At 41.1% G+C, this 72,089-nt stretch overlaps 1 protein-coding gene across 5 annotated transcripts; it reads right to left on the reverse strand.

The window, feature by feature from the left end:
- Window positions 1-15,929: 15,929 nt before the first annotated feature.
- Window positions 15,930-40,012, reverse strand: nol9 (nucleolar protein 9). Of its 5 annotated transcripts, none has more exons than XM_060852028.1 (13): window positions 39,892-40,012; window positions 38,025-38,641; window positions 37,557-37,776; window positions 34,351-34,481; window positions 32,823-32,964; window positions 32,355-32,451; window positions 29,426-29,523; window positions 26,638-26,799; window positions 23,216-23,528; window positions 22,362-22,473; window positions 21,026-21,203; window positions 18,450-18,583; window positions 15,930-16,341 (listed from the first exon to the last, which is right to left on the reverse strand). In XM_060852028.1, the coding sequence occupies exons 2-13, from the start codon at window positions 38,613-38,615 to the stop codon at window positions 16,219-16,221; spliced, it is 2,301 nt and encodes a 766-aa protein (XP_060708011.1). In that variant the 5' UTR covers window positions 38,616-38,641; window positions 39,892-40,012; the 3' UTR covers window positions 15,930-16,218. The 5 variants fall into 5 exon arrangements, with proteins under 5 accessions (XP_060708011.1, XP_060708013.1, XP_060708009.1 ...); XM_060852030.1 differs by having other exon boundaries at window positions 32,823-32,961; window positions 39,834-40,012; XM_060852026.1 differs by having other exon boundaries at window positions 39,834-40,012.
- Between the last annotated feature and the right edge of the window lie 32,077 nt (window positions 40,013-72,089).

Here is a 72,089-nt window from a genome sequence, read left to right on the forward strand (position 1 = left end):
GCTGCATTCTGAGGCGCAGGTTAAGCCAGTTTCGAGGTGGGGATCCATATTTAGAAAGGACAGAGTTCATGGTCAGCTCTGCAGACAATGCCACCTGAAGTCAAATACTGAGCTCCAAACATCCGCTGGACAGGCAGTTTTTTAGTAACTTCCTTTCCACACATCAACCCAAAAACATCCACAATAAACTAAACACGAAGATCCAAATTCTTCTCATCGAACACCTCTGGGTCAGTGTATTTTGTTTTCTTCCATTTCACTCAGTCTTGTCTGTACTGCTGTCAGTCTTCCTTATTTGGTGCATGTATCACTTTGGTGGTCTCCCTTCCCATTCTTCTCATTTGGCCTCTTTCTAGCTGACCTGAATGTCACTCTCATTCACCTTTTCTTTAAAAACTCTTGTTTCTTCCCTCTGTCTTTATTTTCATTGCTCAATTCTTTTCTCCCGTAATTCACCATTTAATCTCTGTTGCTCCCATTTTCACTCACTGCCTCTCTTTCATTCTGCATCTTTTTCTCACTATGCCTTTTTCCCCCTCACTGCATTGCTTCCTTTCTGTCGTTCCTTTCCCGTCTGTGCCACTCCCTTTTTTCTTCTCACCCTTTCTTTCCGTCCCTCCCTTTTTCTGTGTTGCTCTCCTTTTGGTGACTCTTTTTTTCCTTGACTCACTCAGACAGTTTCACTGAAGCCAAACCCTCCAATATCTGATCAACATTCACAAAGTTCAATTTCTTCAGCATCACCCACATGATGTCCATCACCATGGCAGCAAGAGTTTTCACAGTACAGCAGTACCATTCTGCAGCCTGAGCACTATCTCTGTCTCGTATACCACTGCTTTGTACTGTTCCTCTGACTAGACTGCAGATTAATTTCCTCTCTGATATCTGTTTACCTTTACAGGGTCTGTCTGAAGCAGCCCAAATATTTCACAGATGGAATTTTCTCCCCAGCCACAAACATGCGGTGCCCATATTTATTTTCTGCCACTGTGCAGTCCGATTCTTGTGCCAAGTCCTTCTGCAGCAGCCAGGATCAGCATATGGAGATGATTAAATCGGCTGAAGCTTTCAGTCTCTTAAAAAGGCAGCACAAAGCTTTCCAGGAGATTATCCTGCATCGAGTTCTAAAGCTCAACAATTTTCTCCAAAGTTATCCGATTAAATAAAATTAAAAAACAATTTCACCAGTTCATTCCTTAATCAAACTGCTAAGTATATTTTTAAAAAGTCATAACTTTAAAAGATACATCCGAGAGTTTTGTTTTTGTAAAGTGTACTTTACCAAAGAGTTTCCTGTGGATTGTACCTTGTTATATCTGTAAAACAGCAAAGGCAGCTAAATCATTGAGCTGGTCTGATATTCGAGCCAGGACTTCACAGAGGGCGGACTGAAGAGATTTCTGGTCAGGATCTATCACATACAATAAACCAAAGAAAAGCAATGATCAGCATAGAGAAGCAGTTCACAGTCACTTGGACCCCACACACAAATGAGTAGAGTTCAGTTTCTACTGGCAAAATACAAGAACTCACAGCACAAAGAAAGTGTTTACCATACTCTCCTCTCTGGGACTGAGGTGCCCTACCCTCATGAAAGTGCTGACTCTCAGTAGTATTCAAGAGCCTCCCAACCTGAAAGTGTTGATCTACACAAGGCTTAGCTCCCCATTCCTCTCTTGAAGATGCCAGATCTCACAGGATTTCATACCCCTGCTCTCTTGAAGATATTGTCTCTCACTGGGGTTCAAGTCCTTCCGTCTCCTGAAAATGCTGACTCCTGAAGTTCCTTCTTCAGGTTCAAGTTTCCTCATCTCCTGAAGGTGCTTTCACTGTCTGATAGCTCACCATGGCATCGATCAGTTGTGAGCACAGATAATAAGCATTAACAGGAAACGTGACCAGAAATCATCACACATAGTACAATCCTACCCATATACTTTCCAGCAGGAGTTACTGGTCAACATTGAGTGGTCACACTTTTCTTACGCCCTTCCTCAACCCATGGTCAAACATCAAAAACAAACAAAAATCAGGGGAGTTCAGAAGATTGTCCTGAAATAGGTAACTGAACGTTAAAGCTGGGAAGGTAATTAGAACAAGGAGCTGTTGCTGCAGTAACACTGATCTATGAATAATGAAAATATTCACTTTAGGGTGAACGCTTCTGCAAAGACCAGATGGTATTTATCCCATGGTGAAATACCCCCACTCTGTCTGTAAGAGCAGCCCTGACATTCCTGTTGTTTGATAATTCGATAAAGCATCTTGCTCCCATGCTAACATTTCTGTCTTGAGCCCGCTGTAGTATTCCAATAAAGCTAAACACAATCTAGCAAAAGACCTCATTTTCCACTTGGGCAACTTACAGCCTTCAGGACTCAACACTGAATTCCACAGCTTTGGAGCATGACCTCTATTTTTCTTACATGCCACCGCCTACCCTGTCTTGCTGACATTGCTCTCAATAGAGTGGACACATTTTGTCCTTTACTCACTTATACCATTTTTACAGCTCTACCACCAATATCAGCACCCCCTTATCTTTTGTTCTGGGCACCCTCACAACCTGGTCCATCCATCCACCCTTTGTCAGCAACATATAAACAATCGTTTTCCCATTCTTTTCAGTTCTGGAAAAGTCATAACAGACTCAAAACATTCATTAACTCTCTCTCTCCATAGCTGTTGCCAGACGCAATACTGTGTCTAGCAAGTACACTAAAGCCTAGTTTCTGTTTCAAGGTGAATCTAGTCTTTTTGTTGCTTTCAAATTTCAAAATGAGAGTAAAACCCCAGATATGTATGTCGTGATGCAGAGTGAGGTGCTTTCTGACCTCAGGAGCAGCATTGAACCTCTTTCTCCTTTCCCGTGGAGTTGACAAGTAGAAAAGGGAGGTGCAACCAAGAGGCAGCCACTCCTGTATTTACTGAGGTGATCCTGCCTGAGTTCATGGTTCACAGGAGTGACAACAAATCGTAGTTAATGTCACTAAAAATGGCAAATTGAGATTGGGAGGTAGCTTGTTGCCAAGGAAGGTTCAGATGTCTTTACCCTCTCCAAAACCTTGAGCAGCTTTATCAACATGGAGGCTTCCCACATTGTATCAGACATTGACTGTCACTTGCTCACTCAGCCTCCTGGCTAACCAGGAAAATGGCTTGGCTTCAACACAATGCAAGTACATGGAGGTGCTGCTCAGGTCAGGCTGGTATCTCCCACCAGATCTCAGATGTTAGCCTTTGATTGTAGAAATGCTCACGGTTAAGGAAGGACTAGTCTTAGCAGTTCCTTGTTGTTTCTATTGCAATGAGCAGGAATAAGGTCACTGGAGAGTGCTGTCTGGCTGAGGGGACATTAAGCACATTTTCATATGGTAAATTGTATTTCTTTGGCATGTTTCTGTTTAGCATACCATTCTTTGGGGGACACATTAGGCATGGTAAACAAGAGATGATTGCATTGTTGTTTTATTTCTGTTGATTGTGTAGTCAGGTTTGGTTCTGTAGGAGGCCTAGCATTAAGTTAACACTAAATAATGACAAAATTGCTACCATATCGCCACAGTTAACACCTATTTTTAGATCCAAGATGTAAATCACTCCCAAAATGAGACAAGTCTCTGGATCGTGGACAGCTTGACTCACATTCAATATTCTCTCTCTCCCAAACCCCAGCAAAGCCAGTCTACTGGGCAATGATGAAAACTTGCCTGAATTGGTAAGTGTCCCAGGAATGGATCTGAATTTTAAATTCCATTGTGGGAAACTTGGTCTTTGAGTAAGGTCATTGTTAGTAAATTGATTGTACAAACAGCATATTTGTTCAACTGCACATGAAATGTGGTCCATGACAGCTGGTGCCCATGGAACCCATATCCATGTGAGCCAATGCCTGTGAAACTAGTATCGCAACAGAAACAAGTGCCCACAGGATTCATACTCCGGCAAGTGACACCATCTGTGCATGCTGTCTGCAGAGAGAGTGAGCTCATGAGACCTATACCCCACTGAGTATCAATGTCTTTGGAATGCATGCTTTAGTGCTTATGAAAACGCACAGCAGTGAAAACCAGCACCCACTGAACATAAAACCCAGTTTGGGTGTCTGTCCTTTAGGGAATGCAGGGAAAGAATAAGTTATAATTTTTCACAGTGCAACAGAACTAGTATTTGGAGTTTTTGCAATTCCAGTATTTCCTATATTATGCCCACATTTGAATAGAATCATAGAGATGTAGAGCATGGAAACAGACCCTTTGGTCCAACTTGCCCATGAAAACCAATCATCTTAAATTAATCTTTAAGCAGAGTGATACTTAGAGTCATAAAGCTGTACAGTACAGAAACAGACCTTTTGGTCCAACTCGTTCATCCCAACCAGATATCCGAACCTAATCTAGACCCATTTGCCAGCACTTGGCCCATATCCCTCCAAACCCTTCCTATTCATATACACATCCAGATGCCTTTTAAATGTTGTAATTACACCAGCCTCCAACACTTCCTCTGGTAATCCAAGATGGAGGATGGGAAAAATTTCTGGCTATAACAGGCTGCTCCTTTTTTAAGGTGTTTTAGGTGTTGGAGTTGATTTCCTCGAATTCCAGAAGCAGCAATTACTTTTTTATATGCTATTGCAATTGTTTTGAACTTTGAAAAAGAAGTTAAAATAACAGCACTTTTAAAAAGGAGACAGACAGACAAAGGCAACAAGCTCATGGTCTGTAAGGGAAAGGAAGAAACCCACACAGCTAACTGACGCAGCAGTGAATCTGTGCAGTTACTGTCTTTGCTGTTTGAATTAATGTATCACTGGACATCGGAGTGTGTCTAGGAAAACTTTACAAACAGCCGAATTCACAACTGATCTTAGAGGAACCTGTTTGGGAGAGGTCACAGCGCAGAAACAGCTAAGTGAATAGTTTTAAGTCTAGGCTTACTGTAACTCTACAATAGTGAGTAGTGTGGGTTCTTTCTTGATTATATGCTTTTATTGGAATCTGTCTCTTGATTTAAATTTTAAAAATATAAGCCGTAAGTATTAAGTTAGCCTGGAGCAATGTTTTGTAGAGCAATGGGTTAGCACGAACAGCCAACTTTCTGGCATCAAGACTGGCTCTAATGTTTTGAGGGGTACATTGGATTCCAAACGATCAATTGTGTTAGGGACTGTCTAGTCAGGGGAACAGACAGACGTTTCTGTGGCCAGCAGCAAAAAAATCAGAATGGTGTGTTGCCTCTCTGGTGCCAGGATTAAGGATGTCTCAGAGAGGGTGCAGAATATTCTCAAAGGGGAGAGGGACCAGCAGGAGATCATTATACACATTGGTACCAACAACATAGGAAGGAAAAAGGATGAGATTCAGAAAGGAGAATATAGAAAGTTAGGCAGGAATTTAAAAAGGAGGTCTTCGAGGGTAGTAATATCTGTATTACTACTGGTGCTAGGAAGAAAGAGCAGATGAACGTGTGACTGAAGAGCTGGTGTATGGGAGAAGGATTCACATTTTTGGATCATTGGAATCTCTTCTGGGGTAGAAATGACCTGTACAAGAAGAATGGATTCCACTTGAATTGGAAGGGGATTAATATACTGGCAGGGAGAGTTCCTTGAGTTGCTCGGGAGGATTTAAACTCGCAAGTTGGTGGGAACCCAGGGAGATACTGAAGAAAGACATCAATCTGAGACTGGTACGGTTGAGAAAAGAAGTGAGTCAAACAGTCAGGGCAGGCAGGGACAAAGCAGAGAACAAGGTAGGACTGATAAATTAAATTGCATTTATTTCAATGCAACAGGCCTAACAGGGTAGGCAGATGAATTCAGGTCATGGTTAGGAAGATGGGACTGGGACATCATAGCAATTACAGAAATGTGGCTCAGGGAGGGACAGGACTGCCTGCTTAATATTCCAGGATACAAATGCTACAGGAAGAACAGAAAGGGAGGCAAGGCAGGAGGGGTGGTGGCATTTTTGATAAGGGATAGCATTACAGCTGTACTGAAGGAGGATACTCACGGAAATACATCCAGGCAAGTTATTTGGGTGGAACTGAGAAATAAGAAAGGGATGATCACCTTATTGGGATTATGTTATAGACCCCCTAATAGTCATCGGGAAATTGAGAAACAAATTTTAAAGAAGATTTGAGTTATCTGTGAGAATAATTGGGTGGTTATGGTAAGGGATTTTCTCTGCCATAGTGTTAAGGATTTAGATGGAGAGGAATTTGTTAAGAGCGTACAAGAAAATTTTCTGAGGCAGCATGTGGATGTATCTACTAGAGAAGGTGCAAAATGTGACCTACTCTTGGGAAATAAGGAAGGGCAGGTGATTGATGTGTCAGTGGGGGAGTACTTTGGGACCAGCAACCATAATTCTGTAAGCTTTAAAATAGTGATGGAAAAGGATAGACCAGATCTAACAGCTGAAGTTCTAAATTTGGAGGAATACTAATTTTGAAGGTATTAGGCAAAAATTTTCAAAAGCTTATTGGGTGCAGATGCTTGCAGGTAAAGAGTCAGCTGGAAAATGGGAAACCTTCAGAAATGAGATAACGGAAGTCCAGCAACAGTATATTACTGTTAAGGTGAAAGGAAAAGCTGGTAGGTGGAGGGATTGCTGGATGACTAGAGAAATTGAGGGTTTGGTTAAGAAAAAGAAGGAAGCATATATCAGGTATAGACAGGAGAGATTGAATGCATCCTTAGAAGCGTGTAAAGGCAGTAGGGGTATACTGAAGAGGGAAATAAGGAGGCAAAAAAAGGGACATGAGATATCTTTGGCAAATAGGGTTAAGGAGAATCCAAAGGGCTTTTACAAATACATTAAGGATAAAAGGGTACCGAGGGAGTGAACACAGCCCCTCAAAGATCAGCAAGGCAGCCTACGTGTGGAGCCGCAGGAGATGGGGGAGATACTAAATGAGTATTTACTGTGGAGAAGGTCATAGAAGATATAGAATGTGGGGGAATAGATGGTGACATCTTGAAAAATGTCCATATTACAGAGGAGGATGTGCTGGACATCATGAAACGTATCAAAGTGGATAAATCCCCAGGATCTGATCAGGTGTATTTTTCTGTGGAAAGGTAGGGAAGTGGTTGCTGGGCTCCTTGCGGAGTTATTTGTACCATCGATGGTCACAGGTGAGGTGCCAGAAGACTGGAGGTTGGCTAACGTGGTACCTTTATTTAAGAAAGGTGGTAAGGACAAGCCAGGGAACTATAGACCGATGAGCCTGACATTGGTGGTGCACCAAGTTCTTGGAGGGAATCGAGGGACAGGATTTACACATATTTGGAAAGGCAAGGACTGATAGTCAATATGGCTTTGTGTGTGGGGAATCATGTCTCACAAACTTGATTGAGTTCTTTGAAAATGTAACAGAGGATTGATGCAGAGCGGTGGACATCATCTGTGTGGACTTCAGTAAGACATTTGACAAGGTTCCCCATGGGAGATTGGTTAGCAAGGTTAGATCTCATGGGATACAGGGAGAACTAGCCATTTGGATACAGAACTGGCTCAAAGGTAGAAGACAGAGGGTGGTGGTGGAGGGTTGTTTTTCAGACTGGAGGCCTGTGACCAGTGAAGTGCCACAAGGATCAGTGCTGGATCCTCTACGTTTTGTCATTTACATAAATGATTTCGATGCGAGCATAAGAGGTACAGTTAGTAAGTTTACATATAACACCAAAATTGGAGGTGGAGCAGATAGTGAAGGTTACCTCAGATTACAATGGGATCTTGGTCAGATAGGCCAATGGGCTGAGGAGTGGCAGATGGAGTTTAATTTAGATAAATGCGAGGTGCTGCATTTTGGGAAAGCAGGACTTATGCACTTAATGGTAATGTCCTAAGGAGTGTTGCTGAACAGAGACCTTGGAGTGCAGATTCATAGTTCCTTGAAAGTGGAGTCACAGGTAGATGGGACAGTGAAGAAGGCATTTGGTATGCTTTCCTTTATTGGTCGGAGTATTGAGCATAGGAGTTGGGAGGTCATATTGGGCTGTACGGGACGTTGGTTAGGCCACTTTTGGAATATTGCGTGCAATTCTGGTCTCCTTCCTATCGGAAGGATGCTGTGAAACTTAGAAGGGTTCAGAAAAGATTACAAGGATGTTGCCAGGGTTGTAGGATTTGAGCTATAGGGAGAGGTCGAATAGACTGGGACTGTTTTCCCTGGAGTGTTGAAGGCTGAGGGGTAACCTCAAAGAGGTTTATAAAATCATGAGAGGCATGGATAGGATAAATAGACAAAGCCTTTTCCCTGGAGTAGGTTCTAGGGAACCTACTAGAGGGCGCAGGTTCAGGTTGAAAGGGGAAAGATATAAAAGGACTGAAGGGGCAACGTTTTCATCCAGAGAGTGACACGTATATGGAATGAGCTGCCAGAGGAAGTGGGACTAAATTGGGTTGGGATATCTGGCCGGCATGGACGGAGGGTCTGTTTCCATGCTATACATCTCTATGACTCTATACTGGAGGCTGGTATAATTGCAACATTTTAAACACATCTGGATGGGTCTATGAATAGGAAGGATTTAGAGGGATATGGGCCAAGTGCTGACAAATGGGACTAAATTAGGTTGGATATCTGGTTGGCATAGACAAGTTGGAACAAAGAGTCTGTTTCTGTGCTGTACCTCTCCACAACTCTAACTCTTTCCCCTTTCATCCTAAACCAATGTCCTCCAGTTCTGGACTCTGACACCCCACAGTGTATTTACCCTATCCATGCCCCTCATGATTTTACAAACCTCCTCCTCTGACACTCCAGGGAAAACAGCCCCAGCCTATTCATGTACTTCTTGATCATTTTGCAGAGGGTTTGAAAAATTGCAAGTTTCTATTGACTAGGAGAATGTCAAATTCATCATGGCTTAAACTTTATCAATAATACATTCTCACAAACGCAAGTTTTCTAACAAGCCAAGAGATCAATAGCTATCAGAAAACAGCAACAAAATCCATGTGAAGACCACAAAATGCTATGCTGAGAGAGCAAAAGAAATTTATAAGCTGGGTTTCATTTGTCTGCTGTCAATGAGCAGAATAGCTTCAACAGGTTCAGCAGTTGAGGTCTTAATTAAGTATTGGTGTCTTGCAAGGCTGCAGGGAGATTCTTGGATCAAATTTAGAGTGCTTGTTCCCATGTTGCATCTGTATGTGTGTGCATGTATGCATGTGAGATAGAGACCGAGTGAGAAGGGCTCATAGCAATCCTTGGCCAGTGCAGGGACATACGCGCATTTCCTCATGCTCCTGGAAACCTCATGTCATGACATTTGAGACCAATTGCATGATAGAGCAAACTTTCCATTTGCTCATGAGATGGTCACTTTAAAAATGATGGGTGACAGTGCATCAACATTTACCAGGGTTGGAAATTGACCAACTCCACTTATAGCTGTTTGTGTATTTAACATTACTTCAGTGAGTTTAAACAAGCCTCAAGGGTCGCGATAAATACTCAACATTAAACATGGTCCTCTTTGACTGCTTTCATCCCAGGTTGTGACAGCTTGTGATCTCATCTCCAGTAGTATCACTCACCTTCGAGCATATAACGAAGGTGGCTATTTTTTTCGTAGTACTCCACAAAATGAATACTGGCAGAATGTTGAGACTTTACAAGCAGGGCAGTCCTATTTCTCTCAGGTAAATTGAGACTAATACGTCCCTTGCTAACTGTTAGGTACTGAAACAGTTTTAGCATCCAAATCTGTTTGAGATCAGCAAATTTTCTACCAAATAAATTGCATGAAATGAGGCTCAGTCTTCAAATCTTCTATCCTGCTACATTTATTAAGTTTCTTTGGTGACCAATCTCCTCAGTCAGAATCATGTCGACCAATAACCTTAACACTCAGCAGTTGACAGATTGCTTATCAATATACCAATACTGCCCCTTCCCCCAATCGCTGCAAATGCAGGATATGTCAGGTTTGACCCCAACTCAAGGAGATTTAAGCCTATATTGTACAATGTTAGCCACAAGCTAATAAACATATCCAGATGTGACAAATTATGATGCTGATTAAATTTTGTTTAAAATGTAGTATAAAAGAAGAACCGTCTGACTTGCATTTATGGAACATCGAGGTTTTGCAAGATAAAGCATTTTTTTAACAAATATTTTTAATAAAGATCTTATTAAATGTTTTACAATACACCTATATACAAACAAAAAGACTAACACAAAAAAACAGAAAAGTAGAGGCAGTACAATAAAAAGTCATAACGCGAAACTATTAGTAATGAACGACCTACTATTCTACCAGAACAAACTTTTCAACTTAAACTAAACTACAAACAAATTAAATAAATATTAAACTAAATTCAAGTAACTTAAATCATAACTCACTACTTTATTCTATTTCACTCATCTCACCTCCACTGAGACTCCCATCCCTGGGAGCACCAGTTAAGGTACCTGTATTCTTTTCCCCCCAGCCTCCCCCTCTCCCAGGGCCCCACACTGATTCCCGTGGCTATACCACGGCCCTAATTAATATTGCTGGTAAGTCTGAATCAATATAATTTTAAGAAGGCTGCCAGGTCTTGTAAAATGGCTCCGTTTTGTGGTGCAACATATTTGAGAGGTAGCTTGGGGAAGATGCTCCATCATCAGTCTCCGCCACCCCATAGACCTGATGGTTTTTCTGCTGTCCAATTCACTAGAATGTTCTTCCTTGCACAGTGGGTAAGAATGTTACACGATCTTTTCCTGGTGTTCCCCCCAGAGAGGGCAAATATGGCAAATCCAAAAGAAGAAATACCAGCTCCACATTTATTTCAATCCCCAGGATGTCCTTTAGCTCCCTTACTATAGCACTCCAGTATCTCTGGATCTTACAACATGTCCAATGGCAGTGTGTAAAAGTGCCTATATTAATTTTACATTTTCAACACCCTGATGACACTCCTCCCTTAAACTTAGTTAGCCTCTCTGGCGCCATGAGTCCTGTATAAGATCTTGAATTGCATAGCCTGCGCTCTGTTACATACTGAAATTTTCCTTACACTTCCCCATGTATCTTCACATACCGATGAAATATCCTCTCCTAGCTCTCGATTCCACATCCTACAGAGTCCTTCCACGTCCTCCAAGGTATGACTGACAAAGAGCAACTGTACATCGGAGTACTCTTTTCTCCATGTCTGACTTGTAACACTGAGCCAGGAGCGTGGTCTTCCTTTGTACATAATCCCTTATCTGAAAGTACCAGAAAAGGTTCCTATCAGACAGTCCATATTTCTGGCTTAACTGACTAAATGATATCAGGATCCCACCCCCCCTCCACCTCGAACAAATTTCCCAGGCAGGAGATTCCCTTATTCTCCCATAACTTAAAGCCAAACTCCATTGCCCCAGGTTTAAATCCCTGGGCACCCACCAACAGGGTAAATGGCGAGGTCTTAGACCAATTGTCCTCGTCTTGCTGCGTCGCCCTCCAGGCTTTCAGCATATTTAAAATGATTGGATTCTTATATTGCTTGGTCACGGATTTCTTCTTATCCATAAATAATTCCCCATACCCGGTCACCAACATATGCTAACAGGGTGCTTAATTTGATATTTCTTCAAATCCAGAAGATCCATCCCTCCCTCACCCTGCAAAAGCTGCAATTTAGTGAACTGAATTAGAGGGCACCAAAACAAAGGACCCTAGCCAACCACAGAGCCTCCATAAACATTCGTCTTCATAGCACAACGGGAGCATACTCATGGGGTACAACAGGCAGGGAAGAACATTCCCTTTAATCAGGGCTATTCCATCTAACCATGATAATGGCAATCCCTCCACAGCTGCAAATCCTGTTTTATCCTCTCCAATAGTTGTACTTAGTTAGCTTTATACAGCTGTTGGAAGGAAGGGATAATAAATTTCCCAAATACAAGAAACCTTTTGATGACCATCTAAACAGGAACTGCATTCCATCCTTCCCATTAGGCACCTCCACTAATCCCTCCACTAGCATGGCTTCCAATTTTGTAAAGTTGATCCTGCAGCCCGAGAAACTGCCAAATAAATTAATTATTTGAATCAATTGAAGAACAGACTTCTCCAATTTGGCCAAGAACAAAAGGACGTCATCAACATATAAGGTGATCTTATGCTCTCCCATTCCCACCCTTGGTGCCATTATTTCAGGATCCCCCCTGATAGCCTCAGCTAACGGCTCAATTGCCAAGGTGGATGACAGCGGTGAGAAAAGACACCCCAGTTGACTACCTCTCCCAATATTAAAAAGTTATCTGACTTAGCACCGTTTGTAGCGATTGCTACCTTAGGATCATTACACAATACTACCACCATCTGGCAAAGGATCGCCTCACACTAAAGTGATCTTGGACCTCAAACAGATACGGCCATTCAATCCATTCAAACACCTTTTCTGTGCTGAGGGACACCACCAATCCCGGAATCAATCTTTGCTGGCATACCTGCATTATGTTCAGTTCTCTCCTGATATTGTTGGAGGAGCTATGGCCCTTAACAAAACCCGTCTGATCTTCTTTTATAATATGGGGCAGGACCTTTTCCAACCTCAGAGGCAGCATCTTGGATAGAATTTTAAAATCTCCACTTAACAGCGAAATTGGTCCATACAGAACGTAGAAAAGTACAGCACAGAACAGGCCCTTTAGCCCACGATATGAAGCACATTCTTCGGGGTATTTCCGCTTCTTTAAAATGAGGGAGATATTAGGCTTGCTCAGAGAGGACGACAGACAATCCTGTGCACATGAATAGCTATACATTCCCAAAGTGGCTCCACCAACACATTTATGAATTCCTTGTAGAATTCACTTGGGAATCCATCTGGTCCCCGGTGCTTTGCTACCCTGGAGATGCCTTATTGCTTCCTGCACTGTTATAGGTGCATTCGATAGAGAAGCCTGCTCTGTTTATATTGGGGAGGTCCAGATTCTCAAAAAAGGACTGAATTCTTGCTGCACTGTGTTCGCCTACCTCTGACCGATATAACTCTGCGAATTATTCCCGAAATCTAACATTGATTTTCTTAACTCATGCATATTCGTGCCAGCCTTCTCCATAACAGACAAAATACATTGGGAAGCTTTCTTCCTCCTAGTCAAATATGCCAGGTATCTACCCGGCTTATTTCCAAATTCAAACAAGTCTTTGTTTAGCAAAGGAGACCTTTTTTTGATACCTGTGTGTGCAATGAGTCGAGAGCCACCCGGAGAGCCATGACCTGATGCAACTTGACCAAAGCGGGCCTGTTATAATATGTTTCCTCAGATTTTATGCAGCTGGGCCTCCAGCAACCATTGTTACTCCTCCGTCTGCCTCCTTCTAGCCGCAGAATACAAAATGATCAGGCCTTGTAAATATGCCTTAGCGGCCTCCCAAAGTATTGTCAGATTACAGACCATACCTGAGTTGATATCCCAGAAGACCCTGAATTCTCTTCTGATGTACTCAACAAATTGGCTATCCCTCAACAGAAATGGGTCCATGCATCATTGCCGTGCATCTATTCCATTACTCTTGATTTTAACATATAAATACACTGATGCATAATCCGAGACAGCTACATCCCCAATTTGTATGCCAATGTTCTATCCAAACTGTCAGTTACCATAAAAAAACATGTCAATTCGCATATGGCTCTTGTGTGGGTTTGAGCAGAAAGTAGTCTCTTCCCATTAGGGTGGAGATCCTCCAAACATCCGCTAGTCCCAACTCTTCACACGTCCACCAATTGCCCAGATTGCGTGGGCATACCTGCCGGGCCCCTTGGCACCCTGTCAACTTTGGGATCTATTAGGCGATTAAATACCCCTTCTATGATCACGTGGCACACTCCAAGATTCATGAATTTAGCAACTGCATCAATTAAAAATTTAAGAGGTTGCACCAGGAGACAATATAAATTTGAAGATGCCGTACTCTTCTCCACGTATTAGAACTTTAAGAATGATAAGCCATCCATGTTTGTCCTTAATCTGCTCAGTTACCTGAAAAGGAAAGCTCCTTCTTATCAGTATAACCACTCCTCTATTCTTAGAGCTGAAGGAGGAGAAGAACACCCTGTCATAACCACTTGCTGCAGTTTCAGATGTTCCTTATCAGTTAGATGTGTCTCTCACTGTAAGGCGATGTCCACCCTTTCTTTTCTAAGACTTGACAACGACACTTTTCTTTTAATAGGGAAGTGGCTCCCTTTTATATTCCAGGTGCACCACCTGATCAGATCACTGGCCATAGTCATCCAGGGCAGCCGGTGGTTTCCCAAGAGGAGGAACCTTATCTGAGGTGTGATGAGTGACAAAGACAAAGACATTAACTCTATGTAGTCTAAAACTACTTCAACTAAAAAACTAATCACTACATTTAACTGAAGCAAACACCCAACGAGAGATCATTCCCCCTTGCCCATAGGGGGCACTCCTCCAATCCATGCTACCATCTTAATTCCCTGTAGCTGAAGCCATGCCCTAGCCCTAGGGCATGAGGGAATGAGGAAACCTGTTATTTACATTCTGACAGTTAACAATGGATGCCCATCCCACTCCTCCACTCATCTTAACCACAGATGTAGTCACACCCAACAAAAAAATCAAAAGGACAGCAGTAAAAAAAAGGACCTTAGATAATACCTAACCAAAGGCAGTACGTATAAAGCCAATAACCATAAAAAGGGGGGAGAGAGAAAAGAAGGTGCAAAAAAAAATACCATTGTCCGCAACGATGCCCCCTCCCCTCCCACACCGACGCAAGTCCTTTAATTCAAACAATTCAAAGTTCTTCGCCTTTTCCGTGGAGTCAAAATTATATACCGTACCCTCATAGGTGAAATGCAACTCAGCCGGGCAACTCAAAGAATATTGAATGCTCAGATCCCTTAATTTTTTTTTTGACTTCATCAAATGCTCTTCTCATCTTAATTAGGGCTCCTTTGAAATTCTGAAAAAACATTACTTCTGAGACTTTGTACACTAAAGCCTGCGAATTTCTCCCCAGTTTTCTTGCTGTTTCAACTATTAACTTTTTTTCTTTATAATACAGGAGCTGAATTAGGACAACGCAGGGTGCAGGTCCAGCTCGGACCTGCACATTGTGATCTGCTGGGCCTGCTCCAAGCTCACCAGGCCTGACTCCAATTCCAGCTCCAGGGACTTTGGGAGTCACCCCTCCAGGAAGCTGGCGAGGTCCTCGCTTTCTTCACGTCCCGGTAGACCCATGAGCCGTAAGTTTTTTCTCCTATTTTTATTCTCCAGATTATTGACTCACTCCTGAAGGACCCAAACCTAGCCTTCCAGCATTTGGATCCTTCCTCCAGAGACCTCCGCCAGGGTCTTCTCCTCCACTGCCTCCATTCTTTGGTCCAGTAGTTGGATTTCCTGCTCGTGCTTTTTCTACTGCTGCTTCAATCTTCTCTCAAGAGTTTGGGGATGGTGTGAGGTGGGGGTTAAAGGTCCACCTTGCTCAGCACAACAAACAACTCAGACTGCCACCATCTTGGATCTCCCAAGATAAGGCATTTTAAGCTAATGAAGTACTGTTGAAATTAATCAATATTGCAATAAAGGAAATGTGCAGATTTGGATTGAGCAAGGTTCCACGAACAGCAATATAATGATTAGATAATTTGTATTTCAGTGTTGGTTCATGGATAAATATTGGCCAGGAAACTAGAGAACGCCCCTATCCTTCAAATATTGTGGTGCTGTGATTTTGCACAACTGTTTGAGAGGACGCTTATTAACACATTACACTCCAAAATATAGAGATTAGGGATAGAGAAAATAATAACAGCTTTCACAGTGTCTCAAACCTGCACATATGCATCTTATGTGCTGATGAAAATATAAACACTTACTGCTGTTAGGCAGCAATATGGGGGGAAAGAAAACAAAAGAGAAAAAAAAGTTAGCAGACCAGAAGCTGGGATACCAAGTGATTCTTTATTTACAAATACTCAGTGTCAAACTTTAAAACAAACATTTCTCATTCAGCATGGATTAGTTGACATTCTGAGATGGATAAAAAGTGTTGGGGAGGGGGAAGAAAGGAGGCTAAAACAAACATTTTAAAGGGGTCTGCAGACCCTTAACGTTTAACTCTCAAACTCTTATTTTTAAACCCCAAATACTACAATAAGGCACAGTGCCAATTAACCCATATTACCAAACGTTCATTTGCCCTGATTTAAGGATGCGCAGGAATTCTTCCCATTATGATACATCTTTACGATATGCCCGCCTCCTCAGCTCTTTACATACTTTGATTTTTCCAGCTCCAGAAACACTGAAGGAATAATCGGACGTTAAATATGGAACGTCTCCTGTCACTTCAGGCTGAAATAGGAAATAAAAATAAAGTCAGCCTGAGTAGGGAATCTGTCTCACCATCACTTCCCAGTTTCAAGCTGTTCCAAAGTTTCTGCTCCACTGCATTGAAAATGGAATCTTGATTCACTGGCACATAACCCTTGCTCCCCAGTTTACCTCTGTTTCTCTTCAATCATCTAGTGATTTACTGGATCAAAGACTCTGGGCATCTTAACCAGAAACAATAAACTGTCCTTTCCTCAGACATTAGTCACTCCAAAACTTTTCAAGAGTCAAAGAAACTCTGCAGCAGATCCCACCTAGATTCATACTTGTTTTTTCCGTGATGTATTAAAGTATCTGGAATGTTTTGTCCAACATCTCAAGGAAAGTTCTATTCATGCTCACAAAACAGAGATGGCAGAGTCCAGTAATCAAGGGCAAATGCCAGTGCTGTGTATGCTCCCTTTAGCAGCAAACAACAATAGATGCTGGAATCTGTACTGAAAACAAAAAATGCTGGAAGTCACAGCGGGTCAGGCAGCATCCAAGGAAAGACAGCAAGTTAGCATTTTGAGTCTCGATGACTCTTCATCATAGCTGACGTGAAGTGTGGAGCGAGTAGCGTTTATGCAATAGTGTCGGCCCGGGTGGAGTGCAGGGGGAAAGAGAAGCTACTGATAGTGCAGATTAAATGATCAGAATTTGTTTTCAGTATGTTTCCATTTGTTGCGATGCTGCAACAATAAAATCCACACTGGACAGCAATCTTTTGTTTTTGGACTTTATTCTTCCCTTGTGTACCCTTCTCTGCATTCTTTCCTCCATCTGCAGTTCCTCATACCCATATTTAGGTATCAGCATCACTGTGTTCAGGGATAATTATTGGCCAGGAACCTGGAGAGAAATCCCCTAGACTTGTTCAAATAGCATCCACTCAGTTGAGTGTTAAAGATCACCACATCCTAGCTAAACTAATCCAGTGCAGTCATTGGTATCTATCCGTAATGGGAAAATTGCCTAGGTATGCCCTGTCCCAAAATAAAGTGAAATCCATCCCAGTCAAAAACCACCACATGCAAGTTGTAATCAAGTAACACTTGCTCACTGATCCTCAGTTTGGGGTCCATTGGTGAGATGGAATGCTTTCCAGTTGCCTTAATGAATGCTGCTCCCCACCATAAACAGCTTGACACTACTCAGAAATCCACCTGACTGGCACCCCATCTAGCACCTTCAACATTCACTCCCTCCACCACAGAGGGAGCACAGTGGCAGCACAGCGTCACATTTACGAGATGCATTGTCACAACTCACTAGGATTCCTTAAGACAGCAGGTTCCAAACCACAACCTTTCCACCGAGAAGGATAAGCAGATACATGGTAACTTCATCTCCTGCAAGTTCCCAAGCCTTGGAATATAATTACCATTCCTTCACTGTCAGTGAGCCAAAATCTTGGACCTCCCTCTGTAACAGCACTGAGGGTGAACCCATTATCACATGGTTCAAGGCAGCAGCTCATAACCATCTTCACAAGGACAATTAAGCGTGGGCAATAAATGATGATATTGCCAGCAAATTCATTAAAATAAATGTCACTGCAAAGATTCATTCACCTCTGCAACAAAATAACTGGATAAAGCAATGAACTAAATATGTTTACAGCATGTGCAAATCTAGCAAACAAATACTCCTTACAACAACATCTACATGCAATCAAATATGCTATTATCCAGCAATTACCCCCAGCCAAATATAACAGCACACCCATTAACCCTGCAAATGCACCATTACTTATTCAATCACCAAATCTGCCCAAAAACATAACCTCGTAACACTGCCTGCCCAACAGACCCAACCAATTAGCACCCCGTTACTGACCCACTAATAAGCAGCACCAGAATCCACAAAATTGACTCCATCCAGCATATATGGTCCGTGAAGAAAATCAATTATACAATTGTATATAATGCTACTTCTTCAAATCAAGATACTCAGTAATATTTCAGCATTGGTTTCTCAGGCTCCCTCAATAACATGACTATTGCAGCATCAGTGATCACTAATATTACAAGTGAGCTGACTATACTCTCCACAGTTCAGTAATTATGATGAGCTATCATCCCACATACCTGGTTCCTGAAAAGTGAATGGGGAATAGTGATTGCCCCAATCAGCAAGCAGTTAACCTGCTTTAGCTTGGCCACAGGAACTGGTGTCAGTATATAATACAATCTCTTTTCCAAGTTAATCCCACGTATTATTCCTACAGACAGAAGGTTATATAATTAATCCATATTGAACAGCCAGATATTTTACAGCAAAGATCAAATACACATGTAGCACAAACCAACTCAATACCATCCAATTTATTGCATAGAGATCATTAGAGTCTAGGACACTCATGAAGAGCAAATGAGACACAATCACATAGCTGGACTGTTCTGGAAACAAAATTCCAGCCTTTGGTCAATTTTTGAACTGAGATTTAGAGCCATCCTTGGCAGTTATGCATACTGGACAGCATCGACTTATATATAGCTTGAAACTGCAAATTCATTTCATGCAAAATTCTTGGCCAGCTGAACGAGAGGAAATATTATTCTCATTGGTTAGAGAAAGATTGGGAAGGCATTGTGATTATAACAGCATACATTGTAAGAAGTTATTTTAATAGTTCGTTTCAAATGATATGACCCCTGTCTGTACACCATTCAACAAATTTGAGCAACTAATTTAGGTGTGCAGTGCAACACTGGCCTAAGACCAGTGTCAGATGGTCAACTTTGTGGAAAACCTTAAACTCACAAGGTGAGAATGAAAGACACAGCCTTTGATATTAAGACCACATTTGACTGAGTGTGGCATCAAGGAAACCTAGTAAAACTGAAATCAACAGTATGAGGAGGCAAACTCAAGTGGTTGGAATCACATCTGGCACATAGGAGGAAGGTTTTGCTTGTTAGAGGTCAGCCACCTCAGCTCCTGGATATCTTTGCAGGAGTTCCTCAGTGTCGTGTCCTAGGCTCAACCATCTTCAGTTCCTTCAATGACCTTCCTACCATAAGATGTGGGGATGTTTGCCAATGATTGTACAATGTTCAGCGCCATTCGTGTCTCCCTGATACTGAAACAGTCAAAGTTCAAATGCGAAAAAATGTGAACAATATCCAGGCTTGGACTGATAAGTGCTGAAAATGTGTTGCTGGAAAAGCGCAGCAGGTCAGGCAGCATCCAAGGAGCAGGAGAATCGACGTTTGAGGCATGAGCCCTTCTTCAGGAATCATGCCCGAAACGTCGATTCTCCTGCTCCTTGGATGCTGCCTGACCTGCTGCGCTTTTCCAGCAACACATTTTCAGCTCTGATCTCCAACATCTGCAGTCCTCACTTCCTCCTTGGACTGATAAGTGGCACGTAACATTTGCGCCACACAAATATCAGACTATGACCATCACAAATAAGACAATCTAACCACTACTCCTTGACATTCAATGTTGTTACCATCACCAAACCTCCACTGGTCAATATCCTTGGAGTTACTATTGGACACTCAACTGGAGTTGCCATATAAAAAATAGTGGCTACAAGAGCAGGTCAAAAGCTTAGAATACTACAGCAAGTAACTCATCTCCTGACTGGCAAAGCCTGTTCACAATCTTCAAAGGCTTACGTCAGGAGTGTGATGGAATTCTCCCCACTTGCCTGGATGGGTAAAGCTTCAACAACACTAAAGAAACTTGACACCATCCAGGACAAAGCAGCCTGCTTGGTTGGCACCATATCCACTCCCGCTACCACCAATGCTCAGTAGCATTAGCGTTTAAAATCTGCAAGATGCACTGCAGAAATTCAAAGATCCTTAGACAATACCTTCCAAATCCAGAACCACTTCCATCTCAAAGGACAAAGGCAACAAAAACATGGAAACACCACCACCTGCATGTTCCACTCCAAGTCACTCACCATCCCGACATGGAAACAAATCGCTATTTCTTCACTGTCATTGGGCCAATATCCTGGCATTCCTTCCTTAAGATCATTATGAGTCAACCTACAGCATATGGACTGCAGCAATGCAAGCAAGCAGCTCACTACCACCTTCTCAAGAGCAACTAGGGACAGGCAATAACTGCTGGCCTGCCAGTGACACCTATGTCCCTTGAGTGAATAAATTTAAAAAAAAACTTCGGACACTTCTGTTTTCATCAATTCAATTCTCCCAGAGTACTAACTAACGTTATTCCTCTAATCGCAGATTTATTATTTATAGGACCTTACTGTTGCATTTGACTGCACAATATCAATGACTAGACTTCAAAAGTAATTTGGTGACATGACAACACTATAGACCGTGCAAACAAGTGTCACTTAAGAGTCAGAGATGTACAGCGTGGAAACAGACCCTTTGGTCCAATTCGTCCATGCCGACGAGATATCCTAACCTAGTCTAGCCCCACTTGCCAACACCTGGCCCATATCCCTCCAAATCTGAAAGCAAGTGACTACAGTGTGTAAGAGATGCCTGTTCCATGGATCTGAAAGCACTCATGAGTACTAAGCTGATGCACAACTGATGGTTGTTCTGCACGTCAGCTCTGTAAAACTGCTCAGCTTCTGCCCTGTACACTGGTGGTAGAGAGAGATTGGGCAGTGAACAACACATTTCCATCCAATAGGATGTGATCTTATACAAGTCTCAGTACTTACCAATACCGAAACAGTCACACATTGGAGGTTTTGGGAGCAACACAGGCCCATCTGCCTGGGAGCAGACAACATCTGGTATTCTGCATAATCCAACTAAACTGGCATTGGCTGCATACAAAATATGGGTAGGAGTTACATCACAATGTAACACATGGAGAGCAACTGCATTAAATGGCACCTGCAAAACAGAAATCAGTTTTTGTTTTAGAAAATGGCCCATTGGCACCCTGTAGCTCCACACTGCATGCCAAAATCCAATACTACTTTTCTCTGAAACCCAACACTGTCCATCCTTCACAAGACTCAAAACAATTCCCAAAACTACCATATAGTACAACACCTAATACTACCATCTCATTAAAAGGAAAACAACTTGAATAGCCATGATCAAAACATATTGACTCCATTGAAGTTTAATTTACTGACTTCTTTATTGAGTAGTAATGCTTCTATCTAGAAAACAACAACTTTATTCTCTTCTCATAGTCACATAGATCCCTCAATCACACCAAGCTGCATGACAAAGTATCAAGTCTAGGCCCAACAAGGAAAGTTCAAACAAAATCAGCTCATTGAGAGATTTTTTTTTAGGAGAGGAGCACTATTGCGAAGCAGCTCTGCCCATCATAAAACACATTATTCTGTCTGCATATATCAAAAGTCATTTAACTCATACTATTCTGATGAATAGTGAACTAAATTAAATGCAGAAAGTAAATCATCCAAAAGGAGGGGTGGGAGTACATTTGCAAATTATAAGATCCTAAAGGAATCTCTGGAAGGGACCATATAAAATCCTTTTTTCTGTAGTTTACCTTAAATGGAAAGTTCCTCTTGAAATTACATTCTAAACAATGGGCTGCTTCTAGCCACAACTTATACCGCCTCTTAAATCCACCATTCAAAATTCTCCCCAGGTCAGTACCTAAAAATATCACCAACTTTATTTTCCAAATGAAACTGTTTTGCTCGTGTTCCACTGATTCATGAAACATATGCCCTGTGGTATACTACATTACACAAAGAACGCATCGCATTTGGAGCTCACCTCCCCTCTAATTTCGATGCCATGACTTTATGTGCACCATTTTGGATAATATTGTATGTTGATGGATGGCTTGGCTCATCAAAGATAGTGAAGTCTCCAAAATGTAAATTTTGTAAAAAAGGTTTCTTCACAAAGCAGGAGAATTCACTTAGGTTCTCATAAAAAAAGCACCCTGTGGTATACTGCATCACACAAAGGAAACACCTATGCTATGAACCAGATGCTAAACTTCAAAAATTCCAGCTGACAGAAATAACTTGAGATGAATGGGCAAATGAGAGTGGGTACCTGATAGGGTAGCATGCTGTGCAAAAGCAAATGACACCCAGTGTCTGATGGCTGCAGTTGACTAAAACAACCCAGAAGAGCCAATTCTCTTAAGATATTGCTGCGGAGTCTCCTGAAAAAATAAGGCAGTAGAAAGGTTCTGTCAGGAGAGTAAGTTTCAGATTCTGTTTTGCATCTGTAAACATAAATCAACAGTATGGTTGGCAACAGTACACATATGAGAATTGTGAAGCTGAACCCAACAGGAAAGGATGAAGTATTGAGTATTTCTTTTGTAAGGAGAAGGGTGTCTTTTAAGAGTGCCTTTTAAAATTGCATGGTATTTTGATTGAGTAAACATTGTTACCATCATAAGGGAGAGCAAAACTGGAGATCATCAATAACGTATCATATAGAAATCAAAAGGAAATTCAGAAGCAATTCCAATTTACTACTACATGGAGTCACTGAGTGTTCTACTATACAAGCATTTAAAGGGAAATCAGATTAATATATAAGGGAAGAAGGCAACAGAAGGTAATGCTGATAATGAGGAAGGATGGGAGGAAGTTTGAATTGGAGCATAAACATCAGCAAGGACTGATGGGTAAGAACTTGGAGATGATGGTGTTCCTATGTACCTGCCTTCCTTGCCTATCTAGGCGATAGAGGTCACAGGTTTGAGAACTCCTGTCATAGAGTTACCGAAGTGCATCCTGTAGGTAGTATGCACCATTGATACGGTAGTAGAAAGAGTGGATGCTTAAGCAAATTTCTCTGCTTTTTTACACACTAGTTGTATTCATCTGTTGGGGAGATTGCTACAATGTAGACACATTAATATGACAAAACAATTGATCCAGTTTTATACTTACAAACAGCTTCCATCTCCCCCTCCAGGGACCTCAGACTGAATGTACATCAACCTATGCCCCTGGAATCCTCCCTGCAGCGTTAAATGATCCTCTTCTTCCACCTCCTCCTCTGATGTGGAGCTCAACAGCATCCTGAAATCTACAGGCTTTTGCTGAATGTGATGCTTTCCCTTAGTTTGCCATCCAGCTGCTGTCTGCACAAACTCTGGTGTGAGGAGTGGAAGATCCTGGTTCCTCTCAGTGCTTCCAAACTGCACCACATGGGTTGGAGCCAAGAGCCGAATCAGATCAACCAAAATTGACAAACCAAATCCTATTAGAAAGAAAAGGGTGCGGTGGGGCACAGAGAAAGTCAGACAGATTTGAAAGGGGCTAAAGTCACAATTATTAGGAGTACCAAACCTCTGTGGAACAAATATTATATAGTCTAGTCTACACCTTAGCCCTCAAAAAAAAGGCTATTTGGGTAGGGCTAGTTTGACTCAACACTTCAATTTTCAACAAAAACATGTTTCTGATAAATTTTCTAGGTCATTTCAGAGTATAGCAAAGCCACTAATGTGGTGTGGGATGCAGTAAGATACAATCGCAATTTGTTCACAACTTATAACAATTGATATAATCATAGAATCCCTCGAGTGTGGAGGCATGTCATTCAGCCCATCAAATCCATACTGACCTTCCAAAAACTATCCTACCCAGTCCCACCCCTTGCACTATCCCGAGAAACCTGCATTTCCCACATCTAGCTACCTAGCCTGCACATCCCTGTATACTATGGACTATTTCCCATGGTTGATCCACCTAACCTGTTCATCTTTGGACTGTGGAAGGAAACCGGAGGAAATGCACGCAGATACAGGGAGTGTGTGCAAAATCCACACAGACAGTCGCCCAAGGGTAAATCGAATCTGGGGTCCCTGACATGGTGAGGCAGCAGTGTTAAACACTGAGCCACCATGCTGCCCCATAATAGTCGAAGGTGGAACCCTAACACATTAAAGTAATTCAACTTTACATCATAATCCCTTCAGGTTTACAAAAGGGATTAATTGAAGGGCTAACATTTCATTTAAATCTATAACCAAAAATCATTTCAATATTAAATGCAACAACACCTAACAAAATGAACAAAAGCAGTACGCTGCAACATTACGAAAAGATGAGGAAGGATGGGAGGAAGTTTGAATTGGAGCATTAACATCAGCAAGGACTGATGGGTAAGAACTTGGAGATGATTGCATTCCTGTGTACCTGCCTTCCTTGCCTATCTAGGTTATAGAGGTCATAGGTTTGGCAGCTCCTGTCAAAGAAGCCTTGGTTGAGTTACCAAAGTGCATCCTGTAGGTAGCATGTATTAAATATTTATTTATCAATATACTCTGGATAAATTAGCAAAAATTAATAGTGGAGGTTTACTATATTATCATGACCTCCAATGTCTGAGTAGTCTATCGAGGGTGTGAGTGAGAAGGACCTCTGCTGGTACATTATATTTAAGGCAAAGTTTCATTGCTATTTAATAATTTATGCTCTAAATAAAGTATAACAGTGATGTGTATAACCCCTACATTATAATTCCATTACTTAGTGTGCATTTTTACATTGATCATGTAGACCTCTTGATCAACTGGAAAGTTTAATTTGACATGTCTGGTCCCATATGTGCCAGTTAACAAACTGTTTGCTGCATTTAAACTGTAAAATGGAGATAGAGGGGTCCATAGAATCCCGGAGCTGTACAGCATGGAAACAGACCCTTCGGTCCAACTTGTCCATGCTGACCAGATATCCTAAATTAATCTAGCCCCTGCTGTCAGGATTTAGCCATATCCCTCTAAACCCTTCCTATTCATGAACCCATCCAGATGCCTTTTAAATATTGTAATTGTACCAGTCTTCACCACTACCTTCACACAAGCACCATGCAGTTTGTGTAAAAGTTACCTCTTACATTCCCTTTAAATCTTTCCCCTCTTACTTTAAACCTATGCAACCTAATCTTGGACTCTGATTCCCTGGAGAGTACCTGAATACCGTGGCTATTCATCCAATCCATGCCCCTCATGATTTTATAAATTAAGGTCACCCCTCAGCTTCCGACACTCCAGGGAAAATAACCCCAACGTATTCAGCCTCTCCCGATTGCTCAAACATTCCAACCCTGGCATCATTCTTGTAAATCTTGTCTGAACCATTTCAAGTTTCACAACATCCTTCCTATAGCAAAGAGACCAGAATTGAACACAATATTCCAAAAGTGGCCTAACCAATGTCCTGTACAATCTCAACATGGCCTCCCAACTCTGATATTAAATGTACTGATCAATGAAAGCAAGCATTCCAAACACCTTCACTATCCCATTTACCTGCAGCTCTACCTTCAAGAAACTCTGAACCAATACTCCAAGATCTCTGTTCAGCAACACTCCCCAGGGTCTTACCATTATGTGTATATGTTTTGCCCTGATTTGCCTTTCCAAAGGGCAGCACCTCACACTTATTAGTTCATCAATAAGAAATAGCAACAACAGCAAGAATGTAGGACCTAAAGAAAGATATGACAAACTTTTCAACCTTCCCGACAGAATGCTTAAGAGGGTTTATCATTCATGTCTATGGTAATATCAATGGGCTGTACCATTTTCTAAACATAGGTAGTTAACCAGCATAAACAGGGGCTGCTAATTGGTGGGGACTCTAGCAAAAATAATTCAATCATGCAATTGTCATAAAACAAATTAAAATTCCCAGTCAGCATAACATTAACCCTCAAATCATTACTGGGACCAATTACAACAGAAAGTTTAGGTAATTAGCTATGATATTAAGGATACACAATTCACTGCTTCTACAGCCTCTCCCCAAAAAGAAAAAGAGTGCAGGAAAGGAACAAAAGAGAAGCTTATTTAGTCATATGGACAAAACAAAAAGAGCAGGGTAGAAGGTTATGAGTAGTAGGGATGGTATGGTGGAAAACAACTTCTACATCAATAATGTTCCACTTTATGAGACAATGAGGACACTAGCAGAAAAACAGGCATTTTTAATACAATCACTGTTAATATCACACATCACTTAATATAATACCTTCCAGAACATTCATGTCTCAAAGCACATCATAGAACGGCTATAAAACAAAATTTGACATTGAGCCACCCAAGTATATGACCATAAGCTCGATCAAAGAAGTTACTTTCAAGATCCACCTTAAAGGAAGAGGAAAAAAAAAGAAGAAAATGGACAGAGATATTAGGAGGAAATTCGAGAGCTTAGGTCCTTGGCTGCTGAAGGTACACAGTCACCAATGGTGAAGTCATTGAAATAAAACTGGAATCTTTGCATCAACCAGCATCCTTCAGGAGGATGGGAGACAAAATTACATACAAAAAAAAAGTGAAGTTTATGAACTTTAATCTTACCTTTGAGCCAGCCCATAGTGTTTATGACCAAAGGTGCTTCCTTCCTGCATCCAGCATATAGATATTTTGCAATTTCTAAGTATCGATCCAAATCCCGCTCACACGACACATCACCATAATACACCATTTTACGGGGCTCACACTGATGCATGTAAGGTGGGCCTGTTAAGGGGACAGAACAAAACAGAATATACAAGTACAGAACACAAGAAGCGGCACTGTTGAAGATTTTTGTTGTTAATGGCTATCTTAACCAAGTCAAAAACTAAAATGGGGGTAGAGGATATATTCTGTTGCTTACTTTTGTAGCTGTTGAAAATAATTGGGCAACACATTTTACTCTCATCAGCTCCACATTACCTATTTATTTGCTGCAAGATTCTAGAGCAGAAAATTGTTATTAGTCCAGAGTTCCACAGATATTAATTACACCGAGCCAATAAATAACAAGACGCCTTGCCTTACTGAATTCCAGCTAGCCCACTCTGTTTGGTATCAACTGACAATTGATACACAAGACTTACAAAAAATCATGTTTACTTAGCCTGAACATCGGTTCTTGATTCAGTTTTCATCTTCTCTCTCCCTCCTGTGCCAGTCTTTCCAATAACCTTGTACAAGGTTATTCTCCCCGTGTCTGCGTGGGTTTCGTCCAGGTGCTCCGGTTTCCTTCCACAGTCCAAAGATGTGTAGGCCAGGTGAATTGGCCATGTTAAATTGCTCATAGCATTAGGGAAATGTGACTTGGTGGTTTACTCTTCGGAGGATCGGTGTGGACTTGTTGGGACGAAGGGCTTGTTTCCACACTGTAGGGAATCTAATCTAAACTTTTAAGCCATCCAGCATTTATATGCCTTTCCTTCCTCACGTTCCTTGAGATCCTCCCTCCATACCATCCTACTGGTTCCCCTTTCCTAAGTAGTGGTCTGCCTGAGGTCTCTGCCTTTTCGCTACTAAATTCAGCAAATGTCTTTGTTTATTCAATCACCTCAGTACTCTGCCATTTGTTACTTCTTCAACCCCCCAGCTGACCCTCTTCTTTCTCCTCCAAGTTCATTTCAGAGTCATTTAGCAAGCTGATCTCCTCTTTCCAGAAGCTCCAAGTCTCTCATTCATATAAAACATCATTCCAAATCTAGCTGTTAAGTTGTTTCTTGTTTTTGTGAAACTTTCCCAAAACAACTGAATTTTTACACCCGCTCTTCTCCTTCCATGAATATCAGAAATATTTCTTGACAATTTTGACATATGCACTTTGCTTTTGCAAACGATCAGCGCAAACCAGTGGTGGCTCAGTGGTTAGCACTGTTGCCTCACAGTGCCAGGTTTGATCCCACCATCAGGTGACTGTCGCCGTGGAGTTTGCACGTTCTCCCCATGTCTATGTCGGTTTCCGCAGGGTGCTCCGGTTTCCCCCCTCAGTCTAAAGATGTGTAAGTTTAGGTGGATTGGCTATGCTGAATTGCCCAGTATCCAGGGATGTGCAGGCTAGAGGATTAGCCATTATAAATGTAGCATTATATGGTAAGGAGGTGGGTCTGGGCGGTATAATCTGAGGGGCAGACTCTATGAGCCTTCTGCAATGCTGTAGGTATTCTATTCTATCATCTGAGGCTTTCATTTTTCTTTTAGATCATGCCTAATGTTATTAATGCATTAGCTTTTGTAATTCATTTTTCTGCAGTTTCTACAAATGTTTTATCATGTGTAAACCTACCCCAGTATTAACAAAAAAATTTCAGTCTTCAAAAACTTGTTTAATCTTTTGCTTCAAACATTTGGTGATAAACAATATCCTTGATGAATCACTTTTCCAATTACACATGGTGCTGACTCCCTATTGACTACTCATGATTGCTTATCTCACGTATACATATTTTTAAAGAATCGTCCAAGCTGTATAATGCTATAACTCTAATATCTCTTCTGTTTGCTCCTGTGTCATGTAGCATTGTTAAGAGTTTCATTCAGTCAACCCAAATGAATGCTTTTTCAAAATCCAAAAGTCAAATGTTGTGTCTTATGTTTAATTAACCTGACTGTCTATGTTTTGAAGGTTGTGTAGCGAAATATAACAAAGAATAAGTGGGAAGGCAAAGAATTACATTGGAGGTAACCAGTTTGGATTTCAGAGAGGAACAGGGGTGGGGGAAGCAATCGGTATTAAAAGATTGAGTTAATAAATAGAGTTTAGGCAGGAAATGTGTGTTGGTTTAACAAAGAGCATATCAAAAATAAATAGATACATGTATACAAGTACAAAAATCTTCTCGACCAGCAGATTTATTGGAGCAAGCTGAGGCTGCACCAGAATGGAGGGGCAGGGATTTGCATCTCTTAACCTATCTCGCCCCTCTATGTGCACATCATAGTGATAAAGATATATCATGAAACGAAAACAGAAACTGCTGACAAAACCTAGGTCTGGAGGCATCTGTGGGGAGAAAGCGGCGTTAACAATTTGAGTCCAGTGACTCTTAATCAAAGCTGCAGTTTCAGGTCTGCAACACCTGCAGTTCTTTGTTATATTTTAGTAGGCTGGTATTTAATTGAACGGCTTGTCTCAGAAAGATAAAGGATGAAACTTGGAAATGTGAATTAGTTTTCCATAATCTAAAACCTGAAAAACAAAATTAGGCTCTCAATGGTTGCAATGAGTGTGTTTGGTTTTAGAGTCACCTCTTCTCTTCAAGCGTAACCTTGTTATGCGCTATTTGTGATGGACAACACTAACACTTTGATTTATAGCCTGTCCACCTATCTCAATACTACTTAATAGACTACTTACTGAGAACTGGTTCCGTCACCAAGTGTAATGCCATGCAGCCAGGGGGGCTGAACTCCGTCTGACCCAAGTCAAGTTCCAGAAACTCCACACATGGAATACTACGCCGGGAGAGAAAGCATTTATTTCTATTAGGCACATCACAGATCAGATTCAAATCTTCACATCGATAAAATCATAAAAGGAACACAGCTTTCTGGATTTTAAAGGTAGGCATAGACTACCAGAATAAGTAATGATAAGTCTCTGGAAAAACTTGTTTAAGCCATAGTTGCCCAAGTCTATTTGCAATTCCGGATATCTTGCTATAGAATCACAGAATTTCTACAGCAGTGAAGGTGGCCATTTGATTTGTCATGCCTATTTCAACTCTCCGTAGGATCATTTTACTTTGGGTCACTTTCTTCCCATTCATCATGGTACTTCACAATCTTTCTTTTCAGATAACAATACAATTCCGTCCTGAATGCCTTAACTGAAACTGCCTCCATTACATGCCAGATCCTAATTGAATGAAAACCTTTTTCATGTTGCCATTGTTTCTTTTACCAAATGTGTCCCCTTGGTTTTGATTCTTCCACCAATGAGAATACTTTTCTCCTTGCATCTACTTTGTCCAGAGCCCTTATGGTTTTGAAGGCCTCTATCAAATTTCCTATCAAAGTCCTCTCTCCAAGGAAAACTGCCCCTACTTCTCCAAATGTCTCTTCAGAACTCAATATTCACATCCCTGGGCTGCACCAGTGGATCTTTTCTGCATTCTCTATAAAGCTGTCACATTTTTATGGAGGCTGAACTAGTGTTCTGTACAAGTTTAATATAATTTCCTTTTTATATTTTAAGCTGTAATAAAGTTCTCCCAACCTGCCCTGTCACTTTCCCAATTTATGCATGCATTCACCAGGTCCCCATGGTCTAGAATTGTACTATTTATTTTATATTATCTCTGAGTTTCCTATGAAATATATCAGTTTGTACATCCCTACATTAAGTTTGATCTGCCACTTGCCTATCTATTCCATTGGCATGTTTACATCCTTTTGAAGTTCTACACCATCCTCCACATGCTTCACTATGCTTCGAAGTTCATATTATGTTTTGAAATTGTGTCCCTTGAACCAAGGTCTGGATTATTAATATATTTCAACAAGAGCAAGACTCCAAACACAAACCTTATACAACTTCAATACAAACTTTCCTCCAATCCAAAAAATACATTAATTAATATACTCTGGTTCCTGAAATTCAGCCAATTTTGTATCAGTGTTGCTGTTGTACCTTTTATTTCATGAGTTGCAATTTATACATGTCTGTGGAGCGGATTTTGTAACATCAACAACACTACACCATTTAAAAAAACTCCAGCAAGGTTTTTTTTCCTCAACAAATCTGCAACAGCTTTCTTTAGCTAACCAACATTTGCCTAAGTCACTACTCATTTGCCTGAAATGAATGTTTCTTGAAACTTCCCCTCCACCAATTGTGGGGATTTGTCTGTAATTGTTGGGCTGATCGTCAACAAGTGCAAATCTTCAACATTCTTAAAGAGAGCACACTAGAGCCATAACAAAGTGTACCTCTCCAGGATTATGCCTTGATGGGAAATTTAAATTGCAATTAGACTTGAGACATTAGGCCTACATTCACAGGAGCAGAGGAAGTTGAAAACAGATTTACAAGTTTTTAAAGTATAATGTTTGTGATATGTTGAACAGGGAATGTACAGCTGCATTCAATTTAAAGTAGCCCCAAATAGAGTAGCTTCTTCGTCAGAACTTGTTAAAAAAAACTGCTTATTTATGTCTTTTGAATATTACCTCTGCAGTTGGAAACCAGATGTAAAGTTTTGCATAATTACTTGCAATGGTGGAAAGGCTGTTTCCTATTCTCTAGAACTTTCGGATTAGGTTTTGGATTCCTTCTTTCTATCTTGGGGATGTGCTTCTCCTACTGGTGACGAAGAGAACCCAAACCAAGCACTCTACAAGGTCCACAACAGTGATAGCTCCAGAGGAATGGTTCAGTGTCACTTGCATGCTCGCTTGATCCAGGTGGCCGAATAGCAGTTTGGCAGCTTCAACGCTGATCAACACCATCTCATTCCAGATCTTCCAGGCCCTTCAACTTGCCAAAAGGCTGTAAATGTGATGGTGAGGCAGAGTGCTATGAGGATAGTGCAGGTTAGCACCCTACTACTCAAAGCACAGCTACTGACTCCTCCACTAGATGGGAGAAGCTGTCAGGTTTCCAGGAATGTACCCACCACTTAAAATAGGGTACTCCTGTAGTCACTAGTGCAGATGTCAGTGATGAGGAATCATCAATTTAAGCACTAAGAAAATAAGGAGATAAATGAGAAAAATGATTTTTACAATCAAAGTTTTAATTGGAATATTGAATGGCAGATACAACCACATCTTCAATGGAAATTTGATAAATATTTGAAACAGAAGATCAAAATCACCAGGAAAGAGACAGCAATGGTATTCATTTGAGAAGTATAGGAAAGTTGAGGAACGGAATTAAATTTGTACTGCTGTATTGAGCCCACTCAGGTATGAATTGTCTCCTCCGCTGGAAAATTCTATGCAATGTCTCTCTGTTCTCAGGTGCACTTTCTGCCAATAATCACTAAATGGTGAACTGAGGTAAGAATCCTGGCTCATATTATCAGGATTCAAAGTCAGTTACAGCTAGTGATCTACTGCCCCAATTAACTGTTCAGGAAATGACTGCTGTGTGCTTCACCTCCAGATCCCCAAACACTCAGGCCTTTAACCATCAACAACAATTCAACATGAGACAAAGCACTAATGTTTGCTAGTCCTGTTACTGTTAGTAATGTAACAACAAATCTTCAGATTCAACTTGAGACAGTTTTCACTAGCCATTGCGAGATTAATACTAGAACTCTCAGGATTTTGAAACTTACTGATTTAGAAATGAATTCAGGAGATATCTGCTGAAGGTTGATTTTCCAAAATTCTTTCCTCCACATACCAGGATAATAGGAAATCCATCATCATCTTCTGCAAGAAAACAAAAATATCCACAGAGACTCACAATTTCATAAAGAATTATTGTATTAATACCATATTTAATCCTCCACAACTCATGCAGCAATCACTAGTCTACACACATCACCTCCAATGTCTGGTTCACTAAGACAATTCACCACACCAGTGCAAACATAATGGGATTTGCTGACCATTTCTAAAGTTTGTCCACTGAATTGTGAAAAATAATCACTAATGTTCTTCTGGAATTAAATAATTACATACAATAGCAAATAGACAATGCAATGGACAAAGGCATAATCAAGAAAAAAATAGTGGTTTATGTGCATTTTGTAACAAAATTGTTATATTTCTAACATGTCAGCCTATTACCAACAACTCACCACATGTTTTTAGAAGTTCCTGCACAGTGACTATCCAGCTCTCCGACACATTTATCCCTTGATCATCAGGGAGGGGAATGACTCCAATAGATGTCAAAGCTGAGCATTCAAGAAATGCATGTTTTCGAGAATTCATCTTCTTCTGAAAGGGAGAATCAAAACCAAAATTAACTTAATCATAAAGCCTGCATTAGAAATAAAAATATGCAGACAGATGGGCTATAATAGGGGTTATTATAGTGCCACTGACAAAAATAATTACAAGTCTAAAGAACTCAGGAGTCTTCAGTTGGTAAATAAGAAAAAATCGAGTGGGAAATGTTTGGTTTGCAGGCTCAGTCTTCCCAGCCGAAGACTCTATTCTGCATAGCCTATCCTTCACCCTGACGTCTTACCAGCCCAATTACCTCCTAATCTGTCAGCAATAATATACTGATCACCGTCTGAATAAATAGATAACATGGTTCACTGCAGTTTTAGTAAATTCCTGATGCAGTACCCAGAACTGCCCACAGTTTCTAAAGGATCCTTGACTCATATCAAAATTCCACCACAATCTTTGGGCACTTGCATCAACTGCTTTCGCTGAGGATTGGATTTTGAAAAAAATTACTTCATTATTTGCAACACTACAAAAAAATTACTCTTAATCCAGGCAATCGGAGAGTCATTGATATTGTATGATTTTATTTAGTGCTCCTGATGTATATTTTTATGGCTAACATGCAATAGTTTATATTCTACTTTACAGAAGTAACTGAAGTCCAAAAATACGTCTTCAGCTGGAGCATTCTTTGGGAAACCTTGAATGACTTCAGATGTGTGACTACGAATCTATAAATGAAAGTTATTTCTTTGTTTGACTAAAAACAGACCTAATTTACTATTTGCCAACCAACTTCACATCTAATCTAAAATCTTCTAAATCTTTTGTCGTAGTTATTTTCAATCAACTTTTTCAGATTTGGTATGACTTTCTGAGACATTGGGATTTGAACCTGGACCATCTGACCCAGAGGTAGGGACACGACCACACAGCCATAAAAGCCTAACATGTGGATTCTATCTAATTAGGTCCCTTTTTAAAGAGACATCAGCTATGTAGGAATTGAACTAGTATTGCTGGTGCCACTCTTATTGCTAACCAACCCTGTCTGTTTAGATTAACTTTTTTTTATGACTGGATACTTTCTTCACCACTTTGCCCAGCAGGACCAAAGCACACATGGTACATACCAGAAACCGAACATGTTGCAGAACTACAGGTAGATTAGATTAGATACCCTACAGTGTGAAATCAGGCCCTTCAGCCCAACAAGTCCACTCCAACTCTCCGAAGAGTAACCCATCCAGACCCACTATGGGCAATTTAGCATAGCCAATTCACCTGACCTGCACATCTTTGGACTGTTGAAGGAAACGCACCCAACAAAGCACATGTTATGAACATACACTTGCAGTACTGGCACCTATCACAAAATCCAAAAGTATTTTCATTTTAAGCCTCTAAATCTCATGAATAACTTACTGGATGTGAAGTAAAGACTTCCTTGTATTCTGGGAAGCTGGAGAGATAAACCATGCTTGGGGTGTCAAGATGCTCCAAGAGCAGAACTGAGCATGAAGAGGTCACTTCTTTTATCAAATTGTGTCTTGATGCTGCAATGAAGAGCCACAGAAATTACAAGTGTCATTTAAACCTAGAAATCTTTCTCATCTTAATTTCCAAATGCAGGTATAGTACATATTACAAACATACAATTAAAACATTAACATTTCACGACATATAGGGTATAGAAGGCACAGTTTAAAATTTTTGGACGACACAAAGCTTCAAGTCACAGTTTTCAAACAGGAGGATGATTACAGAATTCAACAGAACACATACAGGCTAGTGAATCAAGCAGACACATGGAAAACAAAGTTTCAATCAGAAGTGAGAAATTGTACATTTTGGTTGCAAGAGGCAAGCAATCTAAATTAGTAGCCACAATGCTAAATGGAATGCATAAACAGAGAAGCCTGTGGACAGAGCACACAAACCATTTAAGATGGCAGGGCAGGCTGAGAAAACTATTTGAAAAAATCTGAGCTCTCTAAATAGAAGCATAAAGTGCCGAAGTAAGGAGGTTAGAGTAAACATTTGTGAAACACTGATGCTTCCACAACAGGATTGTTGGTTTCAATTCTGGACACTGCTCTATGGAAACATGTGGAAACCTTAAAGAAGGTGCTGAAAAAAATATTAGATTGGTTCAAAGGATGAGGGACCTAATTATGTTGATAGCTTTGAGAAACGAGGGTAGCCCTACTTAGAGCAAATGAGGTGGTATAAAAACTTGATAAAGATATTCAAAATCATGAGGGGTCAATTACAGTCACTCTCAAATTAGGGGTCAAGGGAACACAAAGTTTGGAGGGGGAACACTTTCTAAGGAGTAAGTGGAACAAAAATTTTTTTAAAAGTGAAAAGAAAGTAATGAGCAAGCTGCCACTTCCTTTGCATAACAAAAATTAGTCAGCTACTTCTACGAACAAGCTGTCCATCCCAGTCCACAGCTTCCAAATATATAGCTGCCTTCATGGCAATGGGTGCCTGAGCTCCAAGCATTTCAGTGGCATTTAGTTTTGGTGAGAAATGTAGGAAGGAAGATCAACTATTATGAAACCAGGGGTCATTCAATTTGACAAACAATTATAAATGATCCCTCACCTACTGAGCAATTGTAACATTTTCTGTTTACCTGTATGTTACCTTGTTTCTGGTTTGATTTGTGCAATTGTGGAAAAGCTGTCAGTTTGACCTAAGTCTTTCACCACATTCAATAATAGAAACTCTGAAAATTTAAACAGTAAACTGGGATGGATTTTAACAGGTTTGTAAAATATTCCAAGAATATTACAGTATTCACTTTAACATACCAAAATTGCAGTCAATTTTTTAAAATGAAAAATTAACATAGTGACCTGTCTTCAGCGTGCTAAATGGCTAAGTATGGTTGTTGATACTGCTCAAATCATTAGATATTTGTCTTGAAAGTGATTTGTGAACTGACTACTTGTTAATGGCATGCAATCCCAATCTTTACATACAGCAGTTCACATGCAGTTCAATACAATGTTAGTGGAACTATATTTATTCTTTACTTCTGGTTGTCTGGTATATCTCAAAGTTTACATTGATGAAGTTGTCTTTAAATTACTACTGTAACCATGTTCTAGTAGTTCTACATTATGAGTAATACCCATGCTGTAATTTAGTTGGGGGTCTATGACAACTAATTCATTTGAAAAGGGGTCATTAAACCAAAAAAGGTTTTGTCAATCATTGGTCTAAACATTATACTGTTCTACTGTGTGTACACCAACCAAGAACATAGATTGGTTCTTTTGCTAACCACTTTCAAAAACATGGGTAAAAATACTGTTTCATGCAGCAAGCAGTTATGATCTTTTGGGCTGTGCATGCCAGGATGCTGGGGAGTTTCAATCATGGCTTTCAAGGGCAATGAGGTAAGCATTTGAAAGGGAAAGATTTGCAAGGAAATAGTGCTAATGGTGTCAGGGTGGGGTAGAAGAACAGCAAGACTACCTCAGTTACCTTGCAAAGCACAACAGAATTCAATGGACCAAATGGCCACCATCTACACCACACCCATTCGAGGATCTTGTGGCCATTAAACATTGAGTAAATATAGCACAGGTTAGATTTGGGTAAAGCTTCATCCACACTGACTTTTTACGCTGTAGCCATTCAACTGAACCATTTTATCTGCAGAGGCAACTCAGGTTAGTCCCATTTGCCCATATATTTCGCAGGGGGCTACAAATTATTCTTCGGGTAATTATCCAACATCACTTTGAAATTCACGAATGAATCTGTCTTTACCATCAGGTAGTGCATTTCAGGTCCCAAGTACTCATTAGGTATTTGGTTTTTCCTGGTCATCAACAACCCTTAACCTTCCAGCAGCAGCCAAATGTCATTTGCAGATGAGTTTCAAACTTTCACATTGATGATGTTTCCAAAGATCTGGAAAGCCCAGCTCTAACTTTTAGCTTATGTCCCCAAGAATGAATCTCCCCAAACAGCAGAAACACTTTTACTCTCTACTCAATTTGTTCCCTGCAAAATATTAAACTGTGATCAAATCATCCCTTAACTGTCTCAATTCCAGGGAACACAATTCCAGTTTGTCTCATCTTTCCTTGAAATGTAACCTTCGAGTTCAATATATCATGCCAGTGAATCTACACCTGCACTCCCTCCAAAGATTCCTTCTTAACATATGGTGCTCACATAACTCCAGGATTTTTTTTAATTGTTGAAACGTACTTCTAGCCCCTTGTATCCAGAATATCCAATCAATAGCCATCTGCTGTGTCTAACATTTCAGCATGTGAAAAATACAATGTTTTATACTTTACATTAAACGTGGATGATATCATACTTGCCTTCAATAAAATAAATTTCCCAGTTTTACCCATTTGCTTAATCTATTAATACTTCTAATTGCATGTCTCAGTCTAAAAGTATTAAAATAGGCAGCTTTAACAGAATGAGAAGGGTAACCCAATTTGCCCTGATGTTGACTGGTCAGTATCCATTAATAAATGTTATAGCCATCACTCCAGTTATCAGCTTCCTGTTACACTGAATAGGTGCAGAGTAGATTTGATATTCCTATTGAACATTCAGTGGCCTGTTTCTCTCCACGAATGCTAAACCCTCACCTGCTGGTACATGCTGCCGGAACACAGCCTTCACCTCCATTTTCATCTCTCGCTTGGTACGGCCAGGTTTACAATGAGGCAGTGCTTCGATGCTCAGGGCAGCATGTGTCGGTAAGGAGTACAGGCAATACGCAGGCTGTTCCTGTCCAATTGTAAAGCCTAACACTTGGACACTCCCATATAGACAAGTCATGCGACACCTTCCTTGAAATGTCAACTTCTGCAAAAAGAAAAAGCAGCATTTGGGAACACTGAAAGCCATGACAAAAAAAATGCCCTCAATTCTGAATGGGGAATCCAAAGTTAGATCGCCTTCCAAATGTCAACACGCACCACAGAAAGGTAACAAAAGGACACTGTACCCCAATAAGAGTCAGCAACTACAAAAAAAATGAGTGGCCTGAAGTTCCATGAGTTCAGCAGCTTCATAGGATAGACTACAGCAAAAATACAAATATTTCCTCCTACCTGTGATGGGGACATAAGGACAACAGCCTGCTCATTCCCAATGTTCACTGCAGTGACAGACAGTCTTGTACTGGCTCCAGGGAAAGCAGTATCGTCAATGAAATCTTGAGATGATTCATTGCTGAGAATCCCATTAAGGGCAAATGAATCTGTATACAATTCCTGATACTCTGCTTCTCCATTGTCCTCTGTGGCTTGGCAGGCATGTTTTTTCTGAGTCCTGCTTTGTGCATGTGAACCATTAACAGTTCCATCTGTACTATAAGGAGCAGATTCAGTATTATTTTCTTCTTCCTCATTTTGTTCTTCATCTTGTTCTGTGGCATTTGATCTTTCAGTGTCATCTCCTTCACACACCTCTTCTGTACTTTCCCAAACTTGAGCATTCTTTGTATTCCGTCTGTGGCGGGATCTCTTCATTCCCCGGCGACAAGGTGCAATCAGACAACAGCTACGTGACAGCACACTCAGTTGCTTGGGTCCTGACACATCAGTCAATAACAACATGGCCTTGCGTTTCCACCTGCGACGACGAGCTGCTGTGGAAACAGCCTGCTTCAAACACACTGTGCCTGGGTTACTGATCCTCATCTTGTGTTAATCCTTGTACAATCCAGCTGTTTATGCAGGAATTGACATAAAAACAAATCAGTCAATTCTATAACTGAGCTTGAGAGACTCTGACCGATATAATCAAAGAATGTGTTTCAGAAACTTAATGAACATTAATCTCCAGTCCTGACAACAACCCTATCTTATCAGGCGGCTCAAAGCACCAATAACACCAAATTATACCTTGCAGCATCAACATCGCCTTACATACCCAAAGATTTCCATTAGTTCTAAGCCATCCTGATTACTCTTGAACAAATTCATCTCAACAAACAATTCCAATTATAACTAGATATTTTTTCTCCATTTCATTATGACCCCTCAATCCCTTGTATCTCTGACATCACAGCATAACCCATATTACTGCTCTTGTTCCTATGACTCTCCAAGCTCATTAGCTCCCACAGCTGCACTTCAAGGATTCTCCTCACATCAATCCCAACACATTACCTCCTTCCGGTCTTTGACACTTTATCCATTCTAATACATCTGTGCATCCATTCCCACTGTACACTATCGCTTTCTTGACCACATCTATGCTAGTTCTTCATGTACCTCTGTACTATCTGGGCACACTTAACCCACACTCTTGGTCACCATGCATCTATCCCGTCCATTTTCCCTCCCTCCTTTACACCTTTCAACTGTCCTCCGGTTCCTCATTTATACTCCTCATCATCTCTTTATCACCCAGTCACCATTTCTTGCTCCTCCACCTTCCTCCTCAACTCACGCTCAAAACCCATCAACATTTACTACCCCCTTTCCTCCCTTCATCCCACCACTCCACGTGCCCCTAACATCCTCCTCTCTTCTTCCTCTGACCCCTCCACGCCTCAAAATCCTCTCCATCAGCTTTACTCCTCGTCCCTTTCACAATCCCTTCTTCGCCCTTCACTCACTTGAGGTCCTTCACCAACTCGTTAGCTCGAGTCCCTTTTCCATCCTTCAGTCTCTCCCGCTCCCCACTCCCTTTTCATCTTCCCAGTCCTTCACCTCCACCCCGCTTGGGGACACACGTTACCGCCTCATACCACCCCATCCCCCAGGCACAGCGCCGCCGGTGAATCCCTCTCTCTTCTAGCCTCTACATGTGAGAGACTCTCCTCCATCTTCGACCCCAGACGGAACGATTTTCATTTCCTATCCGTTACATAGAACACAGAACATTACCCTTGATCTCTTTCTTCTCCGTACCTCAAACTATCCCCCCCTCTGCCTCGGCACGTTGTTCATAAGCAATACTCCCGCTCACGTTTCCTCCCTCTTCCACTCCTCAATTATTCCTTTTGATTGGCTCTTGTTTCAAACAAAAATAGAAAGAAGCGCTCCAAAACCAGCCTCCACCTCCTGGCCTGATGGTACTGGCTCCAGCCCCGGCAGCTGCCGAAAGAATGAGTAGCCTCTCAGCGCACCTTCCAGTGTCGCGTTTTACATTCCGACCCCTAGTGGTGGGAAGACCGGGTGACACCTGCCTTGATGACTTGGTTCAGCGCTGCAAATGTGTTGCTGGTCAAAGCACAGCAGGTTAGGCAGCATCTCAGGAATAGAGAATTCGACGTTTCGAGCATAAGCCCTTCATCAGGAATGACTTGGTTCAGCGGGCAATAATCGGTGCAAGTGAATAATCCCAGCAGCAGGAATACGCCTGTGGAAATACCTAAACGGGGGCGGGAGTAATAAAGCTGTAGATATGCACCATACATTTACCTGCACTCAGATTAGCGTCACCTGTAAAGATAACTCCTGCACCAAATCAATCGGATTGTAATAAGCGTGCAGAGATACACCACCACAGCTACAGAAGTACAATTAACCAGTGACAATAAGTAACCCAGTAAGGGATAGACTCCAGTAACAGAAATGCTACCTAAAGTCTTAATATAAGATTTAAAATTGCCAGCAACGACATGTGTAGCATTAAAGCTCTTCCGCAATATGATTCCATGTTGGCTTGCCAGGCCAACATCAAAGAAGATCTCCTGTTTCTGTAGGAATGTATCTCGACAGTTGCAACAAATGGTCGAGCTGGTGGGGTCATCCACATTGTCAGGAGTTAATGGTTGCACTTTGTCCACCTTGGGTATTCTGTTGCAGAAAGCAACTTAATCTCCAAAGTTTAGAGGTGGCAAGTGTGCTCCTCCTCTTTTCAGATAATTCTCCCAAGACTAATTTATGCATAAAGATTGCATGTACAGATATCCTTCAGCAGCTCCCACTACTACTGGCAAGGTCCAAGCTGGTTATTCAGCCAGCGACTTCAACTGAATTATCGATGCAGCTGGACGATCTGGAGTGGCTGACAGCAAACTAAATGCTACGTCAGAGCCAGATGGAACTGAACACTCCAGGACAGATTTCCTGTTTGTGTCTCAGCCAACAGTGTTCTTCTCTGACCATTACCTCCTGCTAGCTGACTGTTACCTACAGGAGGGCCAGAGGAAGCTGAACATGAAACTGTTGACCCCTGAACACATTAAGGAACTCAACAGTGATTGCAAATGTTTGAGAACCATGAAACCCCTCTTAGCACCTTCAGCACACTGGTGGAAAGCAATCAAGGTGAACATCAAGAGGTTCTTTGTCCTCAAAGTGTTCAGAGGTGAGAGAGAGAGAGACAGATGAAGTTGTCCCAACTCCAGAAAAGCATGCACAACCTACTCCTGTTGCAGACGATGGGGGTGATGTCAAGAGGATCTCTGAGAGGTGAAGAGCAGTAAGTCCTCGAGTCCTGTGGAGCAGGATGAGAGATGCTCACATTTCTTTTTCTAGAAAGTGCACAGGTAGAGCTCTGTGATCAGCAGTAAGATGAAGAAGATTGCTCAATAACAATCTCAGTCTGACATTTTGACAGTGAGCAAATTCTTTTCCGCCAAACTATATGACAAACCTGTACGGTCTCCCAGTTGTTCCTGTCCTCTATCACGTAGGTTTTAGATGACAACACATGTGAGAGTCAGGGCCAACTGTAGTCTCTAGATGAGCCGACTAAGTCCTCAAGTCCTTTCAGAAGAGTAAAACTCCCAAAAGTGATGGCTTACCGACCGAGTTATAGTCGACTCTGGGGGATTTGATTGGCTCGGACCTGCTGGAGGTATACAATGGTATGCTTCTGGGCAGTAGCATGTGTGCATCCATGAAGAAGGGCATTATCAACTGAGTCAATTCCGTACAAGACATGGTCATCTACAAATGGAAGGGGGATAGAGAGAAAAATCTCACTGCTGAACGTACTCTACAAAATCCTGTCCAAGGTCGTCATCAACTGGGTCAAGTCTGCACTGGAGTCACCCTGACCAAACTTATGCTATACTAGATGGGAAGGTGTCTTAGTCTTATGATATGCAGGATTATATTTGCATATCTGCAGGATGAGGGAGGGGATGGACACCTGCCCAAGGGAAGGTTTTTGATAGGATATTGCACTCCTACATGAGGGATACACTCTCCAAATGGGCTTTGGGGAAGGAATATGCAATTAGATCTGACTGATCAATACAACCATAGAACATTACAGTGCAGTACAGGCCCTTCAGCCCTCAATGTTGCGCCAACCTGTGGAACCAATCTGAAGCATATCTATCCTACACTACTCCATTTTCATCCATATGTTTATCCAATGACCATTTAAATGCCCTTAAAGTTGGTGAGTCTACTACTGTTGCAGGCAGTGCGTTCCACGCCTCTACTACTCTGAGTAAAGAAACTACCTCTGACATTTATCAACCCTCATTTTAAAGCAATGTCCCCATGTGCTAGCCATCTCCAGCTGAGGAAAAAGGCTCTCACTGCCCACCCTAGTCAACCCTCTGATTATCTTATATGTCTCAATTAGGTTACCTCTCAATCTTCTTCTCACTAAAGAAACCAGCCTCAAGTCCCTCAGCCTTTCCTAAGACCTTCCCTCCATACAAGGCAACATCCCAGTTAATCTCCTCCGAACCCTTTCCAAAACTTCCACATCTTTCCTATATTGCGATGACCAGAACAGTATGCAATACCCCAAGTGCGGTTGCACCCGAGTTTCGTACAGCTGCAGCATGACCTCATGGCTCTGAAACGCAATCCCTCTACCAATAAAAGCTAACAGTCTGTATGCCTTCTTAACAACCCTATCAACCTGGGTGGCAACTTTCAGGGATCTGTGCACATAGACAGTGAGATCTCTCTGCTCATCTACACCACCAAGAATCTTACCATTAGCCCAGTACTCTTTATTCCTGTTGCTCCTTCCAAAGTGAATCACCACACACTTTTCCCATTAAACTCCACTTGCTACCTCTCAGCCCAGCTCTGCAGCTTGTCTATGTCCTTCTGTAAACTGCAACATCCTTTAGCGCTGTCCAGAATTCCACCAACCTTAGTGTCATCCACAAATTTACTCATCCATTCTTCTACACCCTCATCTAAGTCATTTATAAAAATGACAAACAGCAGTGCCCCCAAAACAGATCCTTGCAATACACCACTAGTTACTGAACTCCACGATGAATGTTTCCCATCAACCATCACCTTCTGCCTTCTTTCAGCTAGCCAATTTCTGATCCAAACCACTAAATCACCCTCAATCCCATTCCTCCATATTTTGTGTAATAGCCTATGTGGGGATCCTTATCAAATGCTTTACTGAAATCCATATACACCACGTCAACCGCTTTACCTTCATCCACCTGTTTGGTCACCATCTCAAACATCAGTAATACAGTCTCAATCAAATCTTTGATGACAGCCCATCAGGCAGTCGTCAGCATGAAACATCTTTGAGGCCCACAGTCCATCAGGCAGTGGTCAGCACTAACATCCTTGACGCCCTGTGGAAAAAGGTCATTTCTGTTGGGTGGTTCCTTGAGCAGACTGTCAAAGTCATTTGGCAGAATCCCTCATTGCTTTCCAACATGCAGCAAGGTGGTAAGAAGGGCACTACCTGTCAGATCCCTCTTGCATACTGGACTTTCTGCCCAACTGCATGCTTCCCTTGAAGCAGCTGTGGTTGTGAAGAGACCATTGCACATCTCCTTCTGAAACGTGCCTTTGCAAAGATGGTCTGTTGAGGTTCATCCCAAGCAGCTCCATGATGTGTGAGTTTTACTGTATGGTCTGTTCTTTAAGACACACACCGATATAAACTGACTGTGCCCAGAGGACCATCGACTAGATGAAAGATATTCCTTAATCTGCTTGAAATCTGTTGTTCTTCCAATACAAAGCTTTAACCTTAACCAAGTGTTACACATTCCAAGGTCCAGGACTATATACTAAGGGGTGCAATGAAGCTTGGGGCAGCTGCTACCAAGGACCAGTGGATCTTTGAGGCCCACAGTCCATCAGGCAGTGGTCAACACTAACGTCTTTGACGCCCTGTGGAAAAAGGTCATTTCTGTTGGGTGGTTCCTCGAGCAGACTGTCAAAGTCATTTGGCAGAATCCCTCATTGCTTTCCAACATGCAGCAAGGTCAGTTAGGTAGAGAGAAGCCATGTATTTCTGCTGGTTCAAGAGTTTGGGAGTGGGGGGCATAGTTTAAGAATTAAAACCAGACCTCTCAGGAGGGAAGTAAAAAGAATATTTCATAGCACAAAGTGGGAGAAGATTGGAACCCTTTTTCAAATGACTGGTATTACTGTATCAATTGTTCATTTTAACATGGAAATGGATGGGTCTTTGTTAACCATAGGTATTATGGAGATGAGATGAAGTGTGTGTGTGGAATTAGGTTACAGATCAGCCATGATCTCATTGAATAGCGGCAGTTCAGATTCAAGAGTCTAAATGGTTTACTCCTATTTTTATGTTCAATTTTTAAAATTTTTAACTAATTATAACTTGTAAATTAGTTATGAGTTATCTCAAATCAAATATCTACAGGAACATGAGTAGACCATTCAGCCCATCAAGCCTACCCACCATTCAATATGATCATGGCTGATTAAACATTTCAAAGCCTTGTAGCCACTCTACCTCCATAAGTTGTATGTCACTGGTGATCAGAAATTTATCAATCTATATCTCAATGATTGAGCTTCCACAGCTGCCTGGGGTAGAGAATTCTAAATGTTCACAATCTCTGAGTGAAAACAATTCATCTCAATTCAACCTGAGAGGCACCTTCATTGTTCTTAAATTGTGCCCTCTGCTTCTAGACTCCCAACCAGCAGAACATCTTACCTGCATCTGCTCTGTCTTTGCATAGAAGTTTCAATGAGATCACCTTTCATTCTTCAAAATTCCAGATAATTCAGGCCCAGTTTTCTCAATCTCTCCTCATAGAGCATTCCTCCATCTGGGAACAGGTACGGTGAACCTTTGTTGCATTCCTTCTATGGCAATAATATTTTTTTCTGAAGTAAGGAAAATTACACACGTTACACTTGTTGTGCAGTCTAAACAAGCTCTGTACAACTGAAGCAAGTTCTCACTACTCCTGCACTCAAATCTTCTTCAATAAAGGCTAACATTTCATGTCTGCTTGTTGCACCTGCATGTTTAGTGACTTATTGACAAGGGCATCTTGGTCCTTGGTCCACTTTCTGATTTGTTACTCACTTAAAAATTATTGTGTACATCTGTTCTTCCGACCAAAGTGAATAATATCACATTTTTCCACGTTATATATCATCTGCCATGTTCTTGTCTATTTTCACGAAGCCTGCCCAAATCCTCCTGAAGCCAGTTTACATCTTCCTTCCAGCATACATTCCCATGTAACTTTGTATTATCTGCAAATTTGGAAATATTACATTTGTTCTCAATGCCAAATCATTTATGAACTACTGGGCCAAGTAGAAATCCTTGCGGCGTCCCACTAGTCAAGTCTACCGACACAAGAATGACCCATGTATATCTACTTCCTGTTTTCTCACTGTTAGCCAATCATGAATACATGCCAGTACATTGTCTCCCAACTAATGTACTTTCATTTTTGTAACCAGCTTCCTGAGAGGGATTTTATCAAAAACCTTTTGAAAATCTACATATACTATGTCCATTGGCTCTCCTTTTTCAATTTTGTTCATAACATCTTCAAAAAAAAACCCCAACAAAAGTAAGGGGTGATGGACTCTCAGGAGAATGTAGCACTAACAGCTAGGTTTCTGGTACTGAGACTGGCTCTACTGTAATGATGGGTATGTCAGGTTCCAAGCGATGGATTGTCACAGGGACTCTCTAGTGAGGGAAACAGACTGACATTTCTGCTACTGACAGTGAGACATCAGAATGGTGTGTTGCTTCTCTGGTGTCAGGGTCAAGGATGTCTTGGAGAGGGTGCAGGATATTTTTCAAGGGGAGAGTGAGCAGTGGGAGGTTGTTCTACATGTTTATACCAATGACATAGAAAGAGAAAGGGACAAGGTTTTGAAGAGACAGTATAGTAAACTGGGCAGTAGGTTAAAAAGTAAATCCTTGGGGGTAGTAATATCTGGATTATTCCTGGTGCCATGTGCTAGTGAGAGTAGGAATAGGAGGATATAGCAGATGAATGCATGCTGAAGAACTGGTGCAGGGGGCAGGGTTTCACAGTTTTGGATCATTGGAATCTCTTCTGAGGTACAAGTGACCTCTATAAGAAGGATGGGTTGCATCCGAATTGGAAGGGGACCAATATCCTGGTGGGGAGATTTGCTAGTGCTATTCTGGAGGTTTTAAACTAGAAAGGAATGGGGACCCAAAGAGATAGTGAGAAAAGAGATAAGTCTGAGATTGATACAGTTGGGAAGAGGAACAAGTTAAGTAGTCATGGCAGGCAAGAGCAAGGCAGAGAACAAGATAAAACTGACAAATCAAACTGCATTTATTTCAATGTAAGAGGCCTAACAGGTCAGGCAGCTGAGCTGAGGGCATGGTTGGAAATATGGGACATCAAAACCATTACAGAAACATGGCTCATGGAGGCAAGGAGTGGCAGCTTAAAGTTCCAGGGTAAAGGTGCCATAGGAAGGATGGGAAGAGGTGCAAGAGAGGAGGGAGAGTGGCATTATTAGGGTTAACATTATGGTGTACTTAGGGAGGATATTTCTGGGAACATGTCCAGTAACATTATTTGGGTGGAATTCAGAACTAAGAAAGGGATGATCCCTCACAGGGATTGTACTATAGACCCTGCAATAGTCAGTGGAAAATTGAGCAGCAAATTTGTCAGGAGATCTCAAATATCTGTAAGAATAATAGGGTTGTAACCGTAGGAGATTTTAACTTTCCAAACTTTGTGGGCGGCACGGTGGCACAGTGGTTAGCACTGCTGTCTCACAGCGCCTGAGACCTGGGTTCAATTCCCGACTCAGGCGACTGACTGTGGAGTTTGCACATTCTCCCGGTGTCTGCGTGGGTTTCCTCCGGGTGCTCTGGTTTCCTCCCACAGTCCAAAGATGCACGGGTCAGGTGAATTGGCCACGCTAAATTGCCCGTAGTGTTAGGTAAGGGGTAAATGTAAGGGTATGGGTGGGTTGCGCTTCGGCGGGTCGGTGTGGACTTGTTGGGCCGAAAGGCCTGTTTCCACATTGTAAGTAATCTAATCTAATAGCCTGAAACTGTCAAAGTGTTAAGGTTTGGATGGGGAGGAATTTTGTAAGTGTGTACACTTATTCAGTACTTACTAGACAAGGAGCAATACTTGACCTTCTGTTGGGAAATAAGGCAGGGCAAGTGACTGAAATGTCAGTGGGGGAGCACTTTTGGGCCAGTGACCATAATTCTGTTAGTTTTAAAGTAGTTATGGAAAAGGATAGAACTGCTCTAAAAGTTAAAATTCTAAAGTGGACTAAGGCTAATTTTGATAGTATTAGGCAAGAACTTTCAAACGTTGACTTGGAGAGGCTCCTTGCAGGAAAAGGGACAGTTGGAAAGTGAAAGGCCTTTAAAAGTGAGATAACAAGAGTCCAGAGTCATATTCCTTGTAGTGTGAATGGTAAGTCTAGTAGGTGTAAGGAATGATGGATGACTAGAGAAATTGAGGATCGCAAAGTGTGATGCTGGAAAAGCACAGCCGGTCAGGCAGCATCAGAGGAGCAGGAGAGTCAACATTTCGAGCATAAGCTTTTCATTAGGACTCCTGATGAAAATCTTATGCTCAAAATGTCGACTCTCCTGCTCCTCGGATGCTGCCTGACTGGCTAGGCTTTTCCAACACCACACTTTTTGACTCTGGTCCCCAGCATCTGTAGTCCTCACTTTCTCAGAGACAAATTGATGCTTTGGTCAACAAAATGAAGGATGCATATGTCAGGTATGGACAGCTGGTATCAAGACAATTCCTAGAGAAGTATTAGGACAGTAAGAATATACTCAAGAGGGAAATCAGGAGGCAAAAAGGGGGGACCATAAGAAAGCTTTTGCAAATCGGGTAAGGAGAATCCAAAGAGATTCTACAAAAACATTAAGGCCAAATGAATAACTAAGGAGAGATTAGGCCCCTTAAAGAACAACAAGGCCGACTATTGTGGAACTACAAGAGATGGGTGAGATACTAAATGAGTATTTTGCATGAGTATTTACTGTGGAGAAGGACATGGAAGTGAGAGAACTTGGAGAAATAAACATGGATATCTTAAAAAGTGTCCATATTACAGAGGATGTGATGCTGGATGACTTAAAACACATAAAGGTGTATAGATCCCCAGGGCCTCATCAGATGTATCCCAGAACTTTGTGGGAAGCTAAGGAAGAGATTGCTGGGCCCCATGTTGAAATATTTGTATTATTGATAGCCACGGATGAGATACTGGAAGATTGGAGGTTGGCTAATATGATGCCATTATTAAAGAAAGGCTGTAAGGAAAAGCTCGGAGAAAGTGAGGACTGCAGATGTTGAAGATTCAGAGTTGAAAAGGGTGGCGCTGGAAAAGCACATCAGGTCAGACAGCACCTAAGGAGCAGGAGAGCCAACATTTCAGGCATACACCTTTCATCAGGAACGTAGAGGGGAAGGGGTTGAAATATATGGGGAGGGGGTGCTAGGGGAAGGCAGGTGGGAAGGTGACAGATGGTTAAAGGTGGGGGGTAATTGTGATCAGTCAGTGGGGAGGGTGGAGTAGATAGGTGGAAAGGAAGATGGACAGATAGGACAGGACAAGAGGGCGGATCTGAGATTAGGTGGGTGGAGGAGAGATTTTGAAACTAGTGAAGTTGATGTTTATGCCATGTGGTTGAACCTGTACTCCAAGGTCTCTCTGTTCAGCAACACTCCCTAGGTCCTTACCATTAGGTGTATAAATGCTAAGATTTGCTTTCCTAAAATGCAGCACCTTGCATTTATCTAATTTAAACTCCATCTGCCACCTCTCAGCCCATTGGCCTATCTGATCAAGATCCCGTTGTAATCTGAGGTAACCTTCTTCATGTTCCTCTTCACCTCCAATTTTGGTGTCATCTGCAAACTTACTAACTATACCTCTTAAGCTCACATCCAAATCATTCATATAAATAATGAAAAGTGGTAGACCCAGCATCGATTCTTGTGGCACTCCACTGGTCACAGGCCTACAGTCTGAAAAACAACCCTCCACCATCACCCTCTATCTTCTACCTGTGAGCAAGTTCTGTAGCCAAATGGCTAGTTGTCCCTTTATTCCATGAGATCTAATCTTGCTAACCAGTGTCCCATGGGATCCTGTCGAATGCCTTACTGAAATCCATATAGATCATGTCTACCGCTCTGTCCTCATCTATCCCCTTTGTTATTTCTTCAAAAAACTGAATCAAGTTTGAGAGACATAATTTCCCATCCACAAAGCCATGTTGACTACCCCTAATCAGTCCTTGCCTTCCCAAACACAAGTACATCCTGTCCCTCAGGATTCCCTCCAACAACTTGCCCACCACCGAGGTCAGACTCACTGGTCTATAGTTCCCTGGCTTGCCCTTAACACTCTTCTTAAACAGTGGCACCATGTTAGCCAACTTCCAGTCTTCCAGCACCTCATCTGTGACTATCGATGGTACAAATATATCAGCAAAGGACCCAGCAATCACTTCCCTAGCTTCCCACAGAACTCCCTTTCCTGATCAGTTTCTTGGTCCTTCTTTGTGGTAATCTAATAACCTCTCAATCCTCAGAATTTCTGCTGTTTCCAGTAACTTTATAGGCCTTTTTTAATTTTATACCATCCTGACCTTCTTTGGTTAGCCATGTTTGACTGAGCTTTTGAGTTTTTGCATTTCAAAAGAATATTGCCTATGTACAATTATGCTTTTTAGTGTACTTTTCCAATCCACTTCATCCAATTTGTGCCTCATGCCTTCATTATTTTTCTTATTCAGAGTTAACACCTTTGCTTCAGAGTGAACTATCTCACTTAAAGCATGATGTAAAATTCTATCATATTGCAGTCATTCATCCCTAAAAGTTATTTTATGATGATATTGTATTAATTAACCCTTTCTTTATTATGTAATGCTGGATATAAAATAGCACATCCTCGATTTGGCTCCTCAACATGCTGCTCTTGAAAACCACTGCTAACACACTCCAGAAAATTGTCCTCCACAGAATTAATCTCACTTGGTTCACCTCGTCTATATGCAGATGAAATCATTCATGCTACATGCTTCTCTCATCTCCTGGTTAATATCATGCTCTATGCTAGCATCTTCTGCATGGACCTGCAAGATTTATGTATAGCAATGACTTCTGAAACTGGAAGTCGAGACTGTGAATGGCATTAGCACACTGATCATTGTGTAGTTTAGAGGGAACATTGCTTCATAGTATCACTTCTTTTTTAAAGGCTTATAAATAACTCTAACCAGTGTCTGCTGCCTCTTGCTCTTTTTTAGTTCCACCCAAAACAGATCCCACATTTTGTTCTTTTGAAACAAGATTCTCCCTTATTAATTTACCAATCCTAGCCATTACAATCCATGCAACTCCACCTCCTTTTCCCACTTGTTTGTCCTTCCTAAACATTGAATATTCTTGAATATTTACTTCTCAGTGCTGGTCATCATGCAGCCATATTGCTATGATGGAAATTAAATCATACCCATGTATCTTCCTGTGTGCCTTTGGATCATCTTTGCTGTTGTTGAATGCTGCATACATTTAGGTCATACTTAAGTCATTTTGATATTATTCCACTTTCAAAGCGTACTTAATGCTCAGCATTGTTTCTGCTATTGCTAGTCTCCCTAGCATTTTTTGTTTAGTATTCACAAAGTGGTTTCCTGCACATGGAGAGATCAAATGGATACCAGATGGATTCTGTTCATCAGAGACCAGATGGCTGTTCAGTCCAGTTCATTCTTGTTTCTTATGTAAAGCTGACTCTTATTTTTTGACTGCTGACCAAAAATTGGAAAATATATTATTTTAAATCAAGAAAGTGATGTAAGTAGTGTTGACAATTTCAGAAACAAGTTACTGGAACAAATTGGAAATTGTACAGTATCTCCAATGTTGCTTTGTTCCAGCAGTGAGGGAGAAGTTCAGACAAATTGGCAGCAGCTGTTGTGTGATCAGAATGGATCACATAGTAAGACCCTTATAATCGGTTCCTGGGTAGCTGACTCTAGTTTTACATGTTGAAAATACAACAGAAACATCCAGCCTACGAAGAGAAAGCATCCATCTCTCTTTTTCTCCCATGTGTGCAGAGAAATATAAAAAAATTCCCAAGAGTTAACTCCTCTCTTACCTCTCCTCTCTCAGCTGCTCGCTCAGCAAATCCCGTTGAAAGAAAAAGGGAAAACCACCTTCAGAGGCACAAAAAGGGTACATTCTCAACCAGCGAATGCCTGAGTATTGGTGTATCTTGTGTCATCAGAAAAGAGTCAAAAGGAATTGAAAAGAAACCAAAAAGAATCAAAAGTGTGTGTGTTGGAACTGATGGTATTGAACTATATTTCCCTGATTTTTGTCCTCCCCATAATATTCATGTCTTGTCTGTCCTTGAGTGTTTAATTTTTAAAAGAGACAATGTTTTAAATCATACAGTTATAGATTACCAATTCAACTCATTCGTTAAAACGGTTTGATGGCAATAAATATTGTCTTGTTCATGAGAAATTCCTGGTGTACGTTTTAAGAGTCTGGATTAGAGTGGTGGTGGAAAAGCACAGCAGGTCAGGTACATCTAAGGAGCAGGAAAATCGATATTTCGGGCAAAAACCCTTCAACAGGAATGCCTCACTTCTGTTTTCATTTTCTTTTAACCCAAGTTAGACAGTTAGGCAGAATTGGGCAATTGGGCTTCAAACCAAATTTCCACATTTGCGATGGCTTCCGGAACTGTGGAGCTTGATTTCCAGTGAGTCAAGACTATTCTCATTTCAATTCTCCATCTTGCTCCAATTCTAACCATTCTGTCCTTGGTCTGCTACAGTGTTTTGGTCACTTAGTCATAGAGTCAAACAGCATAGAACAGACCGTTTGGTCTAACCAATCCATGCCGAACATAGTCCCAAACTAAACTAGTCCCACCTGTCTGCTCCTGGCCCAATTGCCTCCAAACCTTTCCTATACATGTACTCATCAAAATGTCTTTTAAATGCTGTAATTGCACCCACAACCACTACCTACTCAGGAACTGCATTCCACATGTGAACCACCCTGTGTAAAGAATTTGACCCTCATGTCTTTTTTAAATCTCTCACCTTAAAAGTGTCCCCTCAGTCTTGAAATTCCCCAGGTAAAAATAATGACTGCAGATGCTGGAAACCAGATTCTGGAGTAGAGTGGTGCTGGAAAAGCACAGCAGTTCAGGCAGATTGCGAGGAGCAGTAAAATTGACATTTTGGGCAAAAGTCCTTCATCAGTATTCCTGATGAAGGGCTTTTGCCCGAAACGTCAACTTTACTGATCCTTGGATGCTGCCTGAACTGCTGTGCTTTTCCAGTACCGCTCTACTCCAGAATCTTGAAATTCCCCAACCTAAGTAAAAAACAACTACTATTAACTCTATCTATATGCTTCATTATTTTATAAACTTCTATAAGGTTATCTCTCAATCTCTAGTGAAAAAAGTCCCAACTTATCTAGCCTTTCGTTCTAACTCAAACCTTCTATATCTGACAACATCCTTGGAAATCACTTCTGAACCCTCTCCAACTTAATAATATCCTTCCTATAACTGGGAAGAGGCTGCACTAATGTCCTGTACAACCTTAGCGTGACTTCTCAATTCATATACTCAAAGGATTGTATAGGAAGTGTGCCATCACCTTTTTAACCATCCTCTCTATGTGTGATGCAAACTTCAAAGAATTATGTACCTGAACCCCTCAGTCCCTCTGTTCTAAAACATTATTTAATGGTCTACCATTAATTTGGTTTGACATGTCACCAAAATTTCATCTGTCAAGATGTCGACAATGATGACACACCAAGATTTCCATATTAAATAAAATTATTTGCAGCCTTCCTGAATCATGGAATCCCTACAGTGCACACCCTTTGAAGAGCATCTACCCAGACTCAGCCCCGTTAATTTAGCTCCATAATCCTGTATTTATCATGGGTAATCCACCTATCTTAAACTTCCCAGACACTACAGACAATTTAGCATGGCTAATCCACCTAACCTGCATATCTTTGAACTGTGGGAGGAAACTGCAGAACCCAGTGGAAAACCACACAGATATGGCAAGAACATGCAAATTCCACACAGTCGCTCAAGGCTGGAGTCAAACTCAGGCCCCTCGTGCTTTGAGGCAACAGTGCTAACCACTGAGCCACTGTGCCACCCCAACAGGATCTTTATGCCAAGGATCTTACTACCACAATCTTTATGCAAAGCCCTGTGGCTATAGGCAAGTGTCAACAGGGATAGGGCTGTGAACCTGAGAGTCCCTAGTGAAGAATCTGTGCACAGGCAACAAAATCATTAGACATCAACACTGAGACAGAGATATGCCTTTGGGAAGTAACATCTGTGACTGAGCAGTTTCCAGCCGTAAGTTATCACATATGCTAATCTTTTTAGGAATTTTTGGAATTGGTGTCTAAGGGAGCTACTTTTCTGGGAATGCTGTGACAATGGAATAAAAAAAACACTAATTTTCTCCACTGTGGGAAGTTGGTAAATTACAGGAGAGAGTTTGAATTGAAGTTTGAATTGAATTATGAAGTGCAAATAAAGGGTTGTAGAACACAGACTCATGCCTGCTATGGAAAATGGATGTGACAAGAACTAGGAATTTCTCTTTTACATTGGCAATCCTCAGCCTTCAGGGCTCAGTATTGAATTCAGTGTTTTAGATTACAACATCTGCCTCATGTTTCTTTCTGCTGGTCCTTTTTTCTCTCATTTCTTTCTTTATTTCCTCATTTTGCATTGGACAGTTGCTTCGCACCTTCCTCACCTTATCTGGATACATCTTTTGTTCTTTTATTCTACCCCTTGCCACTCCCTTTGGCTTTTGCATTGTAAAATCTTTTATCAAGTAATCTATCTTGCCCCACTCTTTCTTTTTACTTCTTCCTATTTCCCAATTTCACTTGCTGAAAAGCTTCAGCATTTCAAGCTTCCTCAATTCTGAACAGGTGTACTGTAAACCTGAAACATAAACTTCTTTTGTTCCCCCACAGATGCTACCTGATCTGCTGAGTATTTCCAATACTCTTGTATTTTCTGTTTCATTTCAGATTTCCAGTACTTGCAGTATTTTACTTTTGAATTGTCATTACTCACATTGACCTTTTATTTCAGAGTTAGTTATTCAACTGAAATTTTCAGCTGCCATGTACAATTTCAGCTCATGTCTGCTACATTATAGTCCAGGCCTCCAAAACGGTAACTACTATGTTACCATACTAAATAAATATATAAGACTGAAGGAGTAAGACTATAATCACCTGCAAACAATAAAAGTAAATAATTACTAATCTTAAATGATTATATAAATAAATAAGTACAAATGCATAACTGATTCATAATTAAACAAATATATTAAAACATTTCGACATCTATGTTAATAATTTCGGAGTTGATGACTGTTTACAACCGCAACCTTCCACCAATACAAAGTTCGATCCTATTTACACCTAAAGTTTACGAATATTTATTAATAAATATTTATAGGAAATATCTTGCGAATTCTATTTTCTTCAATACTTTTACCTCTGTCCAATTCCAGATCTTTATCTCTAATTTTCAGCGATGAGCGCTTTACAAGCGAGCAGAATCCTAAAACTGTAACAAAAAGATATCTTTATGACCTTTGCCAACCCAACAATGGAATCGGTGACCCCGAGTCGGGAATTCTTTCTGCCCCCGTCGTTCACTCAATTCAAACCGCATATTAACCTAGTGGAATTCTGTGACTTACACTGGCCCTTCGCTGTCATTGAGAGAACGCAGAGATGAGAGACTTCTTCACGATTATTACCGTGTGTCTTTTGCTTTACCAAAGAAAAGCAAAAGGTTAGTTATGAATAAACACATCTACCTTGTAAATACGTTTCAACCTGACATCTTATGCTCACCAATTTTTAAAAAAATCTCAGCGACTATCTAAATTCGATCTTTCACTCTTATTTTCCTTTGGCTCACTACTTATTTCACACTTATTTCCTCTTTGTTTATGTGTTGTATGTTTCTTTCCTTCTCTGTATCATGAACACTCAGGAGATCAACCCACCAAGAACAGTGACAATGTCGACGATAATAGGCCAGTGAAGACCTTGACTAGAAAGTTTCTACAGTTCACGAAGTCATTGCTTAGAACTTCTCAGATTACAGAGCCTATTCACCGAATATTTGGAAGAGAGGGAGAGACAGGTAAACCATGTCTATGTTGACTGACTGACTTTTACATTGATAAAACTAACTGAAACGCCAGAACTGTTATTTACTTAGATTCCAAGGAATTGTACATCTCTGGTGAAGAATTGGATCAAATAGTGATTTTTAACTATAACCTTAAGACCTCAGCCTGCCCACTAACTTTACTGATTTGGTCATAACCTGGTCCTGATGATTTGGGAACAGCCTTGAAGCAGGTGGGAGCTCCACAAAATGGAAGGTTGTACCTGAATAGTGCAGGGAGTGTGTCCTTGTGGGGAGTTTAATTTGTTCTACAAGGAAGGATTTAACCTAATGAAGCATTAGTGAGGAAATGCAAATGCACAAAGATTGTATATGAAATAATTGGTGGAAGGAGGGCTTGGAAGCAAGTGAATAAAGAGACTATATTCCACAATCACTCATGTTTTGGGACCTTCAGTGAAAAGGAGCAGCAAAAAGAGAAAGAGAGAGAGAGAGGCATGTAACAAAGTGGAACAGCAGCCTTTGGGGCACCAGATATACCTGCCTTGGGGGATGGAATGGTGAAAGAGGGATGACAGGGAGAAAAAGGGAGCAGAACGAGCCTCCTAACAGAGAAGGAGTTATCTACAAGAGAGGTTTTATAGACTGTAGCCCAGCTGCCATTGAATGTCAGATCTGTTGCTGTGGTATCAAACACTCTACCTCACCAAGGACACCATCCCAGGTTAGCTAAGTGCTACGCTGGAGAATGAGCTAGACTCCATGGGAAATGGTGACTACACAATGCAAGATAACCATGGCATTGAAATCTTTGGATCATTTGGGGGATCCATTGAACAGATTGTGGGATCTCTTAGTTTCAGCTTATTGGTAACCACTTTGAGACAGTAATACCATGCTCTAAAAGTTCAGCCAATTTATGCACTGATTCTGGTAGAAAAGACAATAAGATTTAGTGTCAATTACAGAATCCCCCAGGTGCAGGATAACATTTGATGGTCAACAAGACTCCCACTGAACAGTCTACAGCCACAGAAGAGTTTCCATTTCTCAATGTCTGACTGGTCTCTGATCATTGCAAGTATTTCCTTCATGGTATTGCATGGTTCCTGAGAAGCAGACATGATGCCTACATACAAGGGTGCCCCAGGGACCAGACCTTTTTAGATCTCTGCCATTCACCCACACCTTAAAGGTTGCATACTGTGCATAAGAATGGGTGACACTGAAGCCATAATGCCTATCCAAAAACTTTGCTCTGATATTAAAGAGAGTTACAATAGCTATCACAGCGCCATAAAGCAGGATATAGGTCTTCTGGAAATTAAGTTGAGTTGCCTAGACAGATGATTTGGAGCCTTAATGCTTTAGAAAGTGTTTCCCATACCATTTGTGGCTTGCCATGCCTTTTACAACCTTACATACAGGGGACAGCAACTGAACAATGAGGATAATATTGTAGAACCCTACAGTGTAGAAGCAGGTCATTCAGCCCATTTAGTCCACATTGACCCTCTAAACAGCCCACCCAGACCTGCCCACCTACCATATCCCCAAAAGTCTGCATTTCCCATGGCTAATTCACCTAGATTGCACATCCCTGGACACTATGGGCAATTTAGCATGGCCAATCCACCTAACCTCCACATCCTTGTATTGTGGGAAGAAACCACAGCACCTGGAGGAAACCCATGCAAATGCATGGAGAACATGCAAACTTCACGCAGTCACCCAAGAGTGGAATTGAATCCGGGTCCCTGGTGTTGTGAGGCGGCAATGCTAACCACTGAGCCACTGTGATGCCCCCTATTATTGAGCACAATGTACTTTCCAATGATAAAGAGGAAGTGATGGCCAGGTGCAGGATGCTGCTCAGTCCCATGGAAGGCCAAAAAATCCATAGGCACAACAGATTCTCAGTAGCTGTTCATACAAGAATGGTTGGATCCATAGATCTTTGTTAGATGTCCCTTCATCTCCCCCGTTGCTTTAGAATTTGCCACTTTTACCCTGCTGACAGCTCCATCAGCATCACTAGGCCCTCCAGCAGTGCTCTGAGAGTTGGTGGTTTTGCCTGTAACAGTCTGCGTAAGTTATTTGGGTGGGTACATCTGTGCTATGTAAAATAGATTATGATTCTACATCTACTTGAACACATACCCACTAACATGAATATATCTGCTGTGTGGAAGGTGTGGATCAGGGATGTGACAGTATGACTTCTGAGAATCCCACATCTTCTTCAGAGGTAGACAGCTATTCCCAGTCCCTGAAGCTGAAACAGTAATTAGAGAAACATAAGCATTCCATTATGTTCTCTTTGTGTGGAGCTCCATCTTACCAGTGGTGGACAATAGCATTATGCCTCATGTTTATGAGGATTGGTCACTTCCTCATGTCTCTCCACTTCCCTATGCCTGTGATATCTCTTATGCTACCCTCCAAGATGCAATGCCTCCTTCTCACTGCTAGGATTAATAGGTCCACAATACCACAGCAAGCTCCATCCTTTCCTGGGTAGTGTGCATACGATAATTACAAATAGTAAGCTCAGTTCACCTCCAGTGGGGTAAACTCTGAGCTGGCCTTAGTGGATTCACATGAACATGTCAGTTAGCCTTTCAGCATGGGTTTATTGCCTCTCTCAGCCTCTTATGTGGCTACATTTCAGAGGGAAAGAGTGTTTGTGTGTCCAGCTCTGATACCGTCCAGGATGTTGATAGTCAGGGATTCAATAATTTTAATGCTATTCAGTGTCAAGGGCAGATGTTGGAGACGGTCATTGCCTGGCACATTTCACAAGTGTTACCTATCACGTACCAGTCTATATGGAGGGAAGACAATTGATTAAGCAGGTGAAGATACTTGGCTCTAGGACCCTACTAGTCCAGTAAATTTTGCTTTTCAGCACATTTTATAATTTTTACAGCTTGCATTCTTGGGCCTGGCAAAAGTGTTTATTGACAGGTTGAGGCAGCATGTATTTAATGGAGTCCTTTGATTACTTGCTTCCCAATGGCTTTGTTTTCAGATCTCCCTAAAGAAGCATGTGATGTCTACTATCGCATTCGATGCCTTGTGTAACTGGTCGTGATGGAGTTTATTGTTAATAACCTGTGAACAAAGGGACAATTTTGTTAGATTCATTTAATTTCCATTGGTAGCGTTGGGGATGTCATAATAATTGACTAAATAAGAGTAGAAATATGTCAAGTAAAATTGTTCTCTTAGCTAGTTAACTACTGTCTTGTCTAGACTGGCCAGGCTTGCTTTGATGAAGGGAACCCAAACTAATATTTTTCTCATATGTATCAGCTGTCAGACCCCCTACAATGTCAGCCTCCATTCAGAATAAATATGTTTAACTAAGTCTGAGGGTCATAAGCTCATGTCCCAATCCCAGTCCTTGCTGATTCACCTAAGATTGCATGTGAGAGAATGATGCATTGTTAGAGAAGTTTTGTTTCAAGTGAGACATTAAATTAAACGTTGATCTAAGATATTATTTAAACAAGAGGAAATTTTCCTTCGATTCTTGGCAAATATTTCTCCCTCAAAGGAATTAAGGGCTACGGGGAGAATTCAGGTAAGTGGAGTTGAAATGCCCATCAGCCATGATTGAATGGCGGAGTGGACTCGGTGGGCCGAACGGCCTTACTTCCACTCCTATGTCTTATGGTCTCAATCAACCTCACCAATTCAGAGGATATGGTCATGATCACATGGCTGTGGAAATTTGCTAAGTGTACAACTGACTACAACAATTCCTTAATTATGAGTCACTGCATTTCCAAAGCTGTTCACTGACTGTAAGATGCCTCAGGACATTCTGAGATTGTGGAAAGTGCTATAAATGAAATTAACTTTCAAATGAATCTGTCAATACGTACTATTTAGATGTTCATCTGCAGCATGGCTACTTGGGAAATTTGCAGAAAAGTTCCTAATGGAATCCCATGTCAGATATCTTCTTGAGCAAAGGGAAGCATTGGAAAAATTCTGCAAAGTATTAAAATGTATCATATAAACATGCTGGTATCTCATCTTTTTTCAGTTGAAGTTTTGCTCCCTTTGAGAGGGGCTCCTGTCGCTATTTACTGTCTGACTCCAGAGCTACATCAGAACACCATCAGCAATCCCTCGACGTACTGGTGGAGAGAGGGGGAGTCTCGGGCACGTGCAATAGGTATGTTAGTGAAAGCTAAAACTGCTGTTGGGTTCAGACGTGAGATTTTAGTATGATGGCAAATCATCTGGAATATTCTGGGCAGAAGTCAGTTACACTGTCAGTTTTACTGTCTGTCTTATTTTAAGAAAATGTTTCATATGACATTGGAAGTAAATTGTTCAGTTACTCCACCTCCTGTGACTCCATGATATTTCCTGGGCAAGTGGGGCAAGATTTTGGTATAGGAGGGAGAAGGAAACGTGTGTTTATCCAGTATTTTGCAGCCCTATTTTCACTGGTTTTGGACTAGTTCAGTGTCTTCACTCCCCCCAACATACCCTTGGATAGTAGCCATAGAAAGGAGAGATGGGTAAAGACAACCCAGCAACCCAGTTTCTTCATCAGTACTTATCCAATGCAAGGCTGAATGATTATAGCAAACCAGATGACGGTGTGTTCGTATAGGTATGTGAGATTGTGTTTGTTAAAATTTGATGATGCCTGATGATGTGCACTGTAATTTTGGTTATTTCTGTTTAACCTCTTACTACATGATTTTATTCACTACACAAAGTTCAAATGCTCAATACTGAGGCATCAGTCTGTCCAATCTATTAATATGGGGGTGGGGGTGGGGGGGGGTGGTGGTGGAATTTAGACTCTCCAATCATTTATCACTGGCAGTGAGCACAAAGGCAGCGGTGTGGGCAGATTCTTGTTGGACAGTTTGAGTCAAGAATATGAGGTTAATGAACAGTGAATCAATGTTTCCTAATGCAGAAACTATTATGTTGCCTACAAAATAGACATAGGAGCAGGAGTAAGCTATTTAGCAAAGGAGGAAATAGCAAGAAATACCAAATATATTTTGTAAAAGCTTCTATAAGCTTGCCTCAATTACTGCGACATTGGTCCCATTATGAAAATGAGCTTTGGGCTCTTTGCCCTCACTCCTACTTAATGCACCCTAACACCACCAACACCCTCTTGACCCCCCATACTTCCTACGCCCTCTCATTGCACACATCAGTTATAAATCCCCATGTCCACTCATCCAAGATTCACCGAGGTGAGAACTCTTGGATCAACAGGAAATATTAGGTGCTCATCAAGCAATCAAAATAACAGTTATTTAAAAACATCCCCAAGGAATATCACTCTGCTTAGAATCACATAAAATTGCCAAACACCCAGCCTTCAAACTCCTTTTCAAGAATCTCTTCAGACTGTTAACAGACAAATTGTCATTCAGAACAAAGCCCACAATTCCTTGGACAGGTGTATCAACAATTGCTGCTCAGCTCAGTTAATTAGTGGGGCTTGGCACTCAGCCAAACACTTATAATGTTTCCAATGCACAGGTGTGTCAACAAAGCTCCTAGAGTTGCATTCACCAAAGTCTTTGATGCTGCATGGAAGATAACCAGATTGTCAAATAACAAAAAAATCTCAAAGGGAAATTAACACTTTAAAATTTTAATCTCAGTATTGCTGACTACAGAAAATGTTTATGACCTCGTATTCATCTTAACATTTTCATAATGTTAGCCAATATTTTGGTTACTTACCTTGAACAACAAAGCGCTATCTATTAAACATTGTATTTAAAACATATACATTATACACCATTATATTATGATATTTAGTATTATCAACACTATCTGAATTTACCTGTTAAAATGATCCTGATGACAAATAAGGCTTTACACATGATTCACATCTCTTCTGAGGTGACATGAACCAGGTCTCATGATGAAGTAGGCACCATCATGGAAAGTAGAAGTTAGATCTAAATTTCACACTCCACAATGAATTATCTGACAATTTGCATCTTTATCCTAGGAGAAAAATAATCCCACGTGACTGAAATAAGGGTGGAAATCCTGGAACTGGACACATACTATCACTTTAAATTTCCCAATCCTCAACTCAAATCCATTTCAAAACAAATGGAGGCATGAAAATCTAGTAACTTGGTGATCGTTCCTTCACTAAAGCAGGTCCAGTAAACACAGTTATAGTTCCTGACACCTGGTAGAGATTAACAAACCTAGCATTAGAAGTGAGACCTTGCAGTAAAGAAGGGAAGACAGTTGAAAAAGTGAAAAAGACAATATTGCTACCAGCCTGTCATGCCTTAGAGAAAAAAACAGGGGAATGGGAATAACTAGGTATCTCATTCACAAGTGTAAGCATAGTGTCCCAATGAACTTAGACCATTACAGTGCAGTACAGGCCCTTTCATCCTCGATGTTGCGGCGACCTGTGGAACCAATCTTGAAGTCTATCTATCCTACACTATTCCATTTTCAACCATATGTTTATCCAATGACCATTTAAGTGCACAGTGGCTCAGTGGTTAGCACTGCTGCCTCACAGCGCCAGGGTCCCATGTACAACTCCAGCTGTGGGCTGTGTGGAGTTTGGACATTCTCCCCGTGGGTTTCCTTCCCCAATCCAAAGATGTGCATGTCAGGTGAATTGGCCATGTTAAATTGCCCATAGGGTTAGGTACATTAGTCAGAGGGAAATGGGTCTGGGCGGGTTACTGTTTGGAGGGTCGGTGTGGACTTGTTGGGCCAAAGGGCTTGTTTCCACACTAAAAAGGGTAGCACGGTGGATCAGTGGTTAGCACTGCTGCCTCAGTGCCACAGACTCAAGTTCAATTCCAGCCTTGGATGACTGTCTGTGTGGAGTTTGCACATTCTCTTCATGTCTGCATGGGTTTCCTCCGGGTGCTCCGGTTTCCTCCCACAGTCCAAACATGTACAGGTTAGGCGAATTGGCCATTCTAAATTGCCTATAGTGTTAGGTGCATTAGTTAGAGAGAAATGGGTCTGTGTGGGTTACTCTTTGGAGGGTCGATGTGCATTTGTTGGGCTAAAGGGCCTGTTTCCACACTGCAGGGAATCTAATCTAATCTAATCTAATCAAGTGTCCTTAAAGTTGGTGAGTCTTCCTTCTGTACTGTAGGATTCTGATCATTTGTTATGATCCCTGCATCTAACTGTTTGCCAGGAGAGGGCGACCAATACAGAGTGAGGCTTGATGGAAGCTTGATGTTGTTAAATTGGGAAACCTCACAAGCCACTGGCCTCTACTTCTGCACCATGACACACTTCAGATATCAGGAAGAACATAGCTTGACGCTGCGCTTCTGTCTTTTGGGTGAGTGAAACCTTAGTTCTGTCATTTATGTGCATGAACAAATTACTGAACCACATTCAGTTTGAGTGAAGTCTGGCAAAGTGTAATCTAATTTGCAAGCACAGAACAGGGGCAAGAACAATGCTGAAGCAAGAAACTATGCTGACACCTGTTTGAATAAAGTGATGATATGTCACCACAGGTGAAGTAATCTGCCTCTTCCCCTACTTCAGCCTACCACATGCCGTTTCAAAGCCTACAAGTTGGTGCACAACTGAAGACCATGACCTGTGAGCAACGTTATGTGAAGAACTCCATTACGCCTATGAAGTCAGCACTCGACGTGTTATGTGAAAAACTGTCTTGTCAGATAAACCTAGAATTTGATTGCACACAGTGGGGAACATCACCTGGCACAATGGAACACCACATCCAGCTCAATATGGCAGGTATGTGATATTGGGTCACTACACACATATCAAATGCATCCTGGCACGTGTCCAGCTACCTCAAAGATAAATGTGCTCCCTGGTGTGGGATTTAGACTCACTTTCAGGAAGTCTCACATGTAATTACATAGTTATGATTTTCCGATTGTGATGATTTCTTTATCTACACAGTGCAGCCGCAAGGTGAAGATGTAATGATACCATGTAAAACAGGCCAGGAATGTCCCAATGAAGAGACATTGAGGAAGGTAAGGAAAGCATAGGGAGTAATTCAGGAAAAATTCACTTATTAAGAAAGTAATCTTTGCTACAATTATTAAAAATATAAACAGAACACACTAGAAAAATTCAACAGGTCAGACAGCACTTGAGAGGAATATACATTTACCTTTCAGGTAGACAGTCTTTAATGCAATTATGTTAGAGATGTAGGTGTTTTCAATCAAGGATAGCTGGGAATAGGAAGAGGTAAGAAAAGAACTAAAAGGGGTGACTTGTGATAGGATGGAAAACAGGAGAGATTAAATAGCAAAAGATATGATAGAACAAAACAAAAAGGGATGGTAATGGGATAAAAGAAACACAAAATGGATCCAGAAAGGTGTAAATGGCAACAGGAAACTCAATGCCAACAGTTTTTATTCAGAAAGAAAAAGAACAGTTGGTTATGATCTGAAATTGTTAAACATCGTGTTAAATCCAGAAGGCCATCAAGTGCCTCAAAGGATTAAGTGCTGTTCGAGGTGCTGCTGTCATCAATATAGAAAGTGAAGGATGGAAAGGTCATAGTAGGAACTGGGAGTAAAATTAAAATGTCAGGAGACTAGAAGCTCAAGGCCAACTTTGTGGATCGAACAGCGATGTCCTGCATAATGGTCACCCAACCTACGCTGTGAGTGTTTGATTAGAGTGTAAACAGCAGTTCACTTTGTATTAATTAAACAAAGTGTCAGCAAACAACAAGTTAAAGTTTAAAAAATGTAAAATCAACAGAAATTGGTGTCCGATATGGTGAGCCTAAAATCAAATAAATAACTATTAATTTGAATGATAGATATCTAAAGCAACAAACTGGAAAAAGGAAAATATTGAATAATGTAAAAAACAAAGTGGTGACAGAACAAGGCAGAATATTCCTTCCCAACCAGGAATAGGAGGTCAGCAACTGCAATATAACAGACTCAGATACAGTTAAATTTTACAGGGGAGATAAAAGAATATATTACAGAGGACTGGACTTTTGCCTGTCAATGGAAGGGGTGCTATCCTCTGGATTTGCAAGACAAGATGATTGGCTAGCACCTCTTGCACAGCAGGAGTTAGAGTAATCGAATCGTTGAGTTAAATAGCATGGAAACAAATCTTTTGATGAAACCTGTCTGTACCGACAGATATCCTAAATTGATCCAGTCCCATTTGTCAGCATTTGGTCTATGTCCCTCTAAACCTTTCCTATTCTTATACTCATCCAAATGCCTTTTAAATTTTATAATTGTACTGGCCTCCACCACCTCCTCTGGCAGCTTGTTCCACACATGTTCCACTCTCTGCATGAAAATATTGCCTCTTAAGTCCTTCTTAAATCTTTCCTCTTTCATCCTTTAAACCTATGTTCTCTCAGTTTGCATTCACCCATCCTGGGGAAAAGACATTGGCTATTCCCCCATCCATATCCCTCATGATTTTATAGACCCCTATAAGGTCATCCCTCAACCTCTGACGCTCCAGGGACAAAAGCCCCAGCCTATTCACCCTGACCATATAATTCAACCCTTCTAATCCTGGCAACAACCTTGCAAATCTTTTCTGACCCGATTCAAGTTTAACATCATTCCTACAGCAGGGAGACCAGAAATTAATGCAGTATATTAAAAGTGGCCTCACCAATGTGATGCAACGTGATATCCCGACTTCCATATTCAGTGCACTGACCAATGAAGGCAAACATACCAAATGCCTTCTACATCACCCTGTCTAAATATCATTCTACTTTTAAGGAACTATGCACCTGTAACCCTAGGTCTCTTTGTTCAGCAACACTCCCCAGGGCCCTACCATTAACTATATACGTCTTGCCCTGGTTTGCTTTATTAAAAGGCAACAGCTTGCATTTATCTGAATTAAACTCTATCTGCCACTCCTTGACCCATCTGACAAAGGCCCCAGAGAAAATAGTATATTGCTGGGAATGCAAGGAGGCCTACAAAGAAATATCACAGGCACCATATCAGGTGAGACTGGGGTTTCTTGGGTGAGAGAATCAGGAAACACAGGTGGATGAGAGAGTGTGTCAGAATTTAGAGGTCAGGAGGGGAGATATGAAAATGAGGCACAATTTTAGGAGCTTTGCCCACATTTTCCTATTTTTTTCATCAATCTTAGTGAAAGAACGGCCTTTCCACTTTTTCTTAGCTGCTTTCTACTGACTACATTATAACAGGGGAGATGAAATGAAGCCTTTAATTGTCACAATCATGCAATTAAGAACCTCAAGAGGCCTAAGTGCTGAGGTCTAATGGGTTCTTTTTTCCTCCTCCATCCCAAATATTGGGACTATTTGATGGTGTTGCGAAGACAATTGGCTCATCTCCCATCCTATTTTAGATGCTCGTAGTCTCAGGTATGCCTACGGGGGCATAAAATTCTTTCTATATTGTTGGAAAAAGCATGATATTAATGTTGATGTGAACATGGTGCAAGTACTGTACATAGTGCTATTAAATACAATGTTGAAAGCCTTGTGTGGCTTTACTGAAGTTTAGGGAACTGCAGCTGACCTAATGTAGGAGAAATAAACTAACTTTCTATTTGCTTTGTTTGCAGGCTTATGAAAATATTCATGCATTTCTAGCCCAATCTGAGTCTAACCCGATGTCTATCAATATGCCTCCTCTTTACTACATGGAGGGAACTTTTAAGGCAATGAAGGTGGACCACTGCCTCATCGGGATGGGGAAACTGTCTGATAGGAACAGCCCTTGCATGGGTTGCTGTGGTAAATACCTGTTTATTGGGAGTACTGACTAAGGAGTCCATCAACTCACTACTCACTGTTTCTTGAAACTGGTAGCAGAATGGGGAGTGCAATATAAGTAGAATCACCCTGTCCATTCTTATTAGATATCCTAGCACTTGGGTGTGTTGTCTCGACATTACTAAATTGTGAACATGTGCTTACAATCTGTAATTAAGAGAAATAAGGATCAAGAAAACATTAAGTTTCTATTGTACCTTAAGACGTACATTGTTGCAAGATAATATGATGACCAATCGTATACCACAAAGGTCTCTCACATAGCAATCTATTAACAGCCAGTAAATCTGTTTCAGAGATGCAAGGCAGATATAGCCTCTGTTTGAACTTCTGTTTTGAAAATACAACGCTGCCAGAATATTGGTGTGTCAACCTAAATAAGATGCTGTACTTTCTGGAGACAGACTAGAATCCACACCCTTCTGACTCCTATAGTGAGAGTGTTACCTGACAGAAATATTTGACAGCAAGATATACAGTATCTGGAAAATTGAATTGTGGTGTAGATCAGTCGTGGTCTAGTTGAATGGTGGAACAGACTTGAGGAGAATGGTGTGTTCCTCTGCTCCTGGTACTTATTCCCACAGGAAGAGAGTGAATAGTGACCAAACATATTTTACATATGCCCATTACGACTAGCAGACAGGAAAATTTTTTTCCTGTCAGTTTGAACTGATTTGAAATCAATCTTTGGATTGAAATGGGGATTGAAAAGGCAAGCATCTTTTAAATTAAATTTAAAATGAAGTTTTGAATGCATTAACTGACTTCAATTCTTTCTATACAGTGACCTGTGGACCTGGTTCTTACAGTCCAAATTGGACAGCCATCTGTATTCCATGTCCAATGAATTTTTACCAGAATAATTTTGGCAAGTCTCAGTGTCAGGCCTGTCCAATAGGCCTCAGAACAAATGGAGAGGGAGCAATGTCTTTAACTGATTGCAATATTGATGGAATTCAAGGAAGACTTTTTGAGAGCTATGTCAAAGCCACAAAACAAGCAAGGATGGCAGAAAAAGTGGCTAAAGGTCAAACAGGTTACAATAGAATATAGTAAAATAATGAGTATATTTCTTATAAAGAGGCACTACTGTTAGTGAATAAGTATTCACCCAGATGCTCCATCTTTAAGAAGGCAAAATCACCATAGTTCCAATTTTCAACCATTATCTAATGTTGGAAAAATTGCATGTATGGAAATGCAGTAACATTGAGCAGCCTGGTGGCAGTCACTGTTGTGAACATGCATGAAAAAGGGCCTCAAGTACCAAAAGCAGCAAACTGAACATTAAAGTCAACACTTTCAGAGAAGAGGGCATGAATTCTATTGCCCCTTCTCCTAACCCCTTAATGTCTTAATACCTGATGTTAGTAGTTGTGAAATGGGAAGGGTAGATATGGCGTAGTTTTTAGTGAGCCCTAAAACAGATACCTTGAGAACAAGAAGGACATCTATAATTTGCAATTTGTTTGCTAACTGATTTTCAGCTTTACAAGTTTCTTGTATGTCTCTTACAGCTCAGGAAGATGGTCAGATACTCAGTTCTACTCAACTCCTGGTAACTATAGTTCTATGCAGTTTGGCATTTCTGGGAGCTGCTGTTTTAACAATATACTGGTGAGTGAATCCTGCAAAGAGCAAATATACGTCTGGTGTGAACTCTGGGTAATCATGGAGTTAAGGGAAGGATATTTTCAGTCTTCAGAACAAGATTGAGAAAGTGGGTTGGGGTAACATAGGCCTGGATTTTCGATTCTGAATTCCGAGTGCAGTATCGTCATATTTATTAGTTCCACAAACCTGAACTGGCAGAAAATGGTTTGGAAGCTGAACTTTTATTCTAGGATGGTGGGATTTACTGGGAGTCAGGCTGAGGGAAATAGGAATGAGTGCCAAAACTGCCAGGTACAAAAGGGAGCTGAGCAGAAGCCACGCCTTGATGTTCCAGTATTGTATCAAAGTGATAAAATAAAATAGCCCTACAGCCCTCACCAGTCACATAATTTCATTTAGCCATACATTCCTCATGCCCTATTGCGATCATTTCAATCCTAAAACTTAGGTTTCATTGGGAAATCTGGAATTCTTCAAATGAATTGGTCATAAAGAATTTAATTTTGGAGGACTGTGATCAGATATAGTATTAGAGCCCAACACATTGACCGGTACCTGTTGTTAATGCCACACCACAACACCAGAAAGCCTCAGAAAGCTATCCAAAGAAAATCTATTTTAAAAACAGAAAAACTTGATTTGCCGCACAATCTCATTGTCTGTCTCAGCATGTGTTCTGTTCATGTCACCAAACACATGACCGAGCTCCTCTGCCAGACTGTATGTTAGATTTGCAAAGATTGCAATTGGCTCCAATTGTTTGGAGGTGGGGTCAGAAGGAATCTCAATGGAATGCAAGAACAGGTCATTCTGCTATAACACAGGTTTCATTTACATGAATTCGCTGTAATGCAATTGGCGAATTGGGGACGCTGTTTCTAAAGTGCAGACTTTTAAAATGTGTTGGCTGTAACACGATTACATTGACAACACTTTAAGTGCTGTTTCTAATGCGTAATTTTTCTATAATGCTGGGATGCATAAGAACATAGCCATTGCATTATAGAAGAATTACCTGTAACAAATAATTTAAGTGGACTTTAGAAGCCTACAATTTAGAGGTTGAGAAATTTATCAAAAAATGTACAGCCCCCCTCCAGTGGCATGTATTACTTACTGCAATACTGCATGGTGATTGAGTGCTGTTTCAACTCAGGAATTGCCTGGGAGAATATTTATATCCAAATGTGTATACCTGTATTCCTCAGTGAGTGTCTTTTTGTGTCAATGCCTTTGAATGCTAATGATGAGAATCATCACTCTCTATGAATATGTATCTTTACCCTGTCTAATCTCTGTGTATGGTTTTATCCATCTCTGATCTATGATCCGTGTGTGCCTCCATCTCTATCAGTCCAAATGTGAATTCCTGCATCTGTGAAATAGTTTCTGTGTCTGTGCATATGAATACGTTGTTAAAAGAGCAACTTTTTTCCCCCCCGGGATACAGTTTGACAGACAAAACCAGCATTTTTTGCTGATTCCCACGACTGTGAGAAAGCAGTGGTGAAGCACCTTACTATTTAACTCCAGTTCATGTGGTGTAGGTACACCCACAGTATGGTTTGGAAGGAAGTTCCAAGAATTTGACCCTGTGACAGGAAGAAATGTCCATACAATTCAAAGTCAGAATGATGAGTGCTTTGGAGGGAGACTTGCAGGTGTGGTTTTCCATATATCTGCTGCTCTAGATAGGTGTAAATGGTGGTAGATTTGGAAGCTGTCAAAGGAGAATGGGTGAATTGAAGCAATGCAGTTTGTAGATAGCACAGTGGAGGAGTGAATACTTAAAGTGGTGACTGGATTGTCATTCAAGTGGGCTGCTTTGTCCTGGATATGTCTCACTTTGAGAGTTGTTGGGGCTATACTTACCCACATGGGAGAGGGAGGGTCAATTAGTTTAGTTGGCTCAATGGCTGGTTTGCAACGCAGAGTGATGCAAACAGTATGGATTCAATTGTTGCACCAGCTGAGATGACTGTGAAAGTCCCACCTTTTCAACCTTGCCCCTCACCTGAGCTGTGGTGACCGTCAGGTTAAACTCACCACCAACAGTCTCTAATAAGACTGGGACTTTTATATCTTTACTTTTACTTATTCATATTAAGTTGATTGTATTCCATAACACTCTGCCTTGAAAGTGGGAAACAAACTTTGGGGAATCAGGAGGTGAATTCTCGCAACAGAATTCCCTGTGACTGACCTGTTCCTGTATTCACTGTGTTCTTCATTGCCAATCTTTTTAACTTTGTAATCAATCAATGTTGATGGTGTGGAATTCAGCATGGTATTACTGTTGAATGCCAAGGGGGGAACGGTTAGATTCTCTCTTGTTGGAGATAGTCATTTGCCTAGCTGGCACTTAGGTAGCATGGAATGTCACAGCCTTTTATCAGCCTAAACTTGAACATTCTCCAGATGTGGTCACTTTAGGGCACAGACTATATCAATGGCTAATAAGTTGAAAATAGTACAATTTGTAAACACCAGTAAACACCACCTTCTGATCTTACAATAGGTTATTGATGATTAGGCCCTTGACACAACCCTGAAAAACTCCTGCAGCCATATCCTAGGGCTGAGATGATAACAATATTCCTTTATGTTAGATATGACTTTAACCAACAAACAGTTTTGTCCCTGATTCCGATTGACTTCAGTTTTGCTTGGATTCTTTGATGTTACACTCAGTCAAATGATACCTGATGTATGTTACACAAAAGAAGAAATAAATAAAAGTCAAGCTCTCTAAATGAAGAACAAAGATGGTAAAACTTTAAAACATCAAGGAAAATAAAGCTTCAATCTGTTACAGAGACTCAAATCAGGAAAATTTATACTTCCAAGTCACGTATTTAAGTTCCACTTAACTAGTTCTCCCCATTTTTATTCCAGTGAACTCTGAAGTCTTATTACATGAATTCTCTCAAAACCGAGAGCTTAAAGCTTCTTACTTTCTAATAACTTGCAGATTTCTAACCAAACACTCTGACACAAGAGCTGCACAAACGAAACTTTTCTACTGCAGTAATTGCTAGAGAAACGCCGAAGGTTTGGCAACATTAGATTAGATTAGATTACTTACAGTGTGGAAACAGGCCCTTCGGCCCAACAAGTCCACACCGACCCGCCGAAGCGCAACCCACCCATACCCCTTACCTAACACTACGGGCAATTTAGCATGGCCAATTCACCTGACCCGCACATCTTCGGACTGTGGGAGGAAACCGGAGCACCCGGAGGAAACCCACGCAGACACAGGGAGAACGTGCAAACTCCACACAGTCAGTCGCCTGAGGCAGGAATTGAACCCAGGTCCCTGGCGCTGTGAGGCAACAGTGCTAACCACTGTGCCACCATGCCACCACATCTTTGGAAAGAAAACAGAATTAACATTACAAGTTCAGTAACCATTCTTCAGAACTGGAAGCAGCTAGGAAAATGTGGTATTAATGCTGGTGACAAGAGGTTGGAGAGGTAAAAGAGTGGTAAAGATGGAGCACAGAGGGACAAGAAAGTGTAAGCATACAGAGGCATTGTTTATAATAAGCCAGAGAAGAAGAGAAGCTAGATAGGTGATAATGAGGAATGTGAGAGTGGAAAATGGACTGGCTGTGCTGAAAGCAACCCATTTCATGGCATGCCCTGGGATTTTGGACTAAGTAATAGACATGGAAGGTGGAGTCATGCTTTTTGTACAGGACATTTTTATTCTCTTGCTACCTGCTGCAAGCCCAGTCTGGCAAATACATCCTTTGGTAATTCGTCAGCTTGTTTAATACTGGTGCTATGAGCCACTCTTGGTGATGGACAGCAAACCCACCAACTGACAGTACATTCTCTGCCCAAGCCCGCAGTGCTTTTTCCAATTAGTGTTCAGTATGGAATATTGATCATCAGCTGAGAAGCAGAGTAGGTGGTAATCAGCAGTTGATATTTTTGCCCCTGGTTGACCTTATGCCACAAGACCTCACAGAGTCTCAAGTTAATGTTAAGGTCTCCCAGAGTCACCAGCTCCTTATGATGCACTCCAATTACACCACCTCTGATAGATCTATCCTGCTGGTGAAATTGAACCCACCCATGCAGGAGACTGAAACATTAGCTTCAAGGTATGATTAACTGAATATGAAATGTTAACCTGTTGCTTGACTAGTTTGTGGATGGCTCTTTCAATTTTCACATAAGTTTCTCGAGGTTAGTGAGGTGCATTTTGCAGAATCAAAAGAGGAAAATGCACTTTTGTCCTTTTCAATGCCTAAATTGATGGTGAGTAGTATATCCTTTTATATTCTTATTTGACTTTTCTGCAGAAATTTGTAGCAAATGAGTGGCTTGATAAA

Source organism: Hemiscyllium ocellatum, chromosome 37 (genome assembly GCF_020745735.1).
Source record: "Hemiscyllium ocellatum isolate sHemOce1 chromosome 37, sHemOce1.pat.X.cur, whole genome shotgun sequence".
NCBI lineage: Eukaryota > Metazoa > Chordata > Chondrichthyes > Orectolobiformes > Hemiscylliidae > Hemiscyllium > Hemiscyllium ocellatum.

Bases quoted from the DNA above. Each gene is read 5' to 3' on its own strand.
- nol9 (XM_060852028.1), bottom strand. From the start codon at position 38,615: ATGAGGATCAGTAACCCAGGCACAGTGTGTTTGAAGCAGGCTGTTTCC. The intron at 34,482-37,556 runs GTGAGGGTTTAG...TCTTCATTGCAG, and splicing joins CCGGCAGCATGTACCAGCAG to CATCAAGACACAATTTGATA. The intron at 18,584-21,025 runs GTAAGTACTGAG...TTCTGTCTGTAG, and splicing joins GTGTGACTGTTTCGGTATTG to GAATAATACGTGGGATTAAC.